Source organism: Ornithorhynchus anatinus, chromosome 4, assembly GCF_004115215.2.
Source record: "Ornithorhynchus anatinus isolate Pmale09 chromosome 4, mOrnAna1.pri.v4, whole genome shotgun sequence".
Lineage (NCBI taxonomy): Eukaryota > Metazoa > Chordata > Mammalia > Monotremata > Ornithorhynchidae > Ornithorhynchus > Ornithorhynchus anatinus.
In genome coordinates this window covers 117,048,162-117,120,250 of record NC_041731.1, presented here as the reverse complement: position 1 = coordinate 117,120,250, position 72,089 = coordinate 117,048,162, and the positions used below count along the sequence as shown (strand labels likewise).

Here is a 72,089-nt window from a genome sequence, read left to right as displayed (position 1 = left end):
CCATTTTTAGATTTCCTGTCAGAATTACCCTTTCACAGTCTGTAGAGTTTCATTTATGAATGTCTGCTTGGGTGGATGGGGAAAGAGAGTAATATTTCTGTCTAGTCCATTCATTCATTCAGTGGTATTTTTGGAGCACTTAGTATGTGCAGAGCACTATGCTAAGCACGTGGGAGATTACAATAGAACAGAATTGGCAGATACATTTCCTACTCACAATGAACGTGGAGTCTAGAAGGGGTGACAGACATTAATAACAACAATAATGTTGGTATTTATTAAGCGCTTACTATGTGCAGATCACTGTTCTAAGTGTTGGGGTAGATACAGGGTAATCAGGTTTTCCCACATGAAACTCACAATCTTCATTCCCATTTTACAGATAAGGTAACTGAGGCACAGAGAAGTTAAGTGACTTGCCCACAGTCACATAGCTGACAGGTGGCAGAGCCGGGATACAAATCTATGACCTCGGACTCCCGAGCTCTTTCCAGTGAGCCAAGCTGCTTCTTATAAATGAATAATTTATAATATATTACTGAAGATATTTGGGAGAAATATCAAAAGCCTCAAGGTTTAAATTGAGAAGCCTGAAGTCAGAAGGACCTGGGTTTTAATTCTGGCTCTAGCACACACCTACTGTTTGCCCTTGAGCAACTCAGTTGCCAAACTAACTCTCTTCTCCTCTTCAAAGCCCTGCTGAGAGCTCACCTCCTCCAGGAGGCCTTCCCAGACTGAGCCCCCCTTTTCCCTCTGCTCCTCCTCCCCTCCTCATTGCCCCTTCTCCTGCCCTCTTCTCTTCCCCCTTCCCCTCTGCTCAGCACTGTGCATATTTGTATATATTATTTATTACTCTATTTTGTAAATGATGTGTATATATCTATGATTCTATTTATCTTGAGTATGTCTGCGCCAGACTACTTGTTTTGTTTTGTTCTGTTCTGTTTTGCTTTGTTGTCTGTCTCCCCCGTTTAGACTGTGAGCCCGTTATTGGGCGGGGATTGTCTCTATCTGTTGCTTAATTGTACATTCCAAGCACTTAGTTCAGTGCTCTTTCATTCATTCAATAGTATTTATTGAGCGCTTACTATGTGCAGAGCACTGTACTAAGCGCTTGGGATGAACAAGTCAGCAACAGACAGTCCCTGCCGTTTGACGGGCTTACAGTCTAATCGGGGGAGATGGACAGACAAGAACAATGGCAATAAATAGAGTCAAGGGGAAGAACATCTATTGAATGAATGAATGAATAAACTCAGTTCACTTCTCTGGGCCTCAGTTACCTCAAGTGGAAAATGGGGATTAAGAGTGGGAGCCCCATGTGGGACAGGGACTGTGTCCAACTTGATTTGTTTGTATCCACCCCAGTGCTTAGACCATTGCTTGGCACATCGTAAGCACTTATCAAGTACCATAATTATTGTTATTACTTTTTGGGAGAGTACAACACTAGCAAGATACAAACTCCTTGCATCTGACAAGAATGGACAATTAGTCAGGGAGATAGAAAAATATATTCACAGATAGTGAAAGCTGGTAGAAGAACAAGGTTTTAAAAAGAAGCAGCACAGACACATTGTGAGGAACAGCTAAAACTAAGTGTATGTAAAGAAAAATAGAAAAATAAATAAGTGAATAAAATACATACATGTGAGAGTGGAGGATAGGCCTGAACCACACAAGCGCTGCATTTAGAAGTAATTGTGACATGGTTTTCCTTTAGCAAAATTAGTTTTTCTTCACTCACAGAAAAAAATTAAAGGATGAGTAAATCAGAAGTGTCATAAAACATGCCTCTTATCCTTGGTGCTATTGACTTTTATTTCTGCTTTAAAAATGAAACTCGAATACAGATTCCATTGAAATGCCCTTTATCATAGAACAAAACTAAACTTCAACTATATAAGCCAGGTTTCAGATGATGGCAAACACAATCTCTAATTAAATGTTCAAACGACATTGACTATGGACTTCAGAATGAATGAATATTTGTCTTCTTTAAACTATCTTAATTGGAGAGGTTTGACATTACATAATTAAACACATAAAACAGGTCATTACTGAGAGCAGAATGAACTCCTCTTTATAAGGGCTTCAAACTAAAATGTTTATTAATTCCTCAGTGCCATTCATGACTCCTTTATTTTTAGAAATGAAAAATAAAAAATAGCACCCAGGGGAAGAGACCTTACTCTTACCTTTAATAACCGACTAAAACAGTGTACATCATAGATGAGAAGCAGGGTGGCTTAATGAAAAGAGCTTGGATAGAGAGATAGAGAGAGACAGAGAGAAAGCTTACTTCAGTGCTGTTATAGTTTTTAGTTTGCCTTTAAAAATGTGTAATTTTTCCATTTTGGTGTGCCTCTGCGATTTTGCACCACTAGGAAAAATCTTAACTAATGAATACCTTGCCCTATCGTTCTTGTGCAAACAATCTGTGTTCAGGGTTTCTTATTGTATATCAGTGACTGCAAAGCCTGAATGAGTCAATAATAATAGTACTTGTTAAGCACTTATATGCCAAAAAACTGTTCCAAGTGCTGGGGTAGAAACAAGTTAATCTGATCAGATTTAGTCCCTGTCTAAGTAGGAGGGAGTAGGATTTAATCCCCATTTTACAGATGAGGTAACAGAGGCCCAGAGAAGTGAAGTGACTTGCTCGAGGTCACATAGCAGGTATGTAGCAGAGTTGGGTTTGGAACCCAGGTCCTCTGCCTCCCATACCCGTGATCTTTCCACTACGCTCTGGTGTTTCTGCTGTAGTCCCTTTCAAAAAGGCATTATTTAGGGCCTGCCTCTAGGGAAGTAACATGGTGTAATGGAAAAAACATGGGGCTGGGAGACAGGGGATGTGTGATTTAATCACAGTCCTGCCATTTGCCTGCTGTGTGACCTTGGGCAAATCACCTAAATTCCCTGGGCCTTAGTTGCCTCATTTCAATATTATTTCTTGAGCGCTTCCTATGTGCAGAGCACTATACTAAGCACTTGGAATGAACAAGTCGGTAATAGAGACAGTCCCTGCCGTTTGACGGGCTTACAGTCTAATCGGGGGAGACAGACAGACAAGAACAATGGCAATAAATAGAGTCAAGGGGAAGAACATCTCGTAAAAGCAATGGCAACTAAATAGAATCAAGGTGATGTACATTTCATTAACAAAATAAATAGGGTGATGAAAATATATACAGTTGAGCAGACGAGTACAGTGCTGAGGGGATGGGAAGGGAGAAGGGGAGGAGCAGAGGGAAATGGGAGGAAAAGAGGGTTAAGCTGCGGAGAGGTGAAGGGGGGGTGGTAGAGGGAGTACAGGGAGAAGGGGAGCTCAGTCTGGGAAGACCTCTTGGAGGAGGTGAGTTTTAAGTAGGGTTTTGAAGAGGGGAAGAGAATCAGTTTGGCGGAGGTGAGGAGGGAAGGTGTTCCAGGACCGCGGGAGGACGTGGCCCAGGGGTCGACGGCGGGATAGGCGAGACTGAGGGACGGTGAGGAGGTGGGCGGTAGAGGAGCGGAGCGTGCGGGGTGGGCGGTAGAAAGAAAGAAGGGAGGAGAGGTAGGAAGGGGCAAGGTGATGTAGAGCCTTGAAGCCTAGAGTGAGGAGTTTTTGTTTGGAGTGGAGGTTGATAGGCAACCACTGGAGGTGTTTAAGATGGGGAGTGACATGCCCAGAGTGTTTCTGCAGGAAGATGAGCCGGGCAGCGGAGTGAAGAATAGACTGGAGTGGGGCGAGAGAGGAGGAAGGGAGATCAGAGAGAAGGCTGACACGGTAGTCTAGCCGGGATATAACAAGAGCCCGTAGCAGTAAGGTAGCCATTTGGGTGGAGAGGAAAGGGCGGATCTTGGCGATATTGTAAAGGTTCATTCATTCAATAGTATTTATTGAGCGCTTACTATGTGCAGAGCACTGTACCAAGCGCTTGGGATGAACAAGTCGGCAACAGATAGAGACAGTCCCTGCCGTTTGACGGGCTTACAGTCTAATCGACGGGCTTACAGTCTAATCGCGAAACCAGCAGGTCTTGGTAATGGATAGGATGCGTGGGGTTAACGAGAGAGACGAGTCAAGGATGACACCGAGATTGCGGGCCTGAGAGACAGGAATGCAGATTCAATACCTGTTTTCCCTCTTATTTAGAACATGAACCCCCCATATGGCACAGGGACTGGGGCCAACTTGCATCTTGTAATAATAATCATGGTATTTGTTAAGTGCTTACTATGTGCCAGGCACTGTACTAAGCACTGGGGTGGATACAAGTGAATCGTGTTAGACACAGTCCTTGTCCCACATGGGGGTCACAGGCTCAATCCTTATTTTACAGATAAGGAAACTGAGGCCCAGAGAAGTGAAGTGACTTGCCCAAGGTCACACAGCAGAAAAATGGCGGAGCCGGGATTAGAACCCATGACTTTTTGACTACCAGGCCCGTGCTCTGTCCACTACGCCATGGTGCTACTTGTATCTACCCCACCTACTGTACATCTGCTTAGTAGAGTGCTTGGCACATAGTAGGTGCTTAATATATATTATTATTATAGGAAAAGTAGCACTCAGGACATGTGTAACTGGTGGAGTGTCTGAGATGATAATGGCGACCCTTCTTTCTCTTTACCACTGACTTCAAGGCTGTTCAGCTTCCATCTTACATATTGATTCTCTTCAACAACTCCTCGCCAGCTTCACGCTTCAGTTCTTCTTAGCTCACTCCTCCCCTTCCACTCTCCCACCTCTGATCCCTTGCTTGTGCTATTTCCTTCCCCTGCAACTCCCTCCCCCAAATATCAGACCACAAATTTCTCCCTCTTCAAAGTCTCCTTAAAAATCTCACCTCCCCTGGGAAACCTTCTCTGATTAATTCAACACAACTCAGTCACAAAACTCCCCTCTTGGCACAAGTATCCCATGCTTATACTCAGTATTTATGCACAACTATGTATGTTTTCTTTTGGACAATAATTTGTATATTCCATTATTTACTCAGCTATTTCCTCTTGATATATTCTGCTTCCTGTTTCATTTTTTCATGGTATTTGCTAAACGATTACTATGTGCCAGACACTGTACTAAGCACTGGGGTAGATACAAGATAATTGAGTTGGACAGTCCCTGTCCCACATAGGGCTCACGGTCTTAATTCCCATTTCACAGATGAGGTAACTGAGAAATAGAGAAATGAAGTTACTCGCCTAAAGTCACACAGCCGACAAGTGGGGGAGCCAGGTTTAGAACCCAGGTCCTCTGTCTTCCAGATCCATGCTCTTTCCCCGAGGCCATGCTGCATCTCACAATTGGTAAATACTTTTGTCTCCCCCAGCCCATCATACTGTAATCTCCTGGAGGGAGTTATTGTGGGTCAAGCTTCTGCTGTATTCTCCTAAGTGCTTAGCGCAGTGTTTTGGACCTAGTAAGGGCTCAATAATAACATCAGTGATGATGATGAATTGACTACAACCAATTAATTTTTTAATTTAAAGATGTGTACATAAATTCTAGTGTGTGTATGCATGTATTTTTGCGGGAATGCTTAGGTGATGTTGAAGTGCTATAGGGTCAGTAGGGAAAGAAATAAGGTGGGGGGATGATAGATTAATCAGGACAGGCTTCCTGGAGGACAATCTAAGAAGGGATTTAAATATGGGAGAACAGTGGTCTGCCAGATATAAAGGAGCAAGAAAATTATAGGCAGAAGAGAGGGAGTGAGTAAGCCGTTGATGGTGAGAGATGAAAATGAGGCGAAGTAAGTCCATAATAGTTACTGAGCCCTTACTGTGAGCAGCACATCGTGCTAAATACTTGGGAGAATACGATACAATTAACAGGCATGTTCCCTGTCTTCAAAGCAAACTTTCTCGTTCACGGCCTAGAACACCTCCATCTACCTTAAGTCCACTGAAAGGTTCAGCGCTTAGTACAGTGCCTGGCACATAGTAAGTACTTAGCATACACCATAAAAAAAGGTTACAGATTGTTCCCAATATATGGAGAGTTGCCAATGATCATGCTGAGTTTACCCAAAGTAGAGAAGACACTATGCTACTGAGTTGAATTATTTTGCTAAGTAATGCGAACTATAATCATTTCAGCATATCAGATATCTTAGAAACATCATTCATTAAATTGAACAATGGTGCTCCTTGTTATAATCTATGAGTCTAGTAAATCTTCCTCCAATTATCTGTCGAATGGTCTCAATAGCTGCTCTTTTTTTTTTGTCTTATGGTTGTTAGTCTGGGGCGAGGGAGGTCTGGCTGAGAGCAGACTGGTGAGGGAAGATTCAGTTTTCCAGGCTAAGAGCTCTGTAGTCAATTCCCAAAGCTCTATTTTCTCCCACTGAAGAGGATATCTTTGTTTAATGATAATTATAATAATAATTGTGTTATTTGTTAAGCACTGTACTAAGCACCGTGGTGGATTCAAGCAAATAGGGTTGGACACAGTCCGTGCCCCGCATTTAAAAATCCTGAACCTTAAAACCTTGTAGCGGTTCCCCACCAACGCTTCCTTTGATAGTTTCTTAGTCTGTCAGGGTGAGAGAAAAGGAAGCACTTGGGAGCTTAAGGTGACATTCCTCCTGCTCATGGGGAGTAAGGGATATTGAAGAGCAATTCTCATGGGCTAAGGCAGAATGATGAGGTCTCCATGGAAAATCAGCAGATCTTTTCCAAGTAGAGAAAAGTTCAATCAACCCAGGCTAAGTGGAGTGAAAAGAATCGTTTCCTAGTGAATTTTATCAAACCAAGGTACCAATCTGAAGATTTCAAGGGAAGAGAATACACAAGGGTGGAGGAAAATCTAGGCTTTAAGCTCCTTGTGAGCAGGGATCCTGTCTACCAACTCTTATTGTATTGTACTTTCCCAAGCGCTCAGTATAGTGCTCTGCATTTTTTTTTTGGTATTTGTTAAGGGCTTATTGTGTGCCAGAAAGCAGCATGGCCTAGTGGATAAAAGACCCGGGTTCTAATTCCGGCTCTGCTACTTGTCTGCTGTGTGACCTTGGGCAAAAAGAATGTGAGCCCCATGTGGGATAGGGACTGAGTCCAACCTGATGAGCTTGTGTCTACCCCAGTGCTAGTACAGTGCCTGGCACATGGTAAATGATTAATAAATACCATACTAAGCTCTGGGGTAGATATAAATTAGGTTGGACACAGGCTATGTCCTACACTTATCACAGTCTTAATCCCCATTTTACAGATGAGGTAACTGAGGCACAGGGACATGAAGTGACTTGCTCACACACAGCAGACAATTGGTGGGGCCTGTGCTTCATTCACTAGTTAACACTGCTTCTCTCATTATTATTATGGTACTCAGTGTTTATCATATGCCAAGTACTAATCTGAGAATTGAGGTAGATACACATTAATCAGGTTGGACCTAGCCCCGTCCCATGTGGTTGTGCGCACAGTCTGAAAAGTAGGGTAAGTGCTCAATAAATATATCTGTTTGGTTGACTCTCAAGTCCCTTTCTAAATGGCTATCTCTTTCTCCTTGTTCTTGACCTGAAGGACTGTTGCCAGAGATGCCATTCTTGGATCCAGCCCTCGGCAGCCTCTCCAGATGACCACCACACCTGGATTGAAGCAGTGGAGAGAAGGTGAGGGGAAAGGTAGGAGAAGGGGAGGAGAGAGTGGAGTAGTGAGAGAGTGGATGGGAGAGTGAAGTAATGCAGAAAAGGCAAGATTAGCAATTTCCATGGAGAATGTCTCCTTGGCTTTTCCATGGTGAATTTCCATGGGCCTGACCAGGTGGCTGTGACTGACCAGCTCCATAGGTCACAATAATAATGATGATCATCATAATAATAATAATAGTGGTATTTGATAAGCACCTACTATGTGCCAGGCATTGTACTTAGCGCTGGGGTGAATACAAGCAAATCACGTTGGACAGAGCCCCAATCCTACATGGGGCTTACATTCATAATCCTCATTTTTCAGATGAGGTAACTGAGGCACAGAGAAATTAAGTGACTTGCCCAGGGTCGCATAGCTGACAAGTGGCAGAGTCAAGATTAGAATCCAGGTCCTCCTAATAATAATAATAATTATGGTATTTGTTAAGCATTTACTGTGTGCCAGGCATTGTACTAAGCATTAGGGTGGATGCATGCAGCGTAGTTTAGTGGAAAGAGTTCGGGCTTGGGAGTCAGAGCACGTGGGTTCTCAACCCGGCTCTGCCAATTGTCTACTGTGTGACCTCGGGCAAGTCACTTAACTTCTCTGTGCCTCAGTTACCTCATCTGTAAAATGGAGATCAAGACTGTGAGCCCCATTTGGGGCAAGCTGATTACCTTGTATCTACCCCAATGCTTAGAACAAATGCCACGATTATTATTATTATTACAAGCAAATTGGGTTGGACACAGTCCCTGTCCCACATGGAGCTCCCAGTCTCGATCCCCATTTTACAGATGAGGTAACTGAGGCAGAGAGAAGTTGTGACTTGCCCAGGATCACCCAGAAAACAAATGGTAGGGCCAGGATTAGAACCCAGTTCCTTCTGACTCCCAGGCCTGTTCTCTATCCACTAGGCCACGCTGAAATAGCCTCATTGTGGCATCTGGCATGGCCCCGAGGAGCATTACACTATGTCTGCTGCGAACCTAGAATAAAAAGCGGCACCAATTTTCCCCAGCGACTCGAGCCAATCGTTATTATTACATATCTTTGTCCAAAACATCCTGCAGATGGGCATCTGGGTGATTAGCTGCTAATTGGGGAGTTTTATAATTGGATTTGCTGAGTGTTCAGATGGAAGCTAGGTACATGGTTGTTCATTCCCAACCAACAGCAGCGTGGCTCAGTGGAAAGAGCACGGGTTTTGGAGTCAGAGATCATGGGTTCGAATCCCGGCTCGGCCACTTGTCAGCTGTGTGACTTTGGGCAAGTCACTTAACTTCTCGGTGCCTCAGTTACCTCATCTCTAAAATGGGGATTAAGACTGTGAGCCCCATGTGGGACAACCTGATTCCCCTGTGTCTACCCCAGCGCTTAGAACAGTGCTTGGCACATAGTAAGCGCTTAACAAATATCAACATTATTATTATTATTAACAGCTGAAGTGCAGCTGTAAATTATTTTTGTCTGTTTCCCTCGGTAGATTGCAAACTCCTTGAGGGTATGGAACATGTGCCTTGCTACTGCTGTGAGCTTGCAGATCCTAAATACTCTGTCTAATACTCAGTAGATGCTCAATAAATACCAGTGACGATGATCACCGTTAGCTTTCACTACCACAAATCCACCCAGTTCCTTTATATCTAGGGAAAATGTGGCACCGATTGGAGGATGGTAAAAGATTCTACTGAATTCCCAGAATCAGGTCATATTTCATTTATATGAAGACATTCTAGACTTAGTCGCTTTTGTCTTGCGACTGAACGGAGACAAAGGAGGCAGTTGCTGGGTAACAGTGTCACTATGAATCTAAATGATGACATTCTAATTCCTTTTTTCTTTGCATTACAAGTTATAAGATATTGCCTTTTTTGAGAGGATCCTGTCAAATCCATCAACTTTTGCAAAATTTCATTCCTGGGAGAGTCATGAACTCGCCCAGGAAATGAGAAAGAAAAATGGTAAATTGTGGATATTTGTCTCTTTCAAGAGATCCTTTCTTAGGGTCTAACCGAATGCCTTTAAAAGATGTTTGGGGGTAGATTTGGCATTTGGCTTCTTCTAGTTCTTTCTGATGGGATCACATCCCTTCTTAGAAGTCCATAGTTGCTTCCATTTTCGACTGGAATCAAATTAAAACTGACCGTGACGTTAATAACAATAATAATAATAATAGTGATGATGGTATTTGTTAAGCGCTCACTATGTGCCAAGCACTATTCCAAGTGTGGGAGTAGATACTAGGTAATCTGGTTGTCATGTGGGGCTCACAGTCTTAATCCTCATTTTACAGATAAGATAACTGAGGCAGAGAGAAGTTAAGTGGCTTGCCTAAAGTTACACAGCTGACAAGTGGAGCAGGGATTAGAACCCACGACCTATGACTCCCAAGCCCATGCTCTTGCCACGAAGCCACACTGCTTCTCAACAACAATAGCAACAATAATAATAATGATAATATTAATAAAAAACTGTGGTATTTCTTAAGCACTTACTACGTGGCTCTGGGTAAGATACAAGATAATAAGATCCCACATATTCTCACAGTCTAAATAGGAGGGAGAACAGGTATTGAATTCTGAATGAGGGAACTAAGGCACAGAGAAGTGATTTACCCAAGGTTACACAGCAGGTATATGAAGGAACTGGGTTTAGAACCCAGGTTTAGAACCCAGGTCCTGTGACTTCCATGCCTGTGCTCTTTTCACTAGGCCATGTTGCTTCCCTATTTAAGGTCTTCATTGACAGCTGCTCCCTAGAGCCAGCTTCCCTCCTCAACTATTTCAACCCTCCTTGAACCCTCTGCTCTACCCAAGCAAACATTTGCCTTTTAGGTCCGCTAATGCGGTTCCCCTTTCCCAGAATGTCTTCCACTCCCCACTCTCCATACCGTGAACCTTTACTCCACCATGAAACCTTTCCAGATTAAATGGGAAGAGCATCCCAGTTTCATCCCAGTTTTGACACTGGTCAAAATCTTATTAAAAGCACATTTTCTCCAAGAGGACTTCCTTAACCACACCCTCTTTTCCTCTTCTCCCACTCCCTTCTGTGTCACCAATGAACTTGGATTTGCACCCTTTAATTCACCTTCCTTCAGCCCCTCAGGACTTCTGTACATATCGGTAATTTATTTATCTATATTAATGATTGTCTCCCCCTCTAGACTGTGAACTCTCTGTGCTCAGGAAATGTGTCTGCCAACTCTGTTGTATTGTCCCCAAAACTTAGTTCAGTGCTCTGCACATAGTAAATGCTCAATAAATGACTGATTGATCAATCGATTGATTGATCCATACTCCTCTCCCCAGCTTGGCCCTGTCCAGCCAGTCCTTCTTGAGGATTGCTTCAGTGGGAGGACTTCTTAATTCCTTCTTGGTCCAAGGACTTTCTGATATACACCTCCCAATTTCATGTTTTGAAGACAGCAATGGCTTCAAGTTTACTCCTAGTTACCACCAATAATTTGCTAAATTAATGAAAAGCGAGGTTACCGTGAGATAATCTCCATATCATACTCCCAAGTAGCTCCCAAGTACTTTCATTCATTCAATCATATTTACTGAGCACTTACTTTGTGCAGAGCACTGTACTAAGCACTTGAAAAGTACAATTCAGCAATAAGGAGAGACAGTCCCCATCCATACGGGCTTATAGTCTATAAGTGGGGGGAGACAGGCATCAAAACAAGTAAACAGGTATCAATATAAACAAATAGAATTATAGATATACACATAAATACACAAGTACTGTGGGGTGGGGAGAAAGGGAGTAGAACAAAGGGAGTGAGTTAAGGCAATGGGGAGGGGGAGCTGAGGCAAGGGGGGCTTAGTCTGGGAAGGCCTCTTGGAGGAGGTGAGCCTTCAGTAGAGCTTTGAAGTGCTTAGTACAGTGCTCTGCACACATTAAACACTCAATAAACACCATTGATTTGGAAGAAGAAGAACATAATAATAATTATGGTATTTGTTAAGCAGTTGTGAAGAAGATAATAATGATAATTAAAGTATTTGTTAAGCACTTCCTATGTGCCAGGCATAGTACATGGGGGTGGATACAAGCAAATCGGGTTGGACACAGTCCCTTGTCCCATGTGGGGCTCATAGTCTCAATCCTCATTTTATAGCTGAGATAATAGAGGCACAGAGAAATTAAGAGACTTACCCAAGGTCACCCAGCAGAAAAGTATGGTTCTAATGTGTGTGGTTCATGAATTAGAATCTGACTCCCAGCCCTGTGCTCTCTCCACTATGAAGAAGGAGGAGGAGGAGGAGAGGAGGAGGAGGAAAAGAAGTAATAATTGTGGTATTTAAATGCTTGCTATGTACCAAGTACTTGTAATATGAGTTGGACTAGATACAAGTTAATCAGGTTGGAACAAAACCTGTCTCATTTGGGGCTCAAAACATTCCTCACCTCTACCAACCCTACTGTGTTGTACTCTTCAAAGCGCTAAGTTCATTGCTCTGCCCAGAGGAAGTACTCCATAAAAAAACTGTGATTGATTCATTCACTGATAATTATGCTTGGGAACTACAAGGAAGCATTATTTCCTTAACTATAAATTGGGGATGAGATTTCTGGTCTTCTTACCTTATATTTTGAACGCTGTGTGGAAAAGGGTTCAGGTCTGATCTGAGAAGCAGCATGGCTTAATGGACAGAGCACAGGCCTGGGAGGCAGAAGGTCATAAATTCTAATCCCAGCTCCTCCACTTATCTGCCTTGTGACCTCGGGCAAATCACTTCACATCTTTGGGCCTCAGTTCCCGCATCTGTAAAATGGGGCTTGAGACTGTGAGCCTTATGTGGGACGGAGACCCAATTTGCTTGTAACCACCCCGGTACTTAGTACAGCGCCTGGCACATAGTAAGCGCTTAACAGTGGTATTTGTTAAGCACTTACTATGTGCCAGGCTCTATACTAAGTACCGAGGTGGTTACAAGCAAATTGGGATGGACATAGTCTTTGTCCCATTTGGGATTTACAATCACAGTCCCCATTTTACAGATGAAATAATCGAGACCCAGAGAAGTGAAATGATTTGCCCAAAGTCTCCCAGCAGATAAGCGTCAGAGCCAGGATTGGAACCCATGATCTTCTCACTCCCAAGCCCAGGGTCTATCCACTTCGCCATGCTGTTTCCGTATAAAAATCATTATTACATACAAGTTAATAAAATTAAACATATATAACGTGCTAAGGTAGGAACTATGATACTATAATATTAAAACTTTAGGTTCTAGAGTAGAGAAAAAGAGATATAAGAAGATCAAAAAGTTAAATAATCTACTTTATATGAATCTTGTTTGAAATATGAAGTGAACATCGTATTTACGCAATATAATTAATGAATGATTTTTCACGAGGTGACTGCCTTTGTTTGCAATGAATTACAGGACCGTGATGGGTTGCACTATTCACTTATGCCCTCGTGGTGAACGTCTAGGAACTAAGAGTTCAAGAGTTTCTGCTGCTTCTTCTGCCTTCCACTGATTCTTGGCCAGGTCCATAGGACTGATGAAAGCCTTAATCACTGCTCGAGTAAGAAGCATCTCAATGTTCATGTGTTTCTTGCAGAATCACTAGATGGGAAACTGAAAATGAGCCTGGTTTTCTAATTTTTACTACTTAGGTTGATTGGAATATTTCCAGGCAAGTGTGTTTCACATTAATTATTCACCAAAAAAAAATTGAGTTGGGCATTGAGATGGAACAGAACAGTCTTTCAGATGGAATGTTTTGGGCCTATTAGTCTGAAAAAGCCATCTAAATGCTGATGTGCAGATAAAATCAAAAACATTTCTAGTTTGCTTTGGGAAACAGATGACTAAAGCAGTATTAGCATGTCAGAAAGAAACAGCAGCATTCGCAGGTAACAGCACCCTTGTCTTGTGATAAATTTACTATATTTGTTTTCTGGCTGGGGTTCTGGTATAAACAGTCAAACTTAGAAGGCCACTAGCATCACTCAAAGACTTTAAAACTGATAATTATGCAAAAAAACCCACCAGGAATGTGTCTACCAACTGTTATATTGTCCTCTCCCAAGTGTTTAGTATAGTGCTATACTCACAGTAAGAGCTCAGAAAATACTATTAATTGCTTAATTGATAATTATGAATTGTTTCACAGTCACTCCAGGGGTTTGGATTTTTTTCATGGTATTTGTTAAACGCTTACTACATGCCAGGCACTATAATAAGTGCTGGGGTAGATACAAGCTAGTTAATTGAACACAGTCCATGTCCCACAGGGGGCTCACAGTTGTAATCCTTATTTTACAGATTAGGTAACTGAGGCCCAGAGAAGTGAAGTGACTTACCCAAGGTCACACAGCAGATAAAGTGATAGAGCTGGAATTAGAACCTGGGCCCTTCTGACTCTCAGGCCTGTGCTCTATCCACTAGGTAATGTTGTTTCTCAGCATGGGGTGGTGCGATTGATAAGGACCTGGAAGAATACTGAGTTTATGTACCCAGATAATCTTTAATAGGCAAAAACCTGGCTGTTGGTCTAGTGGGAAGAGCAGAGCTCAGAAATCAGCAGACCTGGATTCTATTCCTGGCTCTGCAAATAAGAACTTGCCTGCTTGGGCCCTGCTGCTAGTGGTTCTGCCATTGAGTTCTGAGCGGCAGGGTGGGCCCAGGAAGGGCTCTGAGAGAGGAGGCTAGGCCCACGAAGGGTTCAGAGATGTGGGGAAGCCCCAGAAAGGGTTTGGAGAGTAGGAACAGGCCCAGAAAGGGTTCTGAGAAGGGGAGCAGGCCCAGGAAGGGTTCTGAGAGGGGAGCCTGGTCCAGGAAAGGTCCTGAGAGAGGGGGTCAGGCCCTGGGAGGGTTCTGAGATGGGGGCAGGCCCAGGAAGGGTTCTGACAGGGGAGGTAGGCCCAGAAAGGGTTCTGAGAAGGGGAGGTATGCCCAGAAAGGGTTCTGAGATGGGGGAGCAGGCCCAGGAAGGGTTCTGAGAGGGGGGCTGGTCCAGGAAGGGTCCTGAGAGAGAGGGTCAGACTTTGGGAGGGTTCTGAGAGGGGGGAAGACCCAGGATGTGTTATGAGAAGGGAAGGAAGTCCAGAAAGGATTCTGAGAGGGGGGCTGTTCCAAGAAGGGTTGTGGGGATGGGTGGAGAGAGGTAGGCCCAGGAAGGGTTCTGAGAGAGGGCAGGCCTAGGAAGAATCCTGGGAAATAATATTAATTTGTTAATGTGGGAAGTGAAGTTCTCACCAGTCAATCAATGGTATTAACTGAGCGCTTATTGTGAGCAGAGCACCTTGTCACCCATTAGCCTCCGTGCCCCCAGCAGGAACACAGCTGCCAAGGAGGATTGTAAGGATTATCATCACCACAGATCTAGCATTATTAGCTTTCCCCTCCTGTCTTATCTCATTAATCTCCTGCTTCAATCTCTTGCTGTAACTCAGCCAGCCCACTTAATTCCTCTAATGCCAACCTACTTACCAGAGTACCTTCATCTCATCTGTCTCACCACTGGCCCTTTGCCCACATCCTCCCTCTGGCTTGGAACTTCCTCCCTCCTCATATCTGACAGATCTCCACTCTTCCCACCTTCAAAGCCCTTGTAAATTCATATCTCTTCCAAAAACCTTTCCTTTTCTAACTTCACTTTGCCCCAGTTCATTCAACTTCCTCTCTGCACTTAGGACTTAGGTTTGTACTCCTTAAGCACTTTGATATTCATCTCAGCCCTGCCCCACAACACTTATATATAATAATAATAATGGGATTTGTTAAGTGCTCACTATGTGCAAAGCACTGTTCTATGCGCTGGGAAGGATACAAGGTGATCAGGTTGTCCCACGTGGGGCTCACAGTCTTCATCCCCATTTTACAGATGAGGGAACTGAGGCACAGAGAAGTTAAGTGACTTGCCCAAAGTCACACAGCTGACAAGCGGCAGAGCTGGGATGTGAACCCATGACCTCTGACTCTCAAGCCCATGCTTTTTCCACTGAGCCACACTGCTTCTCAACTCTGAAATATATATCTCAACTCTGCTCCTTCCCCTATCTGCGATTTATTTTAATGTGTGTGTCCCTTATTAGCTGGTAAGCTTCTTGTCATCAGGAACCATGTCTATCAACTCTAGCATTATAATCTTCCAAGTGCTTAGCGTAACACTCTGCACACCATAAGCACTGAATACATACCATTGATTGATTGATTAATTGATATAAATGATTTCTTATTCAGATTCTTGGTGCTCAAGTCTCCAGACAGAAGGTCAGCCATCCCATAGAAGCAGTGTGGCCTGGTGGAAAGAGCATATAACGGGAGTCAGGGACCTGGGTTCTCATCACTTGCCTGCTGTGTCATTTAACAGTGTCAGTTCCTTCTCTGTACCTGATTTCACATCTGCAAAATGAGAAGCAATGCAGGCTAGTGGAAATGGCATGGAGCTGGGAGTCAGAGGACCTGGATTCTAATGCCAGCACTGCCATTTTCATTCATTCATCATTCAGTTGTAGTTGTTGAGCAATTTCTGTGTGCAGAGCACTATACTAAGCACTTGGGAAAGTACAGTACAATAATAAACAGTGACATTCCATGCCCACACCGAGCTTACAGTCTAGAGGGGAGAGACAGACATCAATACAAATAAATAAAATTAGAAATATATATGTAAGTGCTGTGAGGCTGGGAGGGAGGAAGAGCCAAGGGAGCAAGTCAGGGTGACACAAAAGGGAGTGGGAGATGAGGAAAAGTGGGGCTTAATCTGGGAAGTCTTCTTGTAGGAGATGTGTCTTTGGTAAGACTTCGAAGTGGGGGAGAGTAATTGGCTGTCAGATTTGAGGAGGGTGGGCATTCCAGACTAGAGGTAGGACCTGGGCCAGGGTTCGGCTGTGAGACAGGCGAGATGGAGGCACAGTGAGAAGGTTAGCATTAGAGGAGCAAAGCGTATGGACTGGGTTGTCAAAGGAGAGATGGGAGGTGAGGTAGGAGAGGGCAAGGTGATGGAGAGCTTTAAAGCCAGTGGTGAGGAGTTTTTGTTTGATATGGAGGTGGATGGGCAACCACTGGAGATTTTCGAGGAGAGGGGTGATGACGTATCCTGAACCTTTTGGTAGAAATATGATCTGGGCAGCAAGTGAAGTGAGTAAAGTGGAGATTAAGACTCTTAGCTTCATGTGAGACAGGAACTGTGTCCAACCTGTTTATCTTGTACCTACCCCAGCGCCTAGTACAATGCCTGGCATATAATAAGTACATAACAGATACCATTAAAAAAAGAGAATGAAATGCCCATTCTTTCTCCTCCTAAAGTTTTGAGCCTCATGTGGGACAAGTACTGCATCTGACCTGATTATCTTCTATTAACCAAAGTGTTTGGCACAAAGTAGGTACTTAACAAATGTTGCTGTTATTATCTGATAATATCAAAAGGTTTCATTGACAACACAGATCTTAATGGTGTGACCAAAATCTCTAAAATAGGCAGCACACTATTCAGTGAAGCACAGATAGACAAGTAATTAGAAAGTAGAATTAATAGTAATGATGGTATTTGTTAAGTGCTTTTTATGTGCCAAGCACTGTTCTAAGCACTAGGGTAGATACAAGGTAATCAGGTTGCCCCACGGGGGTCTCACAGTCTTAATCTCCATTTTACAGATGAGGTAACAGAGGTACAGAGTAGATAAGTGACTTGCCCAAAGTCACACAGCTGACAAGATGCAGAGTGAGGATTAGAACCCATGACCTCTGAGTCATTCATTCATTCATTCAATAGTATTTATTGAGCGCTTACTATGTGCAAAGCACTGTACTAAGCGCTTGGAATGAACAAGTCGGCAACAGATAGAGACAGTCCCTGCCGTTTGACGGGCTTACAGTCTAATCGGGGGAGACGGACAGACGAGAACAATGGCTATAAATAGAGTCGAGGGGAAGAACATCTCGTAAAAACAATGGCAACTAAATAGAATCAAGGCGATGTACATTTCATTAACAAAATAAATAGGGTAATGAAAATATATACGGTTGAGTGGACGAGTACAGTGCTGAGGGGATGGGAAGGGAGAGGGGAAGGAGCAGAGGGAAATGGGGGGAAAAGAGGGTTAAGCTGCGGAGAGGTGAAGTGGGGGTGGTAGAGGGAGTAGAGGGAGAAGAGGAGCTCAGTCTGGGAAGGCCTCTTGGAGGAGGTGAGTTTTAAGTAGGGTTTTGAAGAGGGGAAGAGAATCAGTTTGGCGGAGGTGAGGAGGGAGGGCGTTCCAGGACAGCGGGAGGACGTGGCCCAGGGGTCGACGGCGGGATAGGCGAGACCGAGGGACGGTGAGGAGGTGGGTGGCAGAGGAGCGGAGCGTGCAGGGTGGGCGGTAGAAAGAGAGAAGGGAGGAGAGGTAGGAAGGGGCAAGGTGATGTAGAGCCTTGAAGCCTAGAGTGAGGAGTTTTTGTTTGGAGTGGAGGTTGATAGGCAACCACTGGAGTTGTTTAAGAAGGGGAGTGACAGGCCCAGATCGTTTCTGCAGGAAGATGAGCCGGGCAGCGGAGTGAAGAATAGACGGGAGCGGGGCGAGAGAGGAGGAAGGGAGATCAGAGAGAAGGCTGACACAGTAGTCTAGCCGGGATATAACGAGAGCCCGAAGCAGTAAGGTAGCCATTTGGGTGGAGAGGAAAGGGCGGATCTTGGTGATATTGTAAAGGTAAAACCGGCAGGTCTTGGTAACAGATAGGATGTGTGGGGTGAACGAGAGAGACGAGTCAAGGATGACACCGAGATCGCGGGCCCGAGAGACGGGAAGGATGGTCGTGCCATCCACGGTGATAGGGAAGTCTGGGAGAGGACCGGGTTTGGGAGGGAAGATGAGGAGCTCAGTTTTGCTCATGATGAGTTTTAGGTGGCGGGCCGACATCCAGGTGGAGACATCCTGCAGGCAGGAGGAGATGCGAGCCTGAAGGGAGGCAGGGAGGACGGGGCGGAGATGTAGATCTGCGTGTCATCTGCGTAGAGATGGTAGTCAAAGCCGTGAGAGCGAATGAGTTTACCGAGGGAGTGAGTGTAAATGGAGAACAGAAGAGGGCCAAGAACTGACCCTTGAGGAACTCCAACAGTTAAAGGATGGGAGGGGGAGGAGGCGCCAGCGAAGGAGACCGAGAATGACTCCCAAGCCCGGGCTGTATCCATTAGGCCACACTCCTTCTCCTCAGAATTAAAGGCCATCAGAGCTCTGGGGAGAATCACTGGCAGTGTTTGATAGTAACGGGACACCAAGGTCACAACAAATTGGACATCTATAATGTGGTAGGGATATTCAGTCTTCTACATTTGTCCAATGACCTAATCACTCAGGGGAATCAATCAGTAGTATTTATGGGGCACCTACTTTGTGCAGAGCACTGTACTCAGCACTTGAGAGAGTACAGTAGACGTACAAGACAAAATCCCTGTCTATGTCCTGTGAAAAAAGATCCAAGCAATCTTCTTTGAGCAGTCTAATCATTCTCATCTACAAACAGTGCAGCACATCAGAGTAGTTAGACACCATTTTCAATGACAGTGTTCTGGAAGACAGTCCTCTCATCTGGAGAAAACCATTCATTCATTCAATAGTATTTAATGAGTGCTTACTATGTGCAGAGCACTGTACTAAACGCTTGGAATGTACAATTCGGCAACAGATAGAGACCATTCCTGCCCATTGACGGGCTCACAGTCTAATCGGGGGAGGCAGATGGACAAAAACAAGACAACTTAATCACAATGAATAGAATCAAGGGGCTGTATACTTCATGAACAAAATAAATAGGGTAATAAAAATATCTACAAATGAGCACAGTGCTGAGGGGAGGGGAAGGGAGAGGGAAGGAGCAGAGAGAAAGGGGGGAAAGGGGGCTTAGCTGAGGGGAAGTGAAGAGGGGGACAGAGAGGCAGCAGAGGGAGCAGAGAGAAAAGAGGAAGCTCAATCTGGGAAGGCCTCTTGAAGGAGGTGAGCTCTCAAGGAGAAGCAGCGTGGCGCAGTGGAAAGAGCACGGGCTTTGGAGTCAGGGGCTCATGAGTTTGAATCCCAGCTCTGCCACTTGTCAGCTGTGTGACTGTGGGCAAGTCACTTAACTTCTCTGTGCCTCAGTTCCCTCATCTGTAAAATGGGGATTAAGACTGTGAGCCCCACGTGGGACAACCTGATTCCCCTGTGTTTACCCCAGCGCTTAGAACAGTGCTCTGCACATAGTAAGCGCTTAACAAATACCAACATTATTAGGTATAGATGCAAGCGCGGAAGTGAGGCAGAAGGGAGAGGGAGAAGCGGGAAAGAGGGCTTAATCAGAGAAGCCTTCTTGGAGGCGATGGGATTTTAATAAGGCATTGAAGATGGAGAGAATGTTGGTCTGTTATAGATGAAGTAGGGAAGGGAGGTTGTGGAAACAGGATTGGCAGCGAGATAGAGTAAGTTAACTTTAGAGGAGTGAAGTGTGCAGATTGGACCGTAGAAGAAAAATCAATAAGGTAAGGAAGGATGTGAGCTGAGTGAATAGATTAAAGCCAATGGTAAGGAGTTTTTGTTGGATGTGGAGATCTATGAGCAACGACTGGACACATGGCCTAGTGGAAAAGATCATAAGCCTGGGAATTAGGAGGCCAGGCCAGCCTATAATTCTAGTTTTGAATGTAGCCTGCTATGTGACTTTGAATAAAGTCTAGTGAATAAAGCATGGATGTGGGAGCCAGAGGACCTGGTTTCTAATCCTGGCTCCACCACTTGCCTGCTGTGGTGACTTGGGCAAGTCACTTAACTTCTCAGTGTCCTCAACTGCAAAAAATGATGATGGTATTTGTTAAGTGCTTACTATGTGGCAAGCATTGTTCTAAGTGCTAGGGTAGATGCAAGGTAATAAGGATGCCCCATGTGGGGCTCACAGTCTTAATCTCCATTTTACAGATGAAGTAACTGAGGAACAGAGAAATGAAGTGACTTGTCCAAAGTCACGCAGCTGATAAGTGGCAGAGCTGGGATTAAACCCACGACCTCTGAGTCCCAAGCTCAGGCTTTTTCTACTAAGCCATGCAGCTTCTCTATCATTACCTGCTCTCCCTCCTACTTAAACTGTGAGTCACACATAAGACAGGGACTGTACCTGACCTGATTAACTTGTGTCTATCCCAGTGCTTAAAACAGTGCTTGTCACAGAATAAATGCTTAACAAATACTATAAAAAAAACCCGTCTGTTTCTCCCTTTTCTCATCTGTAAAACTGGGATAAGACACCTGCTATCCCCTCGCTTAGACTATGAGTCCGGTATGGGACAGAGACTGTGTCTGGCCAGTTTATCTTCTATCTACCCTTAGCATGGTGCTTGACACATTATAAAATCTTACTAAATATCATCATTATTATTACCTTGTAACTATTCTTGGGCTTGACACATAGTAAGCACTTAATAATCCTCATAATTATAATTATCACAACGTGTGCCTTTTTGTCTATTTTCCCTGCTCACACTGTTCCCTTGTCTAGGAACTTCCTTCCTCCCCACATCAGACAGATCATGGCTCTCATCACATTCAGATCTCTCCTAAAATCCCACTTCCTCCAACAAGCCCTCCCTGAGTAATTTCCAGCACTTTCACTGATGCATCAACCAGTTTTAGCATTCATACCAATAATAATAATTGTGACATTTGTTCAGCACTTACTGCATGCCAAGTGCTGTGTTAAGCACTAAGGTTGATACACGATAACGAGGTACCATATGGAGCTCATAGTCTAAGTAGGAGAGAGAACAGAGAAGCGCAGAGAAGTTAAGTGATTTGCCCAAGGTCACGAAAAGGTTTGCTGGGAAACGTAATTAGAACCCAGGACCTCTGACTTCCAAGCCCATGCTTTTTCCACTAGGCTAAATGGCTTCCCTTAATTCCTTATACCAATCCTCTGCACTCTCATCTATATGTCCATTCAACTATTTACTGGGACACCTTCTGTATGTATTTGTATGTTTGTCTCCCTCACTAAATTCTAAGGTCCTTGGGGGAAGGGAACATACTTATTTTTTTATGGTATTTATTAAGTGCTCACTATGTGCCAGAAACTGTACTAAGCCCTGGGGTAGATACAACATAATCAGGTTGCCTCACAAAGGGCTCATTGTCTTAGTTTCCATTTTAAAGGTGAGGTAACTGAGGCACAGAGAAGTGACTTGCCAAGGTCACACAAGCAGACAAGTGGCAGAGCCGTTTCAGGTTTCTTCTGAACTTCCCAAGTACCTAGTACAGAGCATTCCACCAGTTGGGTTTCCTATAAATCTTATCACTACTCTTTTTCTTTTCCCTTCCATTATGGTATTTGTTATGTGCTTACTATATACCAGGCATTGTACTAAATGCTAGGATAGATACAAGTTTATCAGGTTGGACACAGTCCCTGTCCCATTTAGGGCTCCAGTCTTAACCCCCATTTTACAGATGAGGTAACTGAAGCACAGAGTAGTGAAGTGATTTACCCAAGGTCACAAAGCAGACAAGTGGCGAAGCCAGGATCGGAACCCAAGTCCTTCTGACTCCCAGGCCAGTGCTCTGTTCATTAGGCCATGCTGCTTCCCCTCCAACTATGAGAAGATGAGATGGTGAACTGAAAGGAGGCAGCTTCAAACAGGGAGGGCAGAATAAGGGATTTAAAGATGTGATGTAGCCCAGCGTCAAATTATTTCATGTTGCAGTGGGGCTGTTGGGAGACCAGTTCAGCTTGGCAGACCAACCTAGAAGGCAGCAATTGGGAGTTGGACTGATTTGAGATGCTCTCCTTTGAAAGCGAAGGACTCAGAATGATTGGGAGACCTAGAGATGGGCCCATCAATAAAGATAGGCTCTGTAAGGGGCAAATCAATCAATCACTCAATCAGTGGTATTTATTGATTGCAGTAGGTGCAGAGCACTTTACTAAGCACTTGGAAGAGTACAATACCACATAGTTGGCAAAGTCATCCAGCCAGCATGCAACCATCTTTCAATTGATCCATCGTGTAATGAAATTTATTGAACACTTCCTATTTGCAGAGTAATAATAATAATGTTGGTATTTGTTAAGCGCTTACTCTGTGCAGAGCACTGTTCTAAGCGCTGGGGTAAAAAGGGTAATCAGGTTGTCCCACATGAGGCTCACAGTCTTGATCCCCATTTTACAGATGAGGTAACTGAGGCACAGAGAAGTGAAGTGACTTGCCCACAGTCACACAGCTGACAAGCGGCGGAGCCGGAATTCGAACCCATGACCTTTGACTCCCAAGCCCGTGCTCTTTCCAGTGAGCCACGCTGCTTCTTTACACACACAAATATGGAGTATAGATTGTGAACCCCTTGAGTGACAGAGTCTGTGTCTTATTTCCACTTGTATACCTTTTACCAGGGTTTAATACAGTAAGCGCTTAGTAAATACTATTATTACTACTACTATGATCTCCATTAGACTTGTGCTTGGCTAGAATTTCACCATCCTGTCATCCTTAAAGAATAAGAATAATAGTATTTGTTAAATGCTCACTATGTACCGAGTATTGTACTAAGCTCCGGGATAGATATAAAATAATCAGGTTTGATCCAGTCTCTTTTCCACACAGGACTCATAGTCTAAGGGGGTGGGAGAACAGTTATTGAATTCCCCCATTTAACAGCTGAGGAAACTGAGGCACAGAAAAGTTCAATGACTTACCTGAAATCACAGATCAGGTAAATGGCAGAGCTGGGATTAAAAGGAAGGTTAAAAGACTCCCAGGCCTGTGCTCTTTTCATTAGGCCATGCGTCTCCTGGGCAGGTAGCATGTCTACCAACTCTGTTATATTGTACTCTCCCAAGCACCTCGTACAGTGCTCCTCATACAGGAAGTATGCAGTAAATAAGGTCGACTGACTGATTGATTGCTTTTCCAACAGAGCATCGGTACTTGCTTAATAAGTACTATTTATTGAATGCTTACTATGTGCAGAGCACTGTACTAAGCATTTGGGAGAGTGTAAGGAAATTGGTACCCCTCTCAGGTTGCACCTGGAGAGTTTCCAGTACTCTACCAGTCTCAGCTACGAGAGGGAGAGTCAAGAAGAGGCCTACCCATTCCATTCCTAGCTTGGCCAGTGGCTAGCGAGTGGCAGGCTATCTGCTACAAGTTAAAACTCCCCTGTGTTGGGCAGCAGCGGCACCAGAGAGAGTTGAGGGCGGAGACTCAAGTTTACTGCGAGAAAAGAGGCGGTGTTAAACCACTTCTGTATTTTGACCAAGAAAACCCTATGGATTCACTACCAGAAAGATTGCAGATGGAGGTGGGACATTCCAAGAGAGATGTGTCCATGGTGTCGTTTTGGGTCGGAGATGACACAACAGCATAAGACAAGACAAGGAAATCGGTAGATACTGTCCCTGCCCTCAGGGAATTTCCAGTCTAGTGTGTGCTATTACTATCTATGTTACTATATCAATCACCTTACCCCGTCCTATCTCAATTCGCTACTCTCCTTCTACTATTCAGCCAGCACACTTTGCTCCTCTAATGCCGATCTTCTCACTGTACCTCACTCTCGTCTACCTCATCGCTGACCCCTTGTTAACATCCTCCTTCTGCCCTGGAATGCCTTCCCTCCTCAAATCCAAAATTACTCTCCCCACCTTCAAAGCCTTATTGAAAGCACATCTCCTCCAAGAGGCCTTCCCTAAACCCCCCTTTCCTCTTCTCCTACTCCTTTCTGCTTTGCTCTGACTTGCTCCCTTCCCAGCCCCACAGCACTTATTTATTTATATTATGTCTGTCTCACCTCTAGACTGGAAGCTCCATATGGGCAGGGAATGTGTCTTAGTCATTCATTCAATCTTATTTAAAGAGCGCTTACTGTGTGCAAAACACTGTATTAAGTATTCATTGTTCTCCCAAGTGTTTAATGCTCTCTCGATCACAAAGTAGAACACGCAAGAAGCACTCAATAAATGCGATTGAATGAATGAATGAATATGTCCTTGACAAGAGTTTGGATTACAAAACCTCACATTTGCATCCAATTTATGCATTTTCAAGCTCGTAATATTATTTGTTTAGTGTCTGTGTTTGCTAGGTGCTGAGTTAAGCACTGGGGTGGATATACGATAACCAGGTGAGTCACAGATCTTGTCTTGCCTGGTGGCTTGCAACTGTGTGTAGTGGGGCGGGGGGGGGGGGGGGGGGGGGGGGGGGGGGGGGGGGGGGGGGTTATAGCTATCCAGGACCAGAAGAGTGAAATTAAGAATAATAATTTACAAATTAAACAAGAGAAGACAGGGGATAAAAGGATAAAATAAGAAAATAAAAGTACCCTTCAGGGAGCAGTTCTTGGTTCTAGTCCACCATCATCTCCCTGGCACTTGAAGCTATTATTATTATTATGGTATTTGTTAAGCGCTTACTATATGTCAGGTAATACTAATAATAATGTTGGTATTTGTTAATACTATGTGCCAAGCACTGTTCTAAGCCATGGGGTAGATACAAGGTAATCAGTTTGTCTCATTGTAAGTACGGCTTACAGTCTTCATCCCCATTTTACAGATGAGGTAATTGAGGCACAGAGAAGTTAAGTGATTTGCCCAAGGTCACACAGCTGACAAGCAGCGGAACAGGATTAGAACCCAAGACCTCTGACTCCCAAGCCCAGGCTCTTTCCACTGAGCGACACTGCTTCTCAATACTGTTCTCTGTAGTGTTCTAAGTACTGTTCTAAGTGCTGGGGTAGTTACAAGGTAATCAGGTTGTCCCACTTGGGGCTCACAATCTAAAAGTGTTTTGAAGTGTTTAGAACAGGCCAGGTCTCATGAACCCCTGAAGTTTGTGTATATCTCCACTGGCCTAGTAGATAGAGCCCAGACCTGGGAATCAGAAGGATCTGGGTTCTAATCCTGACTCTGCCACTTGTCTGCTGTGTGACTTTGGGCAAGTCAGTTTACTTTCTGTGCTTCAGTTACCTCAGCTGTAAAATCGGGGACATGGACTGTGTCCAACTTGATTAGCTTGCATCTACCTCTGTGCTTACCCTCTCAGGGTTGTACCTGGAGAATTTCTACCAGTCTCGACTACGAGAGGTAGAGTCAAGCAGAGGCAAACCCATTCCATTCCTAGCTTGGCCAGTGGCCAGTGTGTGGAAGGCAATCCACTACAAGTCAAGACTCCCCTTTCCTGGGCAGCAGTGGCATGGGAGAGAGTAGAAGGGGAGCACTTTCAAGCACTTTCGCCTAATTTTAATCTCATTTTAGCTTCCTCGAGGGTGGACACTCAAGTTTACTGTGTCTCTGAGGAGGCAGTGATAAACCACTTCCATATTTTTATCAAGAAAACTCTATGGATTCACTACCAGAACAAATTGCAAATGGAGACCGGGCGTTCTAGGAGAGACGTCTCCATGGTGTCGCTATGGGTCCGAGTTGACTCGAAAGCATAAGACAAGACCCCAGTGCTTGGTTCAGGGCCTGGCACATAGTAAGCACTTAAATACCATTTAAAAAAAATACCATTAAATACCATTAGGGAATCACTTTCTCTCCTGCACAATCCCAGCCCTCTGCACTCTTCTACTGGGAGCTATCTCGGACGAGAATAGCAATCATTTCCGCCTGCCAGGCCCAGATGGTTCCTGTCCCTGGTGGAGGAAGAGAAGAGTTCCTTAGCAGCCTTGTAAAAGGTTAGCCCAGTTAGCAGACATCTGAAAAGTTAGCCCCGACCGCTGTATTTTCCCCCACTCTTCCATTTCCAGTCGGTTTCCTTTAGTTAAATGGAGGCCACTAGGGTGTGTTGGCAGTCCGGCAAATGGCCTTTTCCTCTCGCTGTTGTGTTTAGAGCCGCTTTTCAGATGAGCAGTGAGCGAAGCCAAGGAACAAGCGAAGCTGGTTGTAGAGAGCTTGTTGCTGCCAGGATTGAGCAGGGATAAGAGCCAAGGGAGTTGTGGGGCTGCAAGACTAATGGGCACAAGGCACAGATGCAGAGAGCGGGGCCCTGTGGGCTTTGTGGACAGGTCAGGCCTGGTGTAGCCATCATTAGGGATGATCAAACCAGACCACAGCAACCACAGGCCACTCCAGTGCTGTCTGGGCCTGAGAACCGCACAAGCCGGCCTCCAGACAGAGGACAGACATCATGCAGACATCAGGGTTAGTCAACTCTGCTGGCACCTCTGCCTCATCAGCTTGTTATTATTATTATTAATAGTAATAATAATGGTACTTGTTTAGCACTTACTACATGCCAAACACTGTTCTAAGAGCTGGGGTAGATACAAGTTAATTAGGTTGGACAGACTCCGTGTCCTACATGAGGTGTACATTCTTAATCCCCATTTTACAGATGAGGTAACTGAGGCCCAGAGAAGTTAAGCGATTTACCCAAGGACACACAGTGGACTGGTGGAGGATCTGGGATTAGAACCCAGACCCTCCTGACTCCCAGGCCCTTGCTGTGTCCACTAAGCCTTACACCACCCTTCTTTCTGGGAGTCAAGTCATCATAAAACCTGCTAGACTGTCTGCTTCTGAAGGGCAGGGATCATGTGGCCTAATGGAAAAAACATGGGCCTAGGTATCATAGGATCTGGATTTTGATCCCGGCTCTGCCTCTTGTCTGATGTATGACAATGTACATGTCACTTAATTTCTCTGGGCCTCCGTTTCCTCATCTAGAAAATGGGGATTAAATACATGTTCAATCAATCATACATAATAGCGTGTATCATTAGCATGTATCTACCCCAGCTCTTAGAACAGTGCTTGAAACATAGTAATGCTTAACAAATAGCACTATTATTTTCACCATTATTAAATCTTTAGCATAAAGTAAGGACTCAATAAAGGCTAATTGTTGATTGACTGAAGACACCTGGTATGTATATCAGGTGAAAGTGATTTGGGGGTAGAAGGGAATTGGGCAGGAAGGGGGAAATACTTAGGAAAGTCCGTTAGCAGTTAAGAGAAGCAGTTCTTGTCTTTGGAGTAAATGAGGGATTGACCTGATCTTTTCTTCCTCACCTACAGACTGCTTTCTAGTGATTGGGATGGAAAGGAGCTCAGAAATCCAGATCAACAGTGGCAGTAGTCATCGTGGTGGAGGGGATGGTAGTGGGTCAGTTTGGGCTGTTACTAGTTTCTCTGCTGCTGCCTGTGCCCTTTATGGCTAGGGCAGGAGAGGCTGGCCTTCCTCCTCCAACCAGTACTTGTTCCAAAGCACTAATGGGGGTCTCAATAGGCCCTGTCAGTTGCAGTTGGGTGGTGGAGACCAATTCATGACTCTCCTCTCTGCACCCCGCCTTGCACACTATGCTCCTCTAATTCTAACCTTCTGACTGTACCTCAGTGCCATGTATCTCGCTACTGACCTCTCACCCACACCCTGCCTCTGGTGTGGAACATCCTCCCTTATCGTATCTGTCAGGCAGGTATTCTCCCCCACCCCCTTCAAAGCTTTATTGAAGGCTCATCTCCTCTAAGAGGCCTTCCCTGACTAAGCCCTTCTTTAGTCTTCTCCCACTCCCTTCTGTCACCCTAACTTGCTCTTTTTATTCATCTTCCCCTCCCCACCACACTTATGTCCATATCTGTTATTTATTTGTATTAATGTTTGTCCCCCCCATCTAGACAGTAAGCTCATTGTGGGCAGAGAATGTATCTGTCTATTGTTATATATACTCTCCCAAGTGCTTAGAACAGTGCTCTGCTGTTCCCAATAAATACGACTGACTGAGAGGACATGGGGCCTTGGTTTAATATTGCAAAGGGCAGAGGCCCTCCCTGTCTGGGTGAGAGCCCTCGACTGCAGGGGTGGCTTGGGCTACCTTGATTGCCAGGGCCAGGGAGAATTCAGGGCAGCTGCAGAAGCTTGCTTCAAGCTACAGGCTGGCTCCCACTTCAGGAGCCTCACCAAAGACTCTCTGCTCCTCACTATATCTACGTTAGCCTTCTGGAGCTTTTCCTTCTGACTGGATCCGGAGACGGGGCTCACTCAGAGGAACTGGTAAAAGCTCTGCCTTTGAGAGCAAGCAGTTGTATCTTGGGTTGTGGGTGGGAGGCTCTGGGAGGAAGCAGATGCATCTGATGGGGGTTCAGCCTGTGACCCTTGGCCCAGACATGACCACCAGAGGGATTGAATGCTTTTTGGGGGTGGCAGGGGCCCCGTGGTATGGTAGCACCCTGAATAGGACACAGGACGAGGCCACTGTCTCAGCAGGAATAAAAACGTGGCAGGTTATCTTTCACAGATGGGCACTACCCTGCCCCTGCTCCCTCCCTACCCCCCCCCCCCCCCCCCCCCCCCGCCCCCAATCTCCACATATACCCACAATCAGGGGAGATGGGTGGTCACTCCCCCTGCAGAAAAGATTGAGGAAAGGAGCATTTTTAGGGCAGAAAGGCAGCAAAAAATCCAGATGTAGCAGTATTATTAAGTACCCTAATTTTTCCACAAGGACATGTGCTGGCTCAGAAACATAAAATGAACGGGTTACAGGCTGAGAAATCAGAGGCCCAGAGGAGATGTTTAATCACATAATAGGATTCAGCTAGGGAATGCTTCTTTCCTAATTCTTCCTTTGAATGGGAGTCATAAAGGTTTAGAGTTTGCCCTCAAGAGATGTGGTGAAGAGGCAGACGATGGAGAGATGAGAGCAGTCGCCAGACCAGCCTGGAATACACAATCAGTAGAGGATTTTTTCTCCTTGCCCAGAGGCTTTGGAAAGACTGTGGTTCCTTGAGGCAGACTGGTAAATAGCAAAAGGCACTGCAACTAGCAAAGGTATCAGGGCAGTCCACTCAGGATCACACCTGGAGAGTTTCCAGCATTCTAACAGTCTCAACTATGGCATAATAATGAATAATTATGGTATATGTTAAGCATTTACTATGTGCCAGGCACTGTACTGAGTTGAGGTGTAAACAAGCAAATCAGGATGGACACAGTCCCAATCCTCACTTTACAGATGAGGAAAAGGAAGCACAGAGAAGTGAAGTGACTTGCCTAAGGTCACACAGCAGACAAGTGGCAGAGCAGGGATTAGAACCAATGACTTTCTGACTTCCAGGCCTGAGCTTTATCCACTGTGCCACACTGCTTCTCGTTCCACTCCTAACTTGGGCAGTGGCTAGTGAGTGGAAGGCAGTTTGCTACAAGTCAGAACTCCCCTGTGCTGTACAGCAGAGGCACGGGAGAGAGTCGAGAGCAGATACTCAAGGTTACTACATGGAAGGAGACAGTGGTAAACCACTTCCGTGTTTTTACTAAGAAAACTCTATGGATCCACTACCAGAATGATTGCAGATGGAGGAGGGGTGTTCTGGGAGAATGTGTCCATGGAGTCACTATGTCTAGACAAGACAAGAGTTGAGTGAGCAGGGAACATGTCTGCCAACTCTGTTGTATTGAACTCTCCCACACATTTAGTACAGTACTAGGCCCACATTGAGCATTCAATAAATACCACTGTTGATGATGATGACTTTGAGGGTCTTTTCAGTCTCTTTCACTCTCACACCTATGATTTCACCAAAGGGACAGAGTCTGTAACTTTTGCTCTGGTTACAGTCTTACTGAATGTAAACTTGTTGTGGGCTGGGAATGTGTCTACCAACTCTGTTACATTGTACTCTCCCAAATGCTTAGTACAGTGCTTTGTACACGTTAGTGCTCAGTAAATACCACTGATTGTGTTCACATAAGTCAGATATTTTAAGAGGTGCTATGGATAGCCTTAAAGTAGTTGAGGGAGCTGGGAGAGAGTGAGAAAAGACAACAGTCTAGTCTGGCAGTTAGGGGAAAAAAGAATCCATCTCAGCTCAGGATTAGATGCCTCTTTCCTATAATGTGTCTCAGTTTTATAAGAGCTTAGGAAATATTGCTGAGAAGCAGCATGATCTAATGGATAGAGTAATTTACTACAGTTGTGTGATCAGAAGATCTGAGAGTCAGAGGACCAAGGTTCTAATTCCAGCTCTGCCACTTGCCTGTTGTGTGCTTTTGGGCAAGTCCCTTAAATTCTCTGTGCCTCAGTTTCTTCAGTAGTAAAATTGAGATTACATAACGGCACTCCCTCTCAGACTATGAGCCCCATGTGGGACAGGGACTATCCAGCCGGATTATCCGGCTAGTGGCAAGACCACAGCCCTGGGAGTCAGAAAATCTGAGTTCTAATCCAGGGTTCTAGATCAGGGTTTTAATCCGCTTGAGAAGCTGCATGGTTTAGTGGAAAGAGCCCGGACTGGGAGTCAGAGGTCATGGGTTCTAATCCTGACTCCTCCACTTATCAGCTGTGTGACTTTGGGCAAGTCATTTCTTTGTGCCTCAGTTACCTCATCTGTAAAATGGGGATGAGTGAGCCCCACGTGGGACAACATGATTACCTTTTATCTACCCCAGTGTTTAGAACAGTGCTTGGCAAATAGTAAATGCTTAACAAATACCATCATCTAATGATTATTATTATGCCAGCTCTGCCACTTGCCTGTTGTAAGAGTTTGAGTAAGTCTTTTAACTTCTCTGTGCCTCAGTTTCTTCATTAGTAAAATGGGGATTATTTATCTTCACTCCCTTCCTCTCAGACTGAGCCACATGTGGGACAGGAACTATCCAGAGGGATTATCCACCTGGGAGTCAAATAATAATAATAATGGTATTTGTTAAGTACTTACTATGTGGCAAGCACTGTTCTAAGCAATGGGGATTCAACTGTTAAAAGGGGATTCAGTAGTTAGACTGTGAGCTCCATGTGGGCCAAAGACTGTGTCTGACCTGTTTACCTTGTATCTCCCCCAGCTCATAGAGTAGTGCTTGATACATAACAAGGAGATGGCACCTCACAGTCATGAGGAACCTCAAGAAAAGCTCCATGTGGCCCAAGATGTGTGGGTGAGGAGAGTTGGGCTAGAATGGCTAGAATGACAGTCACCTCTTCAGGAAGCAGTGGGGGAAACTGAAGCCGGATAAAGCATAAGTGAAGAGCATGATCCTGACAAAGCATCAAAAGCTCTCCTAATAATAATCATTATTATATTGGTTAAGTGCTTACTGTGAGCCAAACACCAAACTGGGAGCTGGGGTAAATACAATTTAATCAGGTCAGACAGAGTCCCAGTCTCATAGGGGGTTCACAGATCAGGGACAAGGGAGAGGAGATATTGAATCCCCATGTTAAATATGGGGAAACTGAGTCCCAAAGAAATGAAGTGACTTGCTGAAGGTCATACTGTGGGCAAGTGTCAGAGCTGGAATTAGACCCCAGATTCTCTGATTCCCAAATCTGTGCTCGTTCCGAAAGACCCCACTGCTTCTCTCTGGTTTGTCCGTTTGTTTGTTGACCTTCTGTGGGAATCAATCAATCAATTGTATTTCTTGAGCACTTGCTGTGTGCAGAGCACTCTATTAAGCACTTGGGAGAGTACAGTGTGACAGAGTTAGTAGACCCGTTCCCTACCCTCCAGATGGTCACCTATCTTCCCAGAAGATAATTGACAGTTTATAGATACAGTAAATCAAAATAAAATCTGTAATTTTTTTTAAACTTTTTCCCAAGTTCCAAGTTGTTGGACTACTTGGTGCAGAGGTACAGTTTCTATTACATCTCACTCAATTGCTTATTATTATTAATAATAAGAGTAATAACGATAATAATAACGATCGTAATAGTGGTATTTAAGAACTTACTAAATGCCAGGCACCAGGGTAGATACAAGATATTTAGGTCACAGTTTGGGGCAGAGAGAAAAGAGGTATTTAATTCCCATTTTAAATATGAAGAAACTGAGGCTCAGAGAAGTTAAATGTAGACAGCACTACCATCTTTTCTGTCTCACAACCCACAGTTTTGGCATTATCCTTGACTCATCTCTATATTCAACATGCATATTCATTCTATCACCAAATCCTTTTGGTTTTATATTCACAACATTGATAAAATCCACCCTTTCCAAACTGCGATTATGCCAACCCAAACACTAGAGAAGCAGCATGGTCTAGTGGAAAGAATATGAATGGACTTGGCATGTCAGTTCTTGGAGTTCTTAGTCCCCCTCTGTTCTCCATCAGTACTCACTCTCTTGGTGAACTCATTTGTTCCCAGGGCTTCAACTATTATCTCTATGCAGATGACACCCAAATCTACATCTCTTCCCCTGTTATCTCTCCCTCCCTCCAGGCTTGTATCTCTTCATGCCTTCAGGACATCTCCACCTGGATGTCTGCCCGTCACCTAAAATTCAACATGTCCAAGACTGAGCTCCTTATCTTCCCTCCCAAACCCTGTCCTCTCCCTGACTTCCCTGTCGCTGAGGACGGCACTACCATCCTTCCCGTGTCTCAGGCCCGTAACCTAGGTTCATCCTTGACTCAACTCTCTCATTCAACCCACACATCCAATCTGTCACCAAAACCTGCCAGGCTTACCTTCACAACACTGCCAAGATCTGCTCTTTTCTCTCCATCCAAACTGCTACCTTGTTGGTACAATCACTCATCATACCCTGACTGGATTACTGCAGTCTGGATTACTCTCTGATCTCCCAACCTCCTGTCTTTCCCCACTCAGTCTATACTTCATTCTGCTGCCTGGATTATCTTTCTACAGAAACTTTCAGGGCATGTCACCCCCTTCCTCAAAAATCTCCAGTGGTTGCTTATCAACTTTCGTATCACTCAAAAACTCCTCACTACTGACTTCAAAGCTCTCCATCACCTTGCCCCCTCCTACCTCACCTCCCTTCTCTCCTTCTACAGCCCGGCCCACACACTCCACTCCTCTGCCACTAACCTCCTCACTGTGCCTCATTCTTGCCTGTCCCACCACTGACCCCAGGATCCACATCCTACCTCTGGCCTGGAATGCTCTCCCTCCTCGCATCTGCCAAACTAGCTAGCTTCCCCACTTCAAAACCCTACTGAGAGCTCATCTCTTCCAGGTGGCCTTCCCAGACTGAGCCCCGTTTTCTTCTGCTCCCCTCCCACCTTCCCTACTCCCTCCCTCTGCTCTTCGCCCTCCCCACAGCACATGTGTAGATTTGTACATATTTATTATTCTATTTATTTCATAAATTATGTGTATATATCTATAATTCTACCTATCTTGATGGTATTGATACCTGATTACTTGTTTTGTTTTGTTGTCTGTCTCCCCCTTTCTAGAATGTGAACCCATTGTTGGGTAGAGATTGCCTATATTAGTTCCCGAATTGTACTTTCTAAGTGCTTAGTAGAGTGTTTGCACACAGTAAGTGTTCAATAAATACGATTGAATGAATGAATGAGATTTAATGTAAGAAATAAATCAATATGAAAGAGGACCACAAATTAGATAATTACAGGAGAGAACACATAATCATGGAGAAAAACAATTTAAATCTAATAAAGGGTTAGGTGGATAGATGAGTGATTTTTGTGTGGTTTTTGTAAGTGGTGAATAAGATCAAATGTAATTTGAACTCAGAAAACATCTTGAACACATTTTTAAAATTGTATTACATTCAAAACAACTCATTTTGCCAAACACATTTGACTTTAACTTTTAAACCCATGTCTAATTAAGAGAAATGTCATCCATCTGCTTCTGGTTCATTTCCACTTAAATCATCCAATTGTCCACAATACCTTCTCAGCTAAGCAATACATATTCCCAGCTGCAGAAACAAAATTCCTTCCTCACCTCTTCTGCCTGGTAAAAAGCTAGATTTTGGTTTTTAAAAAATTTTCATCCAGTAAATGTAAATGGAAAATAGCAAATTACATCCCTTACCTCTCCCTCTTCCCCAGTTTCAGGATCCCATCTGCATTGGAGTTGCATCAAGAGGATATAACAAGGTTGTTTAAAAGTCTAAGTCTAGTTGTGCACTTTGATCCACACCTCCCCAGCTGGTAAGGAAGAACCTCATCCCGAGAGGGGGACACTTTCTCTTGGAGGAGATGAGTGGCCAAGCTCCACTACTTAGCAAATTCTCATGATGAGTTAGTTACTCCAGTTCACTTGGAACCTCTTCAGTGTTTCAGAATTTAACCTTCGTCATGGACACTGAAGGAAATTCCCATAAGTGCTTTGGCCATTCCAGTGGCCTCCTGCTCTTCCCAGACCCAACTCTGAGTCCCCTGTGATTGAAAAATCCAGTTAAGAACAGCAGAGATGGCTTTGGGGTTAATGGAGCCCTGGGGGAAAGAAGCATTAGAAAAGCATTGTGGCCTAGCCCACTGGAAACAGGATTGGGAGTCAGAAGACCTGGGCTTATTTATTTGTTTATTTTATGGTACTTGTTAAGCATTCATTATGTGCCAGGCCCTGTACTAAGATCTGGGGTAGATACAAGGTAATTGGGTTGGACACAGTCCGTGTCCTACTTGGGGCTCCCAGTCTAAATTCCCATTTTATAAATGAAGGAATCGAGACACTGAGAAGTGAAGTAATAATAATAATGTTGGTATTTGTTAAGCACTTACTATGTGCAAAGCACTGTTCTAAGTGCTGGGGTAGATACAAGGTAATCAGGTTGTCCCACGTGAGGCTTACAGTCTTAATCCCCATCTTACAGATGAGGTAACTGAGGCAAAGAGAAGTTAAGTGACTTGCCCACAGTCACACAGCTGACAAGTGGAAGAGCTGGGATTCGAACCCATGACCTCTGACTCCCTAGCCTGTGCTCTTTCCACTGAGCTATGCTGCTTCTCTACCCAAGGTCATACAACAGACAAGTGGCAGAGGAGGGATTAGAATCTGGGTCCTTCTAACTCCCAGGCCTGAACCCTATCCTGCTGTGTGACCTTGGATAAATCACTTGACCTCTCTATGCCTCTTCGTGCCTCCTTTTTCCTAGCTGTAAAATGGCAATTCAATGCCTGTCCTTCCTCTTCCTTAAACTGTGAGCTCAATGTGTGACAGGGACTGTGTCTGATCTAATTTGTACTGGACCTTGCTCAGTACTTTTATACTAGTACTATTTGAAGCCAGGAAGAATCTAAAATCCAAATGCTGAGGCTTTCAGAATTTGTTCTTAGATATGCTTCCTGAGTTGGATGGAAGTCCAATTAGAGACAGCTTCTGGCCCAGGATCCATTTCCCTTTCCCAGCTGCCAGTTTGGTGGGCAGGCCAGGAATCTTCCCTGTTCTGGGGGAGCTATTGTTTCATTCATTCATTAAATCATATTTATTGAGCGCTTTTTGTGTGCAAGCACTGTACTGATTGGGAGAATAATAATAATAATGATGATATTTGTTAAGTGTTTACTATGTGCTGAGGCACTGTTCTAAGCACTGGAGCAGTTACAAGGTAATTAGGTTGTCCTGCATGGGGCTCATAGTCTTAATCCCCATTTTACAGATGAGGGGGCTGAGGCCCAGAGAAGTTAAGTGACTTGCCCAGAGTCACATAGCTGACAAGAGGCGGAGTTGGGATTTGAACACATGACCTCTGACTTCCAAGCCTGGGCTCTTCAAAATAAGCCACGCTGCTTCTCAATACAAGTACAATATACACTGACATGTTTCTGCCCATAATGAGCTCACAGTCTAGAAGGTGAGACAGACATTAATGTAAATAAATTAATAGATAGATTATACATACATTATAACTGCAGTATAGATGCAGTTATATACATATGTGCTGTGGGGATGGGAGGGAGGATGAATGAAGGGAGCAAGATGGGAGGGAGGATGAGAAGTGGGGAGACATGAATCAACCTGTCTTTTAGAAAAATGATTTAGGTGAACAGATTGAAGTATGGACTACAATGGGGAGAGACAGGAGGCAGGGAGGCTGGTGCAGTACTCAAGGCAGGATAGGATGAGTGCTTGCATCCGAGTGGTAGGAGTTTGGATGGAGAGGAAAGGGAGGATTTTAGCAATGCTGTGAAAATAGAACCGAAAGGAATTGGTGAAAGATTGAATATGTGTGTTGAATGAGAGATGAGTTGAGGAAAATGTCAAGGTTACAGACCTGTAAGATAGGGAGGATAGTGGTATTGTCTAGAGTGATGGGAAAGACAGGGGGAAGACAAGGTTTGGGTGGGAAGATAAGGAGTTCAGTTTTGGACATGTTGTTTGAGGAGTTGGCGGGATATCCAGGTAGAAATATCCCAAAGGCAGGAGGAAATGTGAGATTGCCAGTCAGCTTCTCTGTTCCTCAGTTTCCTCATCTGTAAAATGGAGATTAAATACCCATTCTCTCTCCCCCTCAGATTGTGAACCTGCTAAACCTATATATACCCTATTACTTAGAGTAGGGTTTGTAGCAAGTGCTTAACAAATACCATAATAAAAAAAATACTGACAGACCAGGATTAGAACCTAAGGGCTCTAGTTTCCCGAGCTGTGCTCTTTCCCCTGCACAACAGGTGGTCTAGAATCATTTTAAACAGTGCTTGCAAAGCCCTCCATGTCATTGCAGACCATTTGGATGAGGATTGTGCTGGAATGTGAACAAATAAATTCCTTGAATTCATTCTGTTCCTCACGAGATTTTCTCATTTATAGTGTAAGCTGGTTGTTGGTCATTATATGAAACGGGTATACCTCATGGCTGCAAATTAAAGACTTGTTCACTAAAAAATGAAAATAATTTTCTTACATAATAATAATGGTGGTATTTGTTAAGCACTTACTATGTGCAAAGCAATGTTCTAAGTGCTGGGGGGATACAAGCTGATCAGGATGTTCCACGGGGGGCTCACAGTTTTAATCCCCATTTTACAGATGAGGTAACTGAGGCACAGAGAAGCTAAATGACTTGCCCAAGGTCACACAGCAAATAATTGGCAGAGCTGGGATTAGAAACCAGGTCCTCTGGCTCTCAGCAGGCCCATGGTCTTTCTAGGCCATACTGCTTCTTAGTAGAGCAAATGCCTACTGAGACTAAACCATTTATGACCAAAGACCCACCTAGGATGTTTCTGCACGGTGGGTAGTGAAGACCGCAGTGTTTACCAAGGCAACCAATGACATCATCATCATCATCATCAGTGGTATTTACTGAGAGCTCACTATGTGCAGAACACTCTCCTAAACACTTGGAGAGAGTAGAGTACAAAAATTGGCAGACATGTTCCCTGCCTACAGCGAGCTTACAATCTAGAGAGGAAGACGGACATTAATATGGATAAATAATGTATAATATAAGATTAAAAGATACACACATGAAGATGTGTACTCCTGCTGGGTTATGGAACTATAGCACAGCAGTGGCACATAACTGAGGATACTTGTTGTCCTATGCTGCCAAGTTGTGTCCGACCCATAGCGACACCATAGACACATCTCTCCCAGAATGCTCCACATCCACCTGCAATCGTTCTGGTAGTGAACTCCAAAGAGTTTTCATGTGTAAAAATATGGACTTGGTTTATCACTGCCTCCTTCCACACAGTAAACGAGTTTCTGCCCTCGACTCTCTCCCGTGCCGCTGCTGCCCAGCACAGGGGAGTTTTGACTTGTAGCAGATAGGTTGCACTCACTAGCCACTGCTCAAGCTAGGAATGGAATGGGTAGGCCTCAGCTTGACTGTCCCTCATGTAGTCGTGACTGGTAGGGTACTGAAAACTCTCCAGGTGTGACCCTGAGAGGGGAAATTGAGGGTACTCCAACCGTAAATGAATTCTGCACATTAAAGACCTTTGTGTGTACTCAGCATTGTGCTGCTCTCCTCCTCGCCTTGTTGTTTCACTCTACACCCTGGTGGAAAAATGTCTGGCAGGCACAGGAGAGTGAGAGTAGTGCTGTGTAAGCCAATATCACTATAATTAATTGTGTTGCCTAGTTTCTCAGTCCTGAAGTCTCAAACTTGTTCTTGATGGGAGATTACATAGATAGGACTCAGGATTCCTCAGAGATCTTTCTCTGAGAAACACTTCAGTTGTCGCTCTTCAGTATTTACTAGGCACGAACAGAGGGCAGACCCATGTATCAGGTGTTCTAATTCCTTTTTTTAGTTCAGACAAGTTCTGCTCCTGAAAGTCTGGGGAAAAGAATAATCATTTGATCCACAAATAAATCTGGATCTTTTCCTGGTCTGAATCAATAATCCAGTCTCTTAGAAGGCTGCAATAAAAAAATGGTAATTAAATGTGCTGCTGGAGAGGAGGTAGAATGACATTATTTCCACAAAGTTGCCAATTATTGCACAGTAGTTTGATCCTTATTGAACAGGGATGTCTAAAAGCCTAGTTCTTGATGAGGGAAGCATAATTCTATTTTACTGTAAAGAAAGTTTTCCTTGCCTCATACCTCACCCTCTATTACATAAATGTTCCCTTCCATGTTTTTTTTTTTTACTTTTTCACCAGTAACCTCAGCACTAAATTTTATTTTTTCCTAGTATCATTTAATAAATCTCACAGTTTTCTCATATCTGTCTAAATGGCACATGTGAGTGGTATGCTGTGCCCACGAATCCGCTTCTTTAGAAAATGTCTTTGACTTGTAAATGTTACCTAATGAGGTGAGGTAGAGAACTGAGTTTTCAAGATAACCGAGGTCCAAGATTCCTTGGAATAATTGAATGTTGGGGATATAGGACAGTCACCTCTCTCAATCAGTCATATTTATTGAGCGTTGACTGTGTGCAAGGCACTGAACTAAACACTTGGGAGAGCACAATATAATAGAGTTGTTAGAGTCTGTCTTTGCTCTCAGCAAGCTTACCATCTAGAGGGGGAGACAGGCATTGAGATGAACTACAGGTATGTACACAAGTGCTGTGGGGCTGAGAGTGGGGTGAATAAAGGTTGCAAATTAAGTGCAGAGGCATCTCTCCTAATTTTGCACCCATCAGGGGAGAGGGTCTGTCTCTTGCTAATGCCATCACTCCCCTTTCTCCCCCACTATCTTTACACAAAGCCTAATGGAAGGAGCGTAGGGCTGGGAGTTAGGAGGTCTGAATGCTAATCCTAGCTCTGCCACTGGTCTCCTCTGCGACTTTGAACAAGTCATTTCAACTCCTCTGTGCCTCATTTTTCTCACCTGTAAAATGGGAATAAAAATACCGGCTCTCCCTCCCTCTTAGATTATGAGCCCCATGTAAAATTAAACATGTTCCTGAGCTGATTGTCTTGCATCCAGGTGCACTTAGCACACAGTAAATAGATGCCCTGACTATATCATGGTAATAATAATGGTAATACATGCCATCATGAATTTCCTGTTTGGTCTCTCCTTTTCTGCTGGAATATTTCTATGTGCTTATCCTCACACTTCTATGTGTGAGGAGGAGCGTGGCCTAGTGGATAGAGTATGGGTCTGGGAGTCAGAAGAAGGTGAGTTCGAATCCCTACTCTGCCACCATTCTGCTGTTTGACCTTGGGCAAATCACTTAACTTCCCTGTGCCGCAGTGGCCTCATCTCTAAAATGAGGAATAAAACTGTGAGCCTCATGTGGGTCAGGGACTCTGTCCAACCCCACATGTGTCCACTGCAGCACTTAGTACTGTGCCTGCCACATAGTAAAGTACTGAACAAATACCACAATTACTATTATGATTATTAATTGCTCCACTTTACAATTCAGAATTACGGTACTTAACTCTTCTCTTCCTCTATTTTCTGCCAGTCTGCCTCTCCCTAGTGGGAGATAAGTTGCTGAGCTCATTTGTAGTTTGGCTTTTCCCTTCTGCTTCCAAACTTCTCTTTGAGTTTTATTAGGTGCTTCAACTTGCAAAGGAAGACCTGAGTGTGCAGAAAGAATTGCTCTAGGTCCTAGTTGAGAGAGGGACAGTGTGCGTCCACCTGTGTTTGCAGGCATTGGTTTTGAATCTGGTTAAGATTCTGTTCCACTGTTTGATATTAATAAGAAGGGTTGGGCTATAGTAATAATAATAATAATGTTGGTATTTGTTAAGCGCTTACTATGTGCCGAGCACTGTTCTTAATCCCCATTTTACAGACACTGTCCCACTTGGGGCTCACCCTTTCACCCCCATTTCACAGAAATGAAACTGTGATAACTGAGGCACAGAGATGTTAAGTGATTTGTCCAAAGTACTTGTCTAGCAGACACGTGGTGGGGCCAAGATTAGATCCCAGGTCCTTCTGCTTCCCAGGCCTGTGCTCTATCCACTATACAAAAGCATCTCTCCTCACCTTGCCGCCCTGTCCTCACTTCCCACTTCGATGATCAGGTCTCCGCTCTCAACTCCACCCTCTCTACTTATCTCAACTCTCTCTCCCCCCTTTCCCTCCGCCGCTCTCGCTCCTCTAACCCACAGCCCTGGATCACCTCCTCTGTCTGCCTCCTACACTCCTATGCTCGAGCTGCTGAGTGCTGCTGGTGAAAGTCCAAGCACCAAGCTAACCACACACACTTCAAATTTAACCTTTCCTGCCTTAACTCTGCCCTCTCCTCTGCCAGGCAAAACTTCTTCTCCTCCCTCATCGACACCCATGCCCATAACCCCCACCAATTGTTCCGGACCTTTAATTCTCTCCTTAGGCCCCCTGTTCCTCCCCCTCCCCCATCTCTCACCCCCAGTGATCTGGCCACCTACTTCATCACAAAAATCAACACAATCAGGTCTAAGCTCCCCAGAGTCACCCGTCCCCCTCTCTCCTCCCCCCACCAACCCTCTCCCCTACTTTTCCATCCTTCCCTGCAGTATCCTCAGAGATCTCCTCCCTCCTTGCAAGTGCCACCCCTTCCACCTGCGCCTCGGACCCCATTCCCTCTCACCTTATTAAAAACATTGCCCCTGACCTCCTCCCTTGCTTAACTTCTATCTTTAACCACTCAATCTCCAATGGCTCCTTCCCCTCTGCCTTCAAACATGCCCATGTCTCCCCATCCTAAAAAAACCCGCTCTCGACCCCACTTCCCCTTCCAGTTATCGCCCTATCTCCCTACTACCCTTCCTTTCCAAAATCCTAGAACGAGTCATCTACAATTGCTGCTTAGAATTTCTTAACTCCCATTCTCTCCTGGACCCCCTCCAATCTGGCTTCCGTCCCCTCCACTCTACCGAGACTGCTCTCTCTAAGGTCCCCCATGCCCTCCTTCTTGCCAAATCCAATGACTCCTACTCCATTCTAATCCTCCTTGACCTCTCTGCTGCCTTTGACGCTGTCGACCATCCCCTCCTCCTCCATACCTTATCTCACCTTGGCTTCATTGACTCAGTCCTCTCCTGGTTCTCCTCTTATCTCTCTGGCCGGTCATTCTCAGTCTCCTTCTCAGGCGCCTCCTCCCCCTCCCATCCTTTAACTGTTGGAGTTCCTCAAGTGTCAGTTCTTGGCCCTCTTCTGTTCTCCATTTACACTCACTCCCTTGGTGAACTCATCCGCTCTCATGGCTTTGACTACCATCTCTACGCAGATGACACACAGATCTACATCTCCGGCCCTGTTCTCTCCCCCTCCCTTCAGGCTCGCATCTCCTCCTGCCTGCAGGATGTCTCCACCTGGATGTCTGCCCACCACCTAAAACTCAACATGAGCAAAACTGAGCTCCTCATCTTCCCTCCCAAACCCGGTCCTCTCCCAGACTTCCCTATCACCGTGGATGGCATGACCATCCTTCCTGTCTCTCGGGCCCGCAATCTCGGTGTCATCCTTGACTCGTCTCTCTCGTTCACCCCACACAACCTATCCGTTACCAAGACCTGCCGGTTTCACCTTTACAATATCGCCAAGGCTCCTCCCCACCCAAATGGCTACCTTACTGCTACAGGCTCTCGTAATATCCCGCCTAGACTACTGTGTCAACCTTCTCTCTAATCTCCCTTCCTCCTCTCTCACCCCGCTCCAGTCTATTCTTCACTCCGCTGCCTGGCTCATCTTCCTGCAGAAATGATCTGGGCATGTCACTCCCCTTCTTAAACACCTCCAGTGGTTGCCTATCAACCTCTGCTCCAAACAAAAACTCCTCACTCTAGGCTTCAAGGCTCTCCATCACCTTGCCCCTTCCTACCTCTCCTCCCTTCTCTCTTTCTACTGCCCACCCCTCACGCTCCGCTCCTCTGCTGCCCACCTCCTCACCGTCCCTCAGTCTCGCTTATCCTGCCGTCGACCCCTGGGCCACGTCCTCCCGCGGTCCTGGAACGCCCTCCCTCCTCACCTCCGCCAAACTGATTCTCTTCCCCTCTTCAAAACCCTACTTAAAACTCACCTCCTCCAAGAGGCCTTCCCAGACTGAGCTCCTCTTCTCCCTCTACTCCCTCTACCGCCCCCCCCTCACCTCTCCGCAGCTTAACCCTCTTTTCCCCCCATTTCCCTCTGCTCCTCCCCCTCTCCCTTCCCATCCCCTCAGCACTGTACTCATCTGCTCAACTGTATATATTTTCATTACCCTATTTATTTTGTTAATGAAATGTACATCGCCTTGATTCTATTTAGTTGCCATTGCTTTTACGAGATGTTCTTCCCCTTGACTCTATTTATCGCCATTGTTCTTGTCTGTCCGTCTCCCTCGATTAGACTGTAAGCCCGTCAAACGGCAGGGACTGTCTCTATCTGTTGCCGACTTGTTCATTCCAAGCGCTTAGTACAGTGCTTTGCACATAGTAAGCGCTCAATAAGTACTATTGAATGAATGAATGAATGAATGAATGAATGAATAGCCACCCTGCTTTCTCAAAGTGCTCAGTACCGTGCTCAATAAATATGACTGATTGATTGAGGAAGGGCCATCGGCTCCTCTACTTTCTCTAATATAGTTTTGCTTCCAGAATTGTTAGAGACTCGTCAGACATGGAACAACCTATAAATTCTGGATTTCCATGCTTGGGATTTAAAACATGTACCTTAGCATTGTTGCCAACATACATCCCCCTCCCTCCTCACATCCACAAAACTAGCTCTCTTCTCCAATTCAAAGCCCTACTGAGAGCTCACCTCCACTAGGAGGTCTTCCCAGACTGAGCACCCCCCTTTCCTCTGCTCCTCCTCCTCCTCTCCCTATCACCCGTACTCCCTCCCTCTGCTCTACCTCCTTCCCCTCTCCATAGCACTTGTGTATATTTGTACATATTTATTACTCTATTTTATTAATGATGTGTATATATCTATAACTCTATTTATTTTGGTGGTATTGATGCCTGTCTACTTGTTTTGCTTTGTTGTCTGTCTCCCCCTTCTAGACTATGAGCCCGTTTTGGGGTAGGGATTGTTTCTATTGCCAAATTGTACTTTCCAAGCGCTTAGTACAGTGCTCTGCAGGCAATAAGCACTCAATAAATACGATTGAACGAATGAATGAATGTATTTCAATTTCCAGGAGCCGAAGAGCTTTAAGCTCCTCCGTGATTTTCCCTAATAATAATAATAATAATTGTGGTATTTGTTAACCACTTACTATGTTCCAAGCCCTGAACTAAGCACTGGGATAGATGCAGAATAATCAGGTTGGACGCAGTACTACATATAGCTCATTGTCTAAGTAGGAGGGAAAAAGGTCTTAAATATTCATTTTAAAGATGAGGAAGCCAAGGCACAGAAGTTAAACAACTTGCCCAAGGTAGTTTACAACTTGCTCAGAGTAGCGGAGGTAACGGAATTTGAACACAGGTCCCCTGATTCCCAGGCCTATACTCTTTCCACTAGGCCACGCTGTTTCCCCTAACTCAATATTCCTTTTGCCTCTGTCAATATTGATGGGGGAGGTGCTCTGTCCTGCTCTCCTGCTGTGGCTTAGACCATCTGTCTATATTGGAAGTCGTAGTGTGAAAAAACAGGGCTCTATTGGTTTATGCGATGCAGGAGATAAGGAGGCTTCGTAAACAATTCATAATAACCCAACCACCCTGGTGGTACTGTTGGCTTTGCAGATTGTTCTACATACCATATGGTAGATAGCTGTCAAGTGAGACAAATGAACCACGAGCAATCTAAAACAGATTTCTGGCAGCATCAGAAAACTCCCCGGCTATACTAGATCTCTAGGGAGATTGAAATTTTCACTGCAGAAGAAGGGGTAGCAAAAGATGAAAATGATGGAGGAAGGAAATACCTGCCAGGTTGTAGTGATTGCTGGCTTATTCTACAGGCTTTTTAAGGAGCCGTGAAATGAAAACCAAGGAAACAGGTGCCCAAATGCCCAAGATTGTATAGCTGGAACAGATTATGTTATATAGCTTTCTGAGAATTTAGCCTTGAAAATTAATTTTTAAAGCTGCTTATAAATCACCAAGTTCTCTTGCCTCTCCCTGCATCCTTGCCAGGGGGTTTGGGAGGTTCTTCTTGGAGATGAGGTGCCCCTGGGACTGGGCCCCAGGAGATGTTTTGAGGGCAAGAAGCCCCCTGCTTCCATTACTATCGTCCAAGTGGATTCACGCCTCTGGCCAAAGCCCAGCATTCTGCCCCACATTCCCACCCTGCCTTGCTCTAAAGCAGCAGAAAGAAGAGAAGCAGTGGAGACACCCAGCCTCAACACCTAGATCCTTATTGAAAGCATGTCTCCTCCAAGAGGCCTTTCCAGAATAAGCCTCACTTTTACTCATCTCTTACTCCCATCTGCATCACCCTGACTTGCTCCCTTCGCTCTTCCCCACTCTCTGCCCCACAGCACTTATGTATATATCTGTAATTTCATTCATTTGTATTGATGTCTTTTTCTTTGTATTAATGTCTATATCCCCCACCCCTCTAGACTGTGAGCTTGCTGTGGCCTGGGTTTGTCTCTCTTGATAGTTGTACTGTACTTTCCTAAGCGCTTAGTACAGTGCTCTGTACAGAGTAAGTGCTTAGTAAATACAGTTGAATGAATAAATAGATCATTGGGAATGCAGAAGGGGAGGCTGAGGCTGTAGCTGTGCCCATCACTGTGGGACTCTGAGCTGTGAATAGCCCACAGCTCTACCCTTTAGCCACAGCACCCTGTTGATTTTCTGTTTAAATTTTCTCTATTTCTCCTTACCTTTTATTCTTTCATGTTTTATGGTTTCATCATTCATTACATGTCTATTACCAGTCCTTTCTCCCCCTTTTATTATTAGATTGTGAAATCCTTGAGGGCTAGAGACCATGTCTAATTCCCACCCAAATGTTCTTTCCCATGCTTAGAACAGTGCTTTGATGATAATGGTACTTGTTAAGAGCTTACTATGTGCAGAGCACTGTTCTAAGCACTGGGGTAGATGCAATGTAATCAGGTTGTCCCATGTGGGGCTCACAGTCTTAATCCCCATTTTACAGATGAGGTCACTGAGGCACAGAGAAGTTAAGTGACTTGCTCAAAGTCACACAGCTGACAAGTGGCAGAGATGGGATTAGAATCCACGTCCTCTGACTCCCAAACCCTAGCTCTTTCCATTAAGCCATGCTGCTTTGCATACATTAAGCCCTTAATAAGTGTTAGTACTTCTGGTTCACTATGGGCAGGGGATGTGTCTGTTATATTGTATTCTCTCAGTGGCTTAGTACAGTGCTCTGTACACAGTAAGTGCTCAATAAATATGACTGACTGACTAGTACAACTACAACCACTGTGTTTAGAAGAGTTCTGGGCACTCTTGCTACTAAGTGCTTAACAAATACCATCATTATTACTATTATTCAATCAATCAATCAAATTTATTGACCACTTTCTGTTTGAAGAGCACCATATTAAGTCCTTAGGACAGTACAGTGTAACAGAGTTGGTAGACACATTCTCTGCCCATAATAAGTTTACAGTCAAGAGGGGGAGACAGACATTAATATAAATAAATTACAGATATGGACATAAGTACAAGTAAAGCTAAGGGAAGGGTGAATAAAGGAAGTAAATTCAAGTACAAGGGTGAGGCAGAAGGGAGTGGGAGAAGAGAAAATGAGGGCTTAGGCAGGGAAGGCCTCTTGGAGGTGATGTGCTTTATAATCAGGTTTTGAAGCAGAGTCAGGGAGGAGGTTGGGATGGTGAGGGGTTCGGGGGAAAGGAGAGAGTGAGAGAGACATGGGTCAGGTGAGGAAGGATGGGAGATCCACCTCCTTGTCGTCAGGGATTATGTCTGTTTATTGTCATATTGTATTCTCCCATGTGCTTAGTACACTGCTCTGCAAACAGTAAGTACTCAATAAATACGATTGAATGACTGAGTGAATCCCCAGTAAAGCACCGGGCCGGCCCTCCAGAGCTAATGAGTTGAGTCCTCTGGAGGACTGCGGTCAACTGTAAAGCATGAAACTGGATGTAAATTTAGAAAAGTAAGTGATGCTCATTGCAAAAGCATCACGGGGGCCTGTCCTGGCTAAGTTTGGTCAGAGACCCTGAGAATGGGCTGGATTGGCCCTGGACTCAGGATACCTACTCGTTGAACGAAACCTCCAGCCCCACACTGGGCAGAGAAAGTAATTATCAATCAATTAATCGTATTGATTGAACACTTACCATTTTCATAGCTCTGTACTAAGCACTTGAGAGAGTACAGTCAAATCAATAGCCAGAATCCCTCCTCTCAAGGACCTTACAGCTAGGGGGAGGCATTCATTCATTGGTTCAGTCGTGTTTATGAAGCACTTACTGAGTGCAGAGCACTGTACTAAGTGCTTGGGAGAGGACAATACAACAATCAACAGTCACATTCCCTGCATACAAGGAGTTTACAGTCCAGAGAAAGTCACTAAAGCGAATAACGAGTTTTCTCAGACTAATCACCTCTGCTCCTCCTCCCAACCCCATTGCCTGGACTCCCTCTCTCTGCTGGACTTCCTTCCCTACCTCACAGCATTTGTGCATATATGTACATATTTATTATGTTATTTATTTTATTAATGATGTGTATGTATCTATAATTCTATTTATTTATATTAATGCTATTGATGCCTGTCTACTTGTTTTGTTTTGTTGTCTGTTTCCTCCCTTCTAGATTGTGAACCCATTGTGGGTAGGGTTTATCTCTATTTGTTGCCAAATTGTACTTTCCAAATGCTAAGTACAGTGCTCTGCAAACAGCAAGTGCTCAATAAATACAATCGAATGAATATCAGATAGGAGTAAATGTTAGAATATAAATTATAGAATATTAAGAGGCTTTCCCCAATTAAGTCCTCTTTTCCCCAGCTCCCTCTCCCTTCTGCATCATCTATGCTCTTGGATCTGTGGCCTTGGGGCATTTTATATTTGCTCCACTTATGTACTTATTTCATTCAATAGTATTTATTGAGCACTTACTATGTGCAGAGCACTGTACTAAGCGCTTGGAATGTACAGATCGGTAACAGATAGAGACAGTCCCTGCCCTTTGACGGGCTTACAGTACTTATCTAGAAATCGTGCATTATAAACTACTTATATTAGGGTCTGTCTCCCTCTTTAGACTCTAAGTTCATTGTGAGCAGGGAGCATGTCTACCAACTTTGTTGTGTTGTACTCTCCCAAGTGCTTAATACGGTGTTCTGCACACACTAAGTGCTCAATAATTAACATTGGTGATGGTGGTGATGATGATGATAAAGATATGTACATACTTGTAATGGGCGATGAGAATACACAAAGGGTTTGATGTGAAAAGGCTGATGATTGATTTGGGAAATCAGAATAAAGAAATGAGCGAATAATCAGGGAAGACTTCCTGGGGGATCTGTGATTTCAGAAGGCTTTGAAAATGGGACTAGTTGTTTGTTAAATATGAAGGGAGAAGGAGTTCCAGACAAGGGGGAGGGCGAAAGCTATCCATCAGTGGCTGGAGAGATGAGAATGAAACATAGTGATTAGGTTGACTTATTGCTAGTATTTCACCTTTTAATGTGATTTCCCCGGTAAATGAGAGGGACCAGAGGATTGATGATTATACCCCGAAGCCAGAGGAGATGGTTATCACCTACTTTTGTTCAATTTTATATGTATTTTATCAGGAAAAAGCCGAGGCGTGCAATAACCTTTATTAATGTTCAACGGGAACAGCAGTGCTTCCTATCTGAAGCTTTATTGCCTCAATATTGATAGTTGTTATGCAGAAAGACCTATATTAACACATTTTCCGGCCATCCAACTGAGCCCATGGGAGTGACTCTTCGGGGAGAGGCAATTGGTGTTTTAGATTATTTATTTCAACTGGCAGCTTTAGACTTTCTGTCTGTGCCCTGCCTCTTGGCTTACTGGGCTGCTTTTGCTCAAAATGAGTCACCCTATTCTGCTTTGTGCCAGGTAGAACTTCTATTACTACTACTAATAATAATAATGTTGGTATTTGTTAAGCGCTTACTATGTGCCGAGCACTGTTCTAAGCGCTGGGGTAGACACTGGGGAATCAGGTTGTCCCACGTGGGGCTCACAGTCTTAATCCCCATTTTATAGATGAGGGAACTGAGGCACCGAGAAGTGAAGTGACTTGCCCAAAGTCACACAGCTGACAAATGGCCGAGCAGGGATTTGAACCCATGACCTCTGACTCCAAAGCCCGTGCTCTTTCCACTGAGCCACGCTATTACTATTACTTCAAAATAGTCAGCCAGATGGTCAACTTCATTTATTGACCACTTACTGTGTACCCAACACTTCCTGGGAACTATGGGGAGTTATAGGGCAAGTAAGAGACATGGCGTTTTTCCTCTAATGACTTTAAGATTCTCCTTAAATGATAGGCATATATGTATTTATGTGTGCATGTCTGTATACACATTTGAATGCTATATATTTATGGATATGAAATCTGCCCTTTATGTTCAGAGAAGTGAGAGTGTGATTGTTTCCATGTGTCAGTATCTTTCAGAGATAATCTCTTTCACACTTTTATGAGGAAATTAGTCCAGCAAAAATATAACAGGGCAACTTTTCTCCCTTTCTACCCTTGCAATTTAGGGTTAGCACTGCATCCTGAAGTAGAATTGTTTAACTCCCAAGGGTTTTGTTGATGGCACTTCTATCTCTCCCTAAGCAGCGTGACCTAGTGGATAGAATCCAAGTCTTGGAGTCAGAAGGAACTGGGTTCTAATCCCTGCTCTGCCATTTGTCTGCTGTGTGATCTTGGACAAGTCATTTCACTTCTCTGATCCACAGTTACCTCATCTGTAAAGTGGGGATTAAGGTTGTGAACTCCTGTGTGGGACAGGATTTGTTCAACTCAATTTTCTTGTATCCACCCCTGCATTTAGTGTAGTGCCTGGAACATTGTAAGCATTTAACAAATGCCATATTTATTATTATTCTTTAGGTTTGGGAAGAGAAGAGGGGAAAGGCATGTCTTATAGTAAGCACATGCTCTTAAATTGGTTTTGTAGTTGTGGTGATGAGTTGCACTGAGCCATCCATATTTTCTCACTAAGAATTCCTCAACTAGCAGGATATGTTGCAAGATACTGGCAACAGTGGTGGGGTGATCTGCCTTCGTGGAACAGAATATTTCATTAGGATAACTATAAATATATGTATGTAATATAAATAATAATAATATTAATACTACTACTAGTGGTACTCATTAAGTTCTTACTTTGTGCCAAGCACTGTTCTAAGCACTGAGGAACATACAAGTTAATCAGGTTGGACACAATCCCTGTTCCACATGAGGCTCACAGTTTAAATTGGAAGGAGTAGAATTGAACTCCATTTTACAGATAAGTAACCGAGGCACGGAGAAGTTCAGTGACTTGCCAAGGTCACACAACAGATGTGGGGCAGAGCAGCCCAAGTCCTCTGACTCCCAGGCCTGTGCTTTTTCCACTAGGCCACGCTGCTTCTCATATACACGTTCATGTTGACTCCAAAATCTGTTAACCAATCTTCCAAAAAACATAATGTCCTTGATGTGGTTTTATTGCTTTTCATATTTCAGTGCATCACTTGCCAGCGTGCTGCCAAAGTAGCAGAGATTTGGTTCATTTCTGTATTCCTAAGGAGGATTATTACCTAAAGTTAGCTGATGTGGGGCTTCTTTAGACCGGTTAGAATATGCCTTTCATCATCTTCAGGATGCTGACTATAATAGCACACTATCCATAGTCCTTTGCTTCCCTGTCGATGTGGCTGCTTTCAGGCTGTAGCCATACGCTTACAACAGTTCTCAGACGTCCAGTCTAATGGGATGGCCAAACATCCACCTACCGTTGCTCACCAAATAGGGCAGCATGGACATTCTGAAAGGTCCAGCCATGGGGGCTGAGGTATGGCCTAGCTCCCCTGCAGGGAGAGCAGCCTTGGGCAGCCCTTTCATGCCAAATTGCCAGCCATGGGTCAATGCTAGCAAACACAGTGACTGATCACCCTAATTCTCCACTGCCTTTCCCCTCCTCCATCTCTCCCTCTATATTCTCCCTCTCCAAGAGCTACCATCTCAATCTGAACTTTGGACCTGGTGAAAAGAGCACAGGGCTGGAACTCAGGAGATCCGAGTCTTAGTCCTGTCTGTGTGATATAATCTAAATCACATAACCTCTCTGGGCCTCAGTTTCCACATCTAAAAAATGGAAATATCTGTTCTCCTTCCCTCCAATATTGAGAGCCTCATTTGGGACAGTAACTGTCTCCAAACTAATGATCTTGTAACTACTACAGGGTTTGGCATGGTGCTTGACACAATAGTAAGTACTTAATAAGTGCCATTGTTATTATCAAAGTAAATGCAATTATTGTTATTATTGCCAGATGCGATGCACCGTACTATGTGCTTGGGAAATACGACAGAAGAACAAGACATGTTCACTAAAGCTTACATTCTGATGATGTCAAGAAGATGGGATTTTTCCCTCAGAAGGTGAGCGTTCTCCTAGCCTTGGACCAGCAAAAAGCCCTGCACTGTTTTTCTGCAGCTGGGTTGATGGCATTTTTTATTCCACTTCTACACCTCAGGCAAGTTTCACTGAGCAAAATGATGCTGACCATAAAAAATAAGTCATCAGATCATAAAATTATGGGACAGATTATCACCACGCCCCCATTTATCACTAGGGCTGAAATGTAGACACTCATAATCATACTGAATCTCTTGGGACATAAACGTTCATTTCCCCTAGTAAGGAAATAAAAAAGAGTCTCCCTACCTGGTCCTCTTCTCAGGAGATCACCATGGCAACCCTGAGTGAACATCATTACCCAGTTGAGAGGCCCCGATCAATAAAAAGTCAATCATTCAATAATATTTATGGAGCACCTACTGTGTGCAGAGTAATGTACTAACCACTTGGAAGAGCACTACAGAGAAGTAACATGATCTAATGGAAAGAACAGAGAGCTGAGAGTCAGGAGATGTGGGTTTTAGTCTTGGTTCTACCACTTACATGCTGGGTGATCTTTAGAAAGTCACTTAACTTCTCTGGGTCTCAGTTCCTTTATCCATAAAATGGGGATTCAATTCCTGTTCTCCCTACCCACCAGACTGTGACCCCAGTGTGGGACTGGGCCTGGGTCTGACCCGTTAACAAATACCATGATAATAATTAGTAGACATGATTGCTGCCCTCAAGGAGCTTAGGATCCAGTCCAACATTTATTAAGATCCAGTCCAACATTTATTAAGCAAAAAGTGGTCAAAAATGTGGACATGGTTAACAACTAGAATTAGGAAGATTTAGGTGGGCAGTGTGATAAATACCCTCTGGGAAAACACTAAATACAACACTCTAAGAGGAATTGGATGGTGATGAATCAAAACCTTGCGACTGGACGTTTTAGAAGCAGAAGCTGAAATTGAATTTTTGGAAGATGGAATGAATGTGTTTGGGGAGGATTGTTGCCAAACCTTCACAAATAATAATCTGTCTTCACTACAGTTGTGGCATGAAACTGTTTTATACACACTGGATAGTGTATCCTGTTGGCCAAAATTCCATGCATTACTAATATTGAATAGAGCACTGACCTGGGAGTTAGAAAGTCCTGGTTTCTAATCCAGGTTCTGCCAATTATCTGCTGTGTGAACTTCTCTGTGACTCAGTTACCTCCTCTATAAAGTAGGGATTGAGACTGTGAGCCCCATGTGGGACAGGGACTGTGTCTAACCCAATTTGCTTAGTACAGTGCCTGGCACATAATCAGCACTTAACAAATACTGTAATTATTATTATTATTATTAATAATAATATTCATTAAGAATTCCCCAAATGGAAGGGGACATTGCTTTTGGGATTAAAAATTTATTCTCCCTCCCCCTTAGACTGTGAGCCCCATAATAATAACAACAATAATGATGGTTGTTAAACACTATGTGCCAGGCATTGTATTAAGCGCTGGGGTAGATATAAGCTAATCAGGTTACAAAAAGTCGCACAACGGACATGAGGTGAAGCTGGGATTACAACCGAGATCCTCTGACTCCCAGGCCCAAAGCTCTTTCCACTAGGCAATACTGCTTCTCAATTGTGATTCACTGTGACATTCCCTATCAAATGACTAAAGAAATCCTTGTTAGGGACAAATGAGGTTCAGAAGTCTCTTTTAAAGTGGGAAAGGGGGAGAGGAGGAATTCACGGCTGTGTGTTTGTAAATATCTGTATCTATCTATGCATATATAGAGAGATAGATATGATGATGATGGTATTTGTTAAGCGCTTACTATGTGCCAAGCTCTGTTCTAAGCCCTAGGGTAGCTACAAGATAATCAGATTGTTCCACATGGGGCTCACAGGCTAAATCCCCATTTTACAGATGAGGGAACTGAGCCCGGGGAAGTGAAATGACTTACCCAAGGTCACACAGCTGACAGGTGGCGGAACCGGGATTAGAACCCACGGCCCCTGACTCCCAAGCCCGGGCTCTTTCCGCTAAGCCATGCTGCTTCTTGTCTATCTATGTATCTATATTTATAAGTATATATGTATATATATATATATATATATGTATGTATCTCAATAAAAGACTTTGAGCTTCTCAGAAGACAAGTGATATATAAATCTACAAATATGTGTAGATATTTAGCATGGCTTTTCAGATTTGAAGGTGCTGCTACATTTCCATTACTTCTCAGCTTGTAAGTGTGACTCATTGGGTACCAGATGTTAAGCTCCCTGCTTTTATTGCTTGCATTTTATTGGCTATAAATATGTAATGTATGTATTGGGTATAAATATATAATGTATAGGACGTTGTTGCTACCTTTTTCCAAAAGCTTGGCTGGAAAGACAAATGAGTGAGGGATAGTTAGGTTCTTTTCTTTATTAGCTGTCACCAAGATTTACAGAATCTATTTTCATTTGTTACTTTGAATTGCAACTCTCATAGTGAGAAGCAGCACGGTTTAGGTGAAAGAGCCTGGGCTTGGGAGTCAGGGGCCGTGGGTTCTTATCCCGGTTCCGCCACTTGTCAGCTTTGTGACTTTGGACAAGTCACTTAACTTCTCTGTGCCTCAGTTATCTCATCTGTAAAATGGAAATTAAGACTGTGAGCCCCACATGGGACAACCTGATTACCTTGTATCTACCCCAGTGCTTAGAATAATAATGTTGGTATTTGTTAAGCGCTTACTATGTGCCGAGCACTGTTCTAAGCGCTGGGGTAGACATAGGGGAATCAGGTTGTCCCACGTGGGGCTCACAGTCTTAATCCCCATTTTACAGATGAGGGAACTGAGGCACAGAGAAGTTAAGTGACTTGCCCACAGTCACACAGCCGACAAGTGGCAGAGCTGGGATTCGACAGTTGAGAGATTAATAATCTAATCTAATCTAATCTAATCTAATCTAATCTAATCTAATCTAAAAGATTAGAACAGTGCTTGGCATATAGTAAGTGCTTAACAAATACCATTTTTATTATTATTATTATAGTGTTGCAGTTAAAGCTGTGTATTCCTTGCAGAAATCCCACCAGTAGAACTTTCCAGGCTGGGCCAGTACAACTGGATTCAGTAAACACTGGGGAATACTATATTACTATTTTGGTATCTGTTAAGCACTTACTACTGTTGAACACTGTTCTAAACCCAGGGATAGGTACAGGTTAATGAGGCCAGAACAGTTCCCATGTTTACATGTGGCTCACAGTCTAAGGAGGAAGGAGAACAGGTATTGAATTCCCATTTTACAATCAATAAATCAATGTTATTAATTGAGTGTTTACCTTATGCAGAGCGCTGTCTTAAGAACTTGAGAGAGTATAATACAAACAGAGGTGTTAGACATGCTCCCTGCCCACAAGGAATTTACAGCCTGGAGGGTGAGAGACACATTAATATGAATACGTAAATTATGGATAAATGCTGTGGGGCCGTGGGTGAGGTGAATACCAAGTGCCTCAAGATATAGAACCAACCGCATAGATGACAAGGAAACTAGAAGAGCCAGAATTCGGGCCCAGGTCCTCTGACTTCCAAGCCCTTGCTCTTTCCAATAGGCTACACTGCTCAGTAAGAGGTAGCATGGATTATTGGAAAGAGCATAAATATGGGAGTCAGGAGACTCCAGTTCTAATCCCAGCTCCAAACTTGTCTTGCATGCTGCTTTAGTGGTTTATTGTCACCTTGCTTCTCATGTGTCTGTCTCCTGTCCTCTCTTCCCCCTTTTATTTTGAGACTGTGAGTTCCTTTTGGGTGAGGGATGTTGCCTAACTCTCCCCCTTCCCCTACCACCCCCCCCAACTTCTGGTTACTCTCCCAGTGCTTACTGCAGTCCTCTGCAAACAATAAATGCTTAGTAAATACTATTACTATTACACAGCCAACCAGTGGCATATCTGGAAGTAGAATTCAGACCTCCTGATTTCTAGTCATGGGTTCTTTTTTCCATTTAAGTCAACCTCTCTGAACCTCATTTTCTTCATCTCCCAAATGGGTGGGAGATACCTACATATCCTCTTAGATAATGAACTACAGGGGTTAATGACTGTCTAATTTGACTATTTTATATCTAAACTGCTTAATGCCTAGTAGGCTCCTAATAAATATCTCAGTTATTGTTATATTCAGGAGAAAAATAGCAGGGTCTTGGGAAATAACTGTGCATTCCTTAAATGACATGCAAATCACATGCAAATTAACACAAAGATATCACATTTTTCAATCATAATACTGAGAGTGTGCCTTTAGGAAGGAGATTGTTCTTGTGGGAGGCAGGTAGTTTAAACTGCAGGTAGAATAGAGCATGTGACAGATTTGCTTGTAAATACTTAAACCACACATATAAAATATTTATCACTTCACAGGATAGTCCATGTTTACTCTGATTGCCAATGAAAACATACCCATAGAGCTCTAGAATGGACACCAACTGAATGATTATTTGAGGGGAAACTCAGAATTAGATTTTCAACAAACTTGGAAACTGAGCCAGTGTGAGGACGAGGATACTGTTTTCACTCTTCCAAATCCTTTAATGGTTATCCATGCCTCTCCAATTTAAGTAGGAACTCCTGACTTTAAGAACCTTCATCAGCTCTCTTTCTCTCTCTTACTTACCCACTCTTTTCTCCCATTACAGTCCAGCTTGTGCTTTGATACTCACCCCAGCCCCACAGCAGTTATGTCCTTATACTCTTCGATTTTGCCTAAACATAGTTTATTTTAATGTCTGTTTCCCCCTGTAGACTGTAAGCTCCTTGAGGGCAGGGATTGAGTCTAGCAACTCTGTTGTATTGTACATTCCCAAGCACTCAGTAGAGTGCTCTGCACAGAGTAAAGTTTAGTAAATACCACTAATTGACTGAACTGCACAGTTCCTTCCTCCCACTGCACCCAGTGGGCAGTCAATAAATATCCTTACTACTACGAAGCTCACCTGACAGAACCTGATTCTCGATTCTCCCACCTCTGAGTCTTTGTTCATGCACTTCTTCCTGCCTGGAACTCCCTCCTGCTTTTAACCAACCTGACTAGAGCTCTCACCATCTTGGAAGCTCTGCTGAAATGCCAACTCCTCTACGATATTACTCGACTAATTTTTCTTGTCAGGTTATATGCTGACAATACTGCTTCAGTACTAATTCAATAACTACCCCCACCACTTTTGTACATATTGATTTACAAATTCTGCTATTTAATGACTTTCCTATCCTCATATTCATCTTTCAATTTTCTTTTTTCTCCTTTCTGTAAATTATTTTGTGTTTATCTCTCCCCATTAGATGATAAACTCCTTGAGGGCTGGGATCATGTCTTCTTCCTTTGTACTCTCCCAAGTGTTTAACAACTGTGGAATTTCTTAAACACTTACTATATGCAAAGCATTATGCTAAGCACTGGGGTAGATACAAGATCATCAGGTCCCACATAGGGCTCACAATCTAAGTAGGAGGGAAATCAGTTATTGAATCCTTGTTTTGCATGTAAGGGAACTGAGACTCAGAGACTAATAATAATAATGGTGGTATTTATTAGGCCCTTACTATGTGCCAAGTACTGTTCTTGGTAATTAGGTAATTAGGTTGTCCCACGTGGGGCTCTCAGTCTTAATCCCCATTTTACATATGAGGTAACTGAGGCATAGAGAAGTTGAGTGACTTGCCCAAGGTCACACAGCAGAGACGTGGTGGAGCCAGGATTAAAACCCGGGTTCTCTGACTCCCAGGCCTGTGCTTTTATGGTATTGATAAAGCACATACTCTGTGCTGAACACTGTACTAAGCACTTGAGAGAGTACAACAGAGTTAATAGTTACAATTCTTGCCCTCCAGGAGCATACAATCCACGATGTGCAGAGCACTATACTCAACATTTGGGAGTGCTGAGCATATGCTAAGTGCTCAATAAACACTGATTGAAAATACTGACAAAAAGGAATCTGGCATTGCTATCTTTCTTTAATTTAGGCAAACTGAAACACCAATTTTACCTCCCATTAATTATTTTAGGACTCTCTCTGGAACCTCTCCAGTTTTTTTTCCATCTTTTTTAAGATTCAGTGACTGAAACTGGGCCCAGTGCTCTAATAAGGTTCTAACAAACTTGGAACATAATGCCCAAACTCTTTCAAGTGATGTCCCTGTTAATACTTCCCAGTATCTGGGGGCTTCTTCAATTAACAGCATTGCTCTGTTGGCTCATAGTCAGTTTGGGACCAACTATTAGTCACAGGCCAGTTTTTTTCAGAGTTTTCTTCCAGTTGTGGCCGGAAGAAGGAAGTCCTTCCATTTGTGAAGAGGATTAAAGAAGGTTGCACTGTCTTTCCTCCCTGTTAACAGTCATCTCAGTTCAGTATTGGTAATTACATTGATATTTATTAAGTACCTATAAAGTACATTGCACTTTTTTTATTAATAGTACTTAAGTGCTTACTATATATGCCAGGCACTGTACTAAGCACTGGGGTAGTTGCACACAGTCTATGTTCCCCGTGGATCTCACAATCAAAGGCTCCATTTTTCAGATGAGACTCAGAGAAATGAAGTAACTTGCCCAAGGTCACACAGCAGACAAGTAGTGAAGCCGGGATTGGAACCCAGCACCTCTGACTCCAGGCCCATGATCTTTTCACCAGGCCACACTGCTTCTCTGTTCACAAAGACGTGCTTGCTAAAGAACAGCAGTAGCATGAAATTTTCCTTCACCTCCCCCTATTCATTCAATAGTATTTATTGAGCGCTTACTATGTGCAGAGCACTGTATTAAGTGCTTGGAATGTACAAATCGGCAACAGATAGAGACAGTCCCTTCCCATTGATGGGCTTACAGTCTAATCGGGGGAGACAGACAGACAAAAACAGTAGCAATAAATAGAATCAAGGGGATGTACATCTCATTAACAAAATAAATAGGGTAATAAAAATATATGCAAATGAGCGGACGAGCACAGTGCTGAGGGGAGGGGAAGGGGGGAGAAGAGGGTTTAGCTGAGGGGAGGTGAAGGGGGGTGGTAGAGTGGCAGCAGAGGGAAAGGGGAAGCTCAGTCTGGGAAGGCCTCTCGGAGGAGGTGAGCTCTCAATAGGGCTTTGAAGAAGGGAAGAGAATTAGTTTGGTGGAGGTGAGGAGGGAGGGCATTCCAGGACAGTGGGAGGATGTGGCCCAGGGGTCGACGGCGGGATAGGCGAGAATGGGGGGTGGTGAGGAGGTGGGCTGCAGAGGAGCAGAGCCAATAAACCCCAGCTGAGCCCCTTTTCCCTCTGCTCCCCCTCCCCACCCTACCCTCTGCTATATATATATATTTATTTACATATATATTATTACCCTATTTATTTTGTTAATGAGGTGTACATCCCCTTGATTCTATTTATTGTGATGATGTTGTCTTGTTTTTGTTTTGTTCTGTTTTGCTCTCTGTCTGTCTCCCCCGATTAGACTGTGACCCTGTCATTGGGCAGGGATTGTCTCTACCTGTTGCCGAATTGTATATTCCAAGGGCTCAGTACAGTGCTCTGCACATAGGAAGCGCTCAATAAATACTATTGAATAAATGAATGAATGAATATGGTAGGACTTCCCCTGAGGCTTTGCTCTGCCACACCATAGCAGAAAGAAGCAGCTGCAGCAGCATGAGGCCTGCTCAACTTTTAAAACATTAGGAAGGCTACCACTGTGTCTGCAGTTATGATGATCGTGACTGTTGGCCTCTGAGAGCTGCAAGGAGCCTGAAACTCTGAAAATCATGATATATGTTTATCTACCTGTTTTTTTAATTTTAGCTTTTATAGCAAAAAAACCTCTAGCCAAAGCCATATTATTCTTTTTGAATTTATAAATCTATCAAACATTTATTGAGCTCTTACTGTGCACAGAGCACTGTGCTAAGTGCTTAGGAAAGTTCAATATAGCAGGATTGGTAGACACATTCCCTGCCCACAACAAGTTTAATAATAAATAACAATAATAATTGTGATATTTGTGATTACTCTGTGCCAGGACCCATTCTAAGCTCTGGGGTGGAAAAAAATAAATCGAGATGGGCACAAGTTACATTCTAGAGGGGGAGACAAATATTAATATAAATAAATAAATTATGGTTATGTACATAAGTGCTTTGGGGTTGAGGAGTGAATAAAGGCTGCAGGTCTGAGTGCTAGGCCAATGTGGAAGGGAGTGAGAAACGGGGAAATGCAGGCTTAGTTGGCGAAGAGCTCTTGGAGGAGATGAGATTTTAATTAAATTTTGAAGGCGAGGAGAGTGGTGATCTATCAGATGTAAAGGGGTGGGGAATTCTAGGCCAGATAGAGGCCGTGGGCGAGGGGTCAGTAGAGAGAGAGATGAGAACTAGGTACAGTGAGTAGGTTGGTGTAAGAGGAATGAAGTTAGTGTATTGGGTTGAGGTAGAAAATCAGTGAGGTAGGACAGGACGGGGCACAGAGGTTGAGTGCTTTAAAGCTGATGGTAAGGAGTTTCTTTTTAATGTGGAAATATATGCACAATGACTGGAGGTCTTTGAAGAGTGGGGAAACATGGGCGGGATGTATTTTTTGTAGAAAAATAATCTGAGCAGCAGAGTTAAGTATGAACTGGACAGGGGAAAGACAGGAGACAGAGAGGCCAGCAAGGAGCCCATTGTTGGGTAGGGATTGTGTCTATCTGTTGCTGAATTGTGCTTTCCAAGTGCTTAGTCCAGTCTCTGCACACAGTAAGCCTTCAATTAATGTGATTGAATGAATGAATAAGAGGAGGCAGATGCAGTAATCAGAGTGGGTTAGGATAAGTGGTTGCATCAGCATGGTAGCAGCCTGGATGGAGAGGAAAGAGTGGATTTTAGCAATGTTGTGAAAGTTGAAACAACAGGCTTTGGTGACAAGTTTACCATGTGGGTTGAATGAGAGAGATAAGTCAAGGACAATGTTGAACTTGATCTCTCAGCTGCCTTTGACACTGTAGACCATCCCCTTCTCCTCCACACCTTATCTCGCCTTGCCTTCACTGACTCCATCCTCTTCTGGTTCACCTCTTATCTTTTTGGCCGTTCATTCTCGGTCTCCTTTGCAGGCTCCTCCTTCCCCTCTCATCCACTAACTGTAGGGGTTCCTCAAGGGTCAGTTCTTGGTCCTCTTCCGTTCGCTCTCATTGGTGAACTCATTCGCTCTCATGGCTTCAACTATCATCTCTATGCAGACACACAGATCTACATCTCTGCCTCTGTCCTCTCCCCCTCCCTTCAGGCTCGTATCTCCTCCTGCCTCCAGGACGTCTCTACCTGGATGTCTGCCCACCACCTAAAACTCAACATGTCCAAAACTGAGCTCCTTGTCTTCCTTCCCAAGCTCTGTCCTCTCCCTGACTTCCCTATCACCGTGGATGTTACAACCATCCTTCCCGACTCTCAAGCCCACAACCTTGGTGTCATCCTTGACTCGGCTCTCTCATTCACCCCACACATCCAATCTGTCACCAACACCTGCTGGTCTCACCTTTATAACATCGCTAAAATCCGCCCTTTCCTCTCCACCCAAATGGCTATCCTACTGGAACAGGCTCTCATAATATCCCGGCTGGATTATTGTGTCAGCCTTCTCTCTGATCTCCCTTCCTCCTGTCTCTCCCCACTCCAGTCTATTATTCATTCCTCTGCCCGGCTCATCTTCCTGCCGAAACACTTTGGGCATGTCACTTCCCTTCTTAAAAACCTCCAGTGGTTGCCTATCAACCTCCTCACAAAACAAAAACTTCTCACTCTAGGCTTCGAGGCTTTCCATCACCTTGCCCCCTCCTACCTCTCCTCCCTTCTCTCTTTCTTCTGCCCACCCCACACGCTCTGCTCCTCTGCTGCACACCACCTCACCGTCCCCTGTTCTCGCCTATCCCACTGTCGACCCCTGGCCCACGTCCTCCCGCTGTCATGGAATGCCCTCCCTCCTCATCTCCACCAAACTAACTCTCTTCCCCTCTTCAAAGCCCTACTGAGAGCTCACCTCCTCCAAGAGGTTTTCCCAGACTGAGCTTCCCCTTTTCCCTCTGCTCTCCCTCTGCCCCCCTTCACCTCCCCTCAGCTAAGCCCCCTTTTCCCCCCCTTTCCCTCTGTTCCTCCTCCCCTTCTCCTCCTCTCAGCAATGTGCTCATTTGTATATATATATATATATATATGTTTTATTACCCTATTTATTTTGTTAATGAGATGTACATCCCCTTGATTCTATATATTGCTGTTGTTTTTGTCTGTCTGTCTCCCCTGATTAGACTGTAAGCCCATCAATGGGCAGGGATTGTCCCTATCTGTTGCCGAATTGTACATTCCAAGTGCTTAGTACAGTGCTCTGCCTGCACATAGTAAGTGTTCAATAAATACTATTGAATGAATGAATGAATGGTGCTGTCTACAGTGATGTGGAAGTCACAACAAGGGTAGGGTTTGGCTGGGAAGATGAGGAGTTCTATTTTGGACATGTTAAGTTTGAGGTGTCAGAGGGATAACCAAGCAGAGATGTCCTGCAAGCAGGAGGAAATGAGACTGCAGACAAGGAGAGAAATCAAGCCTGGAGATGTAGATTTGGGAATCATCAGCAGAGAGTTGGTAGTTGAAGCCATGGGAACAAATGAGTTCTCCAAGGGAGTAGGTGTAGATGGAGTAATAGAAGGGGCCCAAGAACTGCGTCTTGAGGGATTCCACAATTAGAGGGTGGAAGACAGGGGAGGAACACACCAAAGAGATTGAGAATGAGAATGAGTGGCCTGAAAGATAGGAGAACCAGCAGAGAACAATGTCACTGAAGCCAAGGTTGGATAATGTTTCCAACAGTGTTATCATTGTCCTTATCTTCAGTATTATTTTTGTGACTTTATTGTTTCATCTTTCCTTATGTGTCTTCCATCAGCCTTTTTTCCCCAGTTATTCTTTGACTGTGGGCTAAGGACCATATCTAATTCTCCAAATTGTATTTTCACCCAACATTTAGTACAGTTTCTTGCTTACAGTAGGTGCTTAATAAGTACTATTGCTGCCATCATCATTGTGGCCTAAGGGATTTACTAGCTGACTTCCTACTATTGATACTTTTAAAGAATCTCTTATTATTAGGTTCGACATTCATTGCAAGGTGCTCTTGAACTCCTTTTAACGTTACTCCTCTTTAGGGATTTAATTTACCCATTTATAATGCCAGTTACTCCCCAGTGCCTTCCTTACTGTATTCACATTGAACCTAGTGCCATTTTACAGAGCGTCACCTTGGTTCAGGCAAGAAGTTGAAGAGGAAAGAGTGGATTTTAGCAGTGCTGTGAAAGTTGAAATGACAGGATTTGGTGACAAGTTGACCATGTGGGTAGAATGAGAGAGATGAGTCAAGGATAACATTGAGGTTAAGGGCTTGAGAGACAGGGGGGACAGTGGTGCTGTCTACAGTGATGGGGAAGTCACGGCAAGGGTAGGATTTAGGTGGGAAGATAAGGAGTCCTCACTGAAATACTAGGTTCATTTTTCCACTGGTCAACATTAAAAGACCTTAATCTGTTTTTTGCTTCATGCTGGTATTTAAAAGAAACCATTAGACTCTGATGGTTGAACAAAGTCTTAGCCTGAGAAGACTGATTATTTTAATTTATTTAAATGGTGATCAATATCGTAAAGCAGGATATGGGTGAAAACAGAATTAAGTGCTGTATAAATTTTAAGGATGAGGGATTAGTTGAAAGGGTTCATCTTTGGCTACTTGAATGATAGGAATTGAGGCTCTATAAAAATCAGTAATTAAAAAGACTTAAAATGTATTCTGTATTACCCAGAATATCTTTGGCCTATCAGAAGGGGTATCGATGCTATCCATTGTAATGATTTTGATAAGCTGAATAGTCTAATGGAAAAATTACAGGAGGGGAAATTGGAAGATACAGATTCTAGTTCCAATTTTGCTACTGGCCTGCTGTGTGACCATGAATGAGTCCCTTCCTATAAAACTGGAATAAGATGCTTACTCTCCTCACCTTGTAGCTTGTGAGCCATGAGAGATACAGAGAGTGTGTCTGATCTGATTATCTTGTATCTATCCCAGAGCTTAGCACAGTATTTGGTATGCAAGAAAGGGCTTCATTGGTATTGTTATTATCATTACCTGTTCAAGTGTTAGGGATGGTTTCAATTCCAGGTGATTGGATCAGGATAAGAATAGTTAGTTGGTCAGGGAATGGATCTGTTACACTGTTATGTTGTACTCTCCCAAATGCTTAATACACCTAGTAAGCACTCAGTAAATATGATTGATTGATTGATTAGGGAAAAAAGATTGTTTATTCAAAAATAGCTTGCCTTTTAAGAAAGAAATCTTCAGTATTAACAATACTAAAACTAATAATAATTCGTTGAGTGCCTACTGCATGCAGAGCACAGTACTAGGAACTTGGAAGAGTTCAACAAAGTAGGCACAATCCCTGTCCTCAAGGAGCTTACGGTCTAGTGGATTGTCATTTCATTAAGGAGCAACATGTTCCCTTCCCACAAAGAGCTTATGCTCTACTAAAAACCTTGCACTCACCTCTGAGAATTTTGGTCCTAACTATGTTTCAGCCTGCTTCATGAGAAGCAATGTGGTCTATTGGTTAGATTCCGGCCCTGGGAGTCAGAAGGTCATGGGTTCTAATCTCAGCTCCACCATTTGTATGCTGAGTGACCTTCGGCAAGTCACTTCACCTCTCTGGGGCTCCGTTACCTCATCTGTAAAATAAGGATTCAGACTGAGCCCTTCATGGGATGGGGACCCAATTTGTTTGTATCCACTCCAGGGCTTAGAACAGTGCCAAACACATAGTAATTGTTTAACAAATAACATAATAATTATTATTTTTATGATCCCCAAACTCTTTGGCTCACAGCTATATTTTGTAGCATGGGAGTGATGAACCTCAGGTCCGCAACAGTTAAATTTTTCTACCTTTCCTTCAGGATAATTATGAAGCTCAACATCACCATCATCAATCATCATCAATCAATATTAGAGTGCTCACAGAGTACATGCAGCTAATTTTCATATTAAAAGAAGAGCAGATCCTTTGATCATCTCTACATTAAATTTGATAAAATATTAACCTGCATAATATGGAAGCACTTCTCTGCATGTTATTCTTATATCACTAATTTATCTGGATGTCAGTGAAAACACATCAATAATGAAAAATGAAATATTTGCTTTTAGGAAAGTTATTCTAGCAGGCAAATATCGTAGATGGGATATATCATCGTAAAAAGAAAGAACGTTAATGGTGTAATCAAAATTTGGAGATTTTTAGTGTGGGACAGTAAACCAAATATCATTTTTGTTCACTTGAAGGACAAATGAAATTCAAAGAGTTGGGAGAGGAAGATCAAAGTACCAATGCCATCCGTCTCTCTAATTACAAAGAGGAAAGGGGCTATACGGAAATAATTTCCAGAGAGTTATCACCATTTTATTATCCATTAGAAAATCTATGGAACTCTAAAGAAATTACTTAAAATGAGAAAAACCCGGATGAAGTAACTCTTGGGAGAAAATAAGACAAATTATGATGATTGCTCTGTTCTCCCATTTTCTGCTCTCCAACTGAACATTCTCCACTGCTTTGCTGTAAAGCCTCATTTCAGTAAAAGGGGTTTAATGTCTTAAGAATTCATTCATTCATTCATTCATTCATATTTATTGAGCGGTTTCTGTGTGCAAAGTACTATATTAAGAGCTTGGAAAGTACAATTCAACGATAAAGAAAGAAAATCCCTGTCCACACTGGGGTTACAGTCGAGAAGGGGAGAGACAGACATCAAAGCAAGTATAGATTTACAGTTATATACATATATACATATGTCCTGTGGGGCAGGAGTGGGGGAGAGCAAAGGGAGAGAGTCGAAGCAACGTGGAGGGGAGGGGGAGCTGAGGAAAAGGGGGCTTAGTCTGGGAAGCCCTCTTGGAGGAGGTGAGCCTTCAGTAGGGCCTTGAAAGGGGGGAAATGTGTTTGGCAGATTTGAGGAAAGAGGACTATCCAGGCCAGAGGTAGGACACGGACCAAGGGTTGACGGCAGGACAAGCGAGAACGAAGCACAGTGAGAAGGTTAGTGGCAGAGGAGCAGAGTGTGAGGGCTGGGATGTAGAAGAAGATAAAGGAGGTGAGGTAGGAGGGGACAAGGTGATGGAGAACTTGGAAGCCAATAGTGAGGAGTTTTTGCTTGATATGGGGGTTGACAGGCAACCACTGGAGATTTTTGAGGATGGGGGTGACATGCCCAGAATGTTTCTGTAGAAGGACACTCCCCACTTTAGGTGGGGAGGAGGACATCCAGGTAGGGATGTCCTGAAGGCAGAGATGTGAGCCTGGAGGGAGGGAGAGAGAACAGGGGAGGAGATATAGATTTGGGTGTCATCTGCATAGCGATGATAGTTGAAGCCATGGGAACAAATGAGTTCATCAAGGGAGTGAGTGTAGTTGGAGAATAGAAGGGGACCAAGAACTGACCCTTCTATGGGCATGGATGACCCTTGAGGAACTCCTACAGTTAGGGGTGGGACGAGGAGGGGGAGGCTGCAAAGGAGACTGGAAATGAATGGACAGAGAGATAAGAGGAGAACCAGGAGAGGATGGAGCCAGTGAAGCCAAAGTTGTACAATGTGTTGAGGATAAGGGGATAGTCCACAATGTCAAAGGCAGATGAGAGGTCGAGGAGGATTAGGATGGAGTAGAAGCTGTTTGATTTGGCATGAAGGGGATCATTGGCGACCTTTGAGAGGGCGATTTCAGTGGAGTGGAGGGGTGGAAGCCAGATTGGAGGAGGTCCAGGAGAGAGTCGGAGGAGAGGAATTTGGGGCAGCGAGGTAGATGACTTGCTGCCCCAAGAGTTTGGAAAGGAAGAGGAGGGAGATGGGGTGATAACTGGAGGGGGTAGTGGGGTCAGGGGAGGGTTTTTTTAGATAGGATGGGCATGTCTGTAGGTAGAGGGGAAGAAGCCATTGGAGAGTGAGTGGCTGAAGATGGAAGTTAAGGAGGGGAGGAGGGAAAGGGCAAGAGTTTTTATAAGGTGGGCAGGAATGGGGTCTGATGTGCATGTGGAGGGGGTGGGCACTTGAGAGAAGAGAGGAAATCTCTGAAGATATTGCTGAGAAGGATGGGAAAGTAGAAGAGGGGGCTGAGAGGAGGGGGGGTGAGGGGAGTGATTTTGGGTAGATCAGTCCTGATGGTGTTAATTTTCCCAAAGAATTAGATGGCCAGATGGTTGGGGGTGAGATATGAGGGAGGAGGAGGGACAGGGGACCTGAAGAGGGAGTTAAATGTCTGGAACAGTTGACTAGGGTGATGGGCATGGATGTCAATAAGGGAAGAGAAATAGTTTTTCCAGGCAGAGGAGAGGGCAAAGTTGAGGAAAGAAAGGACAAACCTAAAGTGGACAAGGTTGGCCTGGTGTTTACATTTCCACCAGCAGCATTCAGCGGCTCAAGCATAAGAGTGAAGGAAGCAGACAGTGCAGGTGACCCAGGGCTGTGGGTTAGGCGTGCGAGAGCGATGAAGGGATATAAAAGTGAGTGCGTTGAGTTGAGTAGGGTGGGTGGAGTTGAGAGCATCTATTTGGTCATCACCCCAGCGCTTAGCGCAGTGCCTGGCACATAGTAAGAACTTAACAAATGCCGTCATTATTATTATTATAAAAACAAATGCCATGGATCTCTAGATTTCCCACTAGACTGTGAGCTCATTATGGGCAGAGTCTTCCAACTCTGTTCTGTACATATTGTGCTCTCAGTAAATATGATGGATTGATTCATTAATTAATCTCTCTGACCCCTCGAGGAGGGCGAGTTGCCCCAGAGCCAGGGGAGAGGGGCAGCAAGTGGTAAACACTCTTGTCTAGACCCAAGTAATCTCTGTGTGTGTGTGTGTGTGTGTGTGTGTGTGTGTGTGTGAGAGAGAGAGAGAGAGAGAGAGAGAGAGAGAGAGAGAAACAGGGACTGTTCTCACGGGCTCCCAAAAGTCTCAACCCAGCATGGCCCCAAAACTTCCCCAGTCAGGGCCAGTTCTCCTGTCAGGAATAAACCTGTTCTGGGATCACCTGGGAATCCCCACACCTGCTGCCATCTCCACAGAACCCTCCTCCCACCCCCACCACTCTCATTCTGCTCAACTTTTGCTCTGTCTTCCCTTGCTTCCCATCTCCAGGACATCCATGGCTCCTCCCTGCAACAGTCCTCCCAGAATTTCCTACAAGCCCAAAGGATGGATGGATGGACCTAAATCCATTGCTCTGACCTCCTCTAATTGTCCATCACCCCTCCAGTTTTCAGCCTCTCTTACTGGACTCCCGTCTTCTTTGAGTTTCTCTAGGAATTGTTTCGAGATTGATGGCCATATGTGAAGGTGCTGGTTTACAGGCACCTCTTTTCTCTGGCCCTTTCCCATAAGAATCTAATGAAAACAATAATAACAGTGATTGTCACATTTGTTAAGTACTTACCTTATGATCGATACTGTTTTAAGCACTGGGGTGGATTCAAGCAAATAGTGTTGGACTCAGTTTCTGTCCCACATGGGGTTCACAGTCTTAACTCCTGTTTTCCAGATGAGGTAACTGAGGCACAGAGAAGTGAAGTGACTTACCCAAGGTCACACAGCAGACAAGTTGCGGAGTAGGAATTAGAATCTCGATGAGTCTGATTCTCCTCTTTGATCAGGGGAAGAACAGGATGAAGCAGACTCATGGGAGGGTTTTGGCAGGCTCACCCACTTGGAGAAGGTGTTTCCAACTTGCAACCAGACCAAATTGTGCAGTGCAATTCCTAGGTCACACTAGTGAATTTACACTCAGGCCACTCTTCTGACTCTGCCATGCCACCACTCTCCATCCTTCCATTATAATGCTATCCTTCTTTCCCTTCTCTTGCTCCCTGCTCTCCCATCATCCCAGAGCCAGGAGCCATTCAGAACCAGAAACTAAGGAAAAGGGCAAAGCAATATACCAGAATTCTTGGTCCACTTTTATTCTCCATCAACACTCACTCCCTTGGTGAATGCATTCGCTCCCACGGCTTCAACTATCATCTCTATGTGGATGACACTCAAATCTATATCCCCTCCCCTGTTTCTCTCTCCCTCCCTCCAGAACATCTTTACTTGGATATCCTCCTGTCACCTAAAACTCAACATGTCCAAGATAGAGCTCCATATCTTCCTTCCCAAACCCTGTCCTTGTCCTGACTTTCCTGTCACTGTGGATGGCACAACCATCCTCCCCATCAGACGAGACTGCAATCTTGGTGTAATCCTTGATTCTGCTCTTTCATTCATCCCACATATCCAATGTGTCACCAAATCCTGTTGGTCTCACCTTCACAATATCGCCAAGATGTGCCCTTTCCTCTCCATTCAAACCGCTACCACATTAGTTCAGTCACTGATCCTACTGCGACTGGATTACTGCATCAGTCTCCGTTCTGACCTCCCAATCTCCTGTCACTCCCCACTTCAGTCCATACTTCACTCTGCTGCCCAAATTATCCTTCTACAGAAACACTCTGGGCATGTCATTCCCCTCTTCAAAAATCTCCAGTGGTTGCCTATCAATCCCATATCAAGCAAAAACTCCTCACTCTTGGCTTCAAAGCTCTCCATCACCTTGCCCCCTCCTACCTCACCTCCTTTCTCTCCTTCTACATTCCAGCCCACACACTCTGCTCCTCTGATGCTAACCTTCTCACTGTGCCGCGTTCTCGCCTGTGCTGCCTTCGACCCCTGGCCCACATCCTACCTCTGGCCTGGATGCCCTCCCTCCTCAAATCCACCAAACAATCACTCTTCCCCCCACTTCAAAGCCCTACTGAAGGCTCACCTCTTCCAAGAGGCCTTCCCAGGCCAAGTCCCCCTTTACCTCAGCTCCCCCTCCCCTCTGCTTGGCCCCAACTCCCTCCCTTTTTCTACCTACTCCCACAGCACTTGTGTATATATATACTTATCTATAATTCTATTTTTTTATGTTACTTGTTAACTATGTGCCAGGGACTGTACAGAGCCCCAGGTAGATATGAGATCATCAGGTTGGACACAGTCCCTGAACCACAAAGGGCTCACAGCCTTTAATCCCCTTTTTACAGATGAGGTAACTGAGGCACAGAGAAGTGTAGTGACTTGCCCAAGGTCACACAGCAGACAAGTGGCAGAGCCAGGATTAGAACCTGTATCCTTTGGCTCCCAGGCCTGTGTTCTTTCCACTAGGCCATGATACTTCAACATTTCAAACATGAAGGGAAACTCTTTAAAGTGGAGACAAGCTGAGACGACCAGAAACCACACATTAGTCAAGACAATCGGACTTTTCCTGGTTCCTTGTCACCACTGATAATGCTAAAGATATGGCCATCTTTACCCACTAAATAAGATGGCCATTGAGGGCACTCAAAAAAAAAAACAACCAGGCCCTGAGACTCCAGTGATTTTAAATCAGTCGATCAATCAATCAATCAATCAATGGTCTCTCGGCTGTAAACTCATCTCTAGATTGTAAGCCCGCTGTGGGCCAGGAACATGTCTACCAACTCTGTTGTGCTGTACCCTCCCAAGAGCTTCCCATACAGGAAGCACTCAATAAATACCACTGATTGACTGATAAAGTGCTTACTGTGTGCAGAGCACTGAACTAAGTGCTCGGGAAAGATCAATACAACAGAGTCGTTAGAAATGATCCCTGCCCACAAGGAGCTTATAGTCTACAGGGAGCAGCAGACATTAAAATAGATTAGGGATAGAGAAAAAAGAGTGTAAGAATATTTACATAAGTTCTATGGGACTGGGGTATCAAAGTCCCTAAGGGATTCCCAGTCAACTGTGTAGTAGACACAGACGGGAGGCTGAATAGGGGAAATGAGGGCTCAGTCAGGGAAGTCATCTTGGAGAGATGTGATTTTCACACACATTTTGCTGGCATGCAGCTTTATGTGACTTTGAAAAGATGCCATTTTATGGCATCCAATTTTCCCCATATTTGTGCACCCTTAGAGCATTTCTGTGGGGCCCTCTAATCCCCTATTGGTGCAGGACCATAGTCTTTTCCTCCCAAGCCCCTCTGAACATGCTGCCTCTTCCAGACTGTGGCACTAGGTAGCAGGAGCTGAAGAAGAGGCAGCTGTAAGGATAAACACTGGACACAAAGATTCTCAATACTGTTTAGGTGACTGAATATCTGAAAACCAGATGGTCTGGCTGGCCACCCTAAAGTCCCTACCTTATCTCTCCCCTTTTCCCTTTGCCTCTCACCTTTCTTTCTCTGTCTCTCTGTCTCTCTCTCCCTAACTCTCAGTCTCCTTCTCTCTCTCCCGCCATCAGTCTCTGTCTCCCCTGTTTTTCCCCTACTCTATTTCATTTTCCCCCCTCTCTCACCTTCCTCTGACTTTCTTCTTCTCTTTCACTTCCTTTCCAGACTGGCTGTGAAATGATTACCAGAAACTCCTAGCATGGATGCTGAACAGCAGGGTAGAGAGGAGAGCTCATCTATGAATGTCTGCCTTCCTTAGTGGCTCGAAGTAATTATTTGGTTCCCTGAACTTTGAACAAGCAAGGAGCTTCTCAGAGCCAAACACAACCCAGACTGACCCAAATTGGTCACTGACAGTGGTTTACCAGGAATTTCTCAGTTACCCAGTGGACCAGTCTGCCCCTGCTCCCATTCTCTTTTTCCCCACTCTCCCTTTCTCTTGATTTTTCTTAATCTCCCACCCTCTCTCTCCTTTCCCCTTCCATTTCCCACTTCCTTCCCTCTATGTTCCTTCTTCCATCCTCTGTCCCTCTTGCTTCACCCTCTTTATCTGCCTCTCCTAACCCCACTCCTTCTTGGCCCTGCCCTCTCCAGAAGAGGGGTCCAGATTTCGGGCCATCTTGTCTGAGTGGCATGGGGAGACTTAGGAGTACTTGAAGAAGAATGGAGAGTTAGTGGGAACAAGGAAAGACAGAGGGAAAATGTTGGAATCTTTTTCACTTTTGCTTGAGCATCACAACCAAGTCAAATGAAAGACACAACTTAGAAAAATTCCATTAGGGAAAGATAATTTGGCACAACTTAGATTTACATAAGTGAGGTCATTTCATATCTCTTATCTTGACAATACAGTAACTCTACTTACTTAAGTCACAGTTGCATAATCAATTTCCAGCATGTAGCCCGTCAAACGGCAGGGACTGTATCTGTTGCCGACTTGTTCATTCCAAGCGCTTAGTACGGTGCTCTGCACATAGTAAGCGCTCAATAAATACTATTGAATGAATGAATGAATCATTCATACAGTCGATCTAATTCTCACCACCCTCACTCCCCTACACAAACACGTACACTAACACACAGAGTTTTGCTTCCTTAATTTCCCACTTATAGCATATGAGAAGCAGTATGGCATAATGGATAGAGCTCGGGCCTAGGAGTCAGAAGGTCATGGGTTCTAATTCCAGCTCTGTCACTTGTCTGCTGTGTGACCTTGGGCAAGTCACTTCACTTCTCTGGGGCTCAGTTACCTCATCTGTAAAATGGGGATTGAAACCGTGAGCCCCATGTAGGACAGGACTGTGTCCAACCTGATTTGATTGTAACCAGCCCAGTGCTTAGTACAGTGCTTGGCACATAGTAAGCGCTTAACAGATACCATCACTATTATTATTATTGTTATTATTTCCTCCACCTTCAGGAGACAATATTCCTAGAATTCCTGATTCATTTAGCAAACGTAGAGTGGCAAAAATGGATGAATTTTGGAGATATGAAACCGACACATGGTTTGTTCAACATCATAAGCAATGTTAAAGTTTTTTTAAGGAATGAAGAATTTCATATTTCGAGTAAATCTTGAAACCACAAAATACTAACATGAGACCAGAAAGTAAGATGAAAGGTAAGGACATTAAATTACCAAGAA

General features: G+C 44.2%; 1 long non-coding RNA gene and 1 other non-coding gene across 2 annotated transcripts; both read left to right on the top strand.

The window, feature by feature from the left end:
• Positions 1-23,592: 23,592 nt before the first annotated feature.
• On the top strand, positions 23,593-23,729 carry LOC114811764. The gene has a single exon (XR_003759460.1). It is a non-coding gene; the product is annotated as a small nucleolar RNA SNORA7 (small nucleolar RNA).
• Positions 23,730-28,461: 4,732 nt separating this feature from the next.
• LOC114811100 lies at positions 28,462-67,538 on the top strand. The gene is made up of 3 exons (XR_003758799.2): positions 28,462-28,578; positions 51,060-51,168; positions 67,357-67,538. It is a non-coding gene; the product is annotated as an uncharacterized LOC114811100 (long non-coding RNA).
• Positions 67,539-72,089: the final 4,551 nt, after the last annotated feature.